Source organism: Talpa occidentalis, unplaced genomic scaffold, assembly GCF_014898055.3.
Source record: "Talpa occidentalis isolate TD23 unplaced genomic scaffold, MPIMG_talOcc4v2.1 talOcc4.10, whole genome shotgun sequence".
Taxonomy (NCBI): Eukaryota; Metazoa; Chordata; class Mammalia; order Eulipotyphla; family Talpidae; genus Talpa; species Talpa occidentalis.
This window is the reverse complement of record NW_023600993.1, coordinates 68,402,504-68,474,592: the sequence shown is the minus strand read 5'-3', so window position 1 is coordinate 68,474,592 and position 72,089 is coordinate 68,402,504. Positions and strand designations below refer to the sequence as shown.

At 39.5% G+C, this 72,089-nt stretch overlaps 1 long non-coding RNA gene across 1 annotated transcript; it reads right to left on the bottom strand.

Moving 5' to 3' along the window:
- Positions 1 to 21,121: 21,121 nt before the first annotated feature.
- LOC129146545 (uncharacterized) lies at positions 21,122 to 41,360 on the bottom strand. The gene is made up of 3 exons (XR_008553405.1): positions 41,310 to 41,360; positions 27,810 to 27,942; positions 21,122 to 21,157 (listed from the first exon to the last, which is right to left on the bottom strand). It is a non-coding gene; the product is annotated as an uncharacterized LOC129146545 (long non-coding RNA).
- Positions 41,361 to 72,089: the final 30,729 nt, after the last annotated feature.

Here is a 72,089-nt window from a genome sequence, read left to right as displayed (position 1 = left end):
TTCGGCTGCTCAAGCACGCTTAGCTCTTACTGGCCCATGTGCGCTTCTTCTTGTCTCCAAAGCTGTTCCTTTTATGCTTAGCTTGGCTATCCCCTTCGTACTCTCCCCACTCCGTTTAGATGTCTCCACCTTGGGGTGGCCTACTCTGAACATTCCTTCCAAAGTAACCTCTTATTCTGTTTTATTGTATTTCTCTCTCTCCACCCCATCTCCCCTGTCCTTCATTGCACTTAGCATAATATGTAGTTAAAGTTTTGTCTTCTGCTCTGTTATCTGCCTCCCCATGGGACCATTGGCTCTAATAAAGGCGGAAAAAGGCCAGTGCTGTTCACTAGTGCTACCTACTATCAACCATGATGTGCACCAATATATTGATGTGTGTTTGCTGAACAGATAGATAATTGAGTTTTATATAAAATGTTATTACACAAAGTGCTGTTTTAATAAAACAGTATAAATAAAATCCCCTTCTCTAACCAGGCACAGGGTGATACATGACTGTAGAGCTCCCTCCCTCTCTCTCTGTCAGCCATATTGTGTCAAGTTGAATCTGACATGTAACATTCAATACAGTAAAAGGCATGGAAAATCACTTTGGACTTGGGAGAGCAAATGCAGAATGGTAATCTACTGAGATAATCATTTTTGTTTTATTTTTCCTGTTCTATAAAGGAAAGGAGACTTTTTCTTGCTCCTTGGGCACAAAATGCATATTTCTTGCACACCTATTTGTGCATGAAGATTTATACTAACCACCCATACATCATTGTGATGGGTAGATAAGTTAAATCAAATGCAATTTCTGCTTACTTAACACCGTCATCAAATCTCGAAACAGCTCACTGGATTTATGAGTATTAATTTGATTTATTCTGTGCTATTTCACCACTACAAAGATAACAATGTTCTGCATTCACTTATGAAAATAATTTTGCCTTGGAATATTTTTAAAGTTTTAATTTCTCTTAGCTACACAGCACCACCAGCTACTGCTATTTAATTAATTTCATATTTGTTGCTGGTATAAGCAATGCTTCTAGAGTCATTAGGTAATGCACAAATAGAAGACCTGAATGTGCAGGTGGGAAGCAAATGATAAGTCATTAGCCATCGTCCTCAGGGAGGAAATTATTCCTATAGAGGAAGATTAGCTTTTCTGGGAGCAATACTAAATCTTCAGTTAACAGGAAATCATTTCATAATTTATAATTCATGTGTGACATAATTTACATGATTTGTAAATTACTTAATGGTTCCCTAGAGTAGATGTATTTTTGCATACATTCATGGCTAATCTTACCTAATGCCTCCTCATTTAAAAATTGTACCTTTGTGAATGGGAAAACTTTAGTCTCCATTTTTTTTAAAGATTTATTTATTTATGCATACAAGAACTGGGGTATAGGCCAGAGGTGCAGAGGGGTGATAGGATTCACCGGAGACAGAGTGGGGAACAGAACAGGCAGACTCACTGAAATACACTGCTGAGGGGAGAAGTTGGTGAGACAGGAGAGGTCTGCTATGTCATGTGGCTAGCTCCCTGGCCGGCCTGGGGATCGAACTCTGTGCTGCTGAGGCTGTGGATAGCTTCATGGTGCTGTGCTTAACCCCTTGCTCCACCAGGGAGGTCCTGAAGTTTCCATTTCTACCAGAGTGCAAATTGCTCACTACCAGGATTCCTGTACCCTGGCAAATGTTAGCAAGAGGGAAATGTAGTGACATCTAATGCCCCTGTATTGTAACAGCCCAGGGTATTGTTAGGGACCAAGCTGGGGACCTGTCTCCTAATTCAATACATACAGTGGTTCCATAAACTCAAGTTGAGAGTGGAAGAAGACATAGTGAAAAAAGGAAGATGGAGAAGGAAAAACAAGTTGTGGAGGAGAAACAAGAGTGTTAAGAAAATGAACAGAAAGGTCCCTGTCTTTCATACCTGGTGGGTTTGTCCACTGCTCTTCACTGGGGGAGCCATATTTGTCTTGGAAACATTAGGAAAATATTAATAAACCATGACTTTTGCATTTTATTGCATTTCCCCAACTAGAAAATTATAAACTAAAGAAAACATGGATTTCCACGTTAAATGAATGATGGAATATTTTCCAAAAAATTTGGAAATGATTTTTGTTTGTTTATAATATTAGCATCATTAATCCATTTTTAGTGTAAAAAGACATATGCCATAAAAATCTCATCCTTTGAACAGATTTTTTCCTTGAATTTAAGCAATTAAACATATTTAGAAACATCTGATTCAAGTAATAAATGATTATTATAGATATTTTGGAAAATGCAAAAGATATCGAGAAGAAAGCACAACCTCCCATAATCTATTTTACCATACAGAGAAAGCAAAATCTCCCTGTGGTGATGTATGGAGAAAGCACCTTCTAGTTTTATCTTTAGAAAGTTTAATAGAAAGTACATTTAAAGTATGTTTGAATGGAGTCTTAATAAAATATAGGAAATTAGACAGTTTAAGGCACCCACATGTTTCTATAACTTGACATTAAAAATTGTCACCATTTGCCAAGCTGTTTCCTTTCTTTTCCCTTCTATATTTCAGTTTTGTTAGCATATTTTAAGGCAAATCTCATCATCATGTCATTTTGCACATAAATGCGTTTTTTTTTTTTTTTGAGAAAACATTCATTTACAACAATGTAAAGTTTCAGGAGTACATTTTCATACCACAACCACCACCAAATGTCCAGTCACCATTTGCTACCAACCAATTGATTACTTCTACTCATTTTCTACCCCTTTATCTCTCTTTGGTAGCCACCAATCTATTGTCAGAGCCTAAGGATTTGTTTTTGTTTACTTTATAGTCCACAACCAGTGAAATCATATAGTATTTGTCTTTCTCGTTCAGGATTATTTCATATTAACATAAAGCGCTTAGGGTCCATCCTGCATATGGCAAGACTTCATCTTTTTATATAGCTGAGTAGTACTTCAAAGTGTGTGTGTGTGTGTGTGTGTTTGTGTGTACTACATCTTCTTTTTCCATTCAACTATTGTTGGGCATTTGGGTTGTTTCCATATCTTGGCTATTTTGAATAGTGTTGCAACAAGTGCAGATGTATCTTTTTCAATTAATGTTTTCATATTCTTTGGGTAAATATTCAGAAGTGGGATTATTGGATCATATGGTAGTTATATTTTTAATTTTTTGAATAACCTCCATCCTATTTTCCATAGTGCTGCACCAATTTACATTCCCACCAACAGTTGACTAGGGCTCCTCTTTCTCCATAACTTGGCCAGCACTTTTTATCTTGACAGTTTGGTAATAGCATTCCCACACATACCAGGTGAAATCTCATTGTGGTTTTGATTTGAATTTCCCTAATGATAAGTGAGATAGAATATTTCTTCATGTATCTGTGTTTCTTTGGTGATATGCCTGTGGAGATCCTCTACCCATTTTTTAATCAGCTTGTAGTTTTTTGTTATTGTTGAGTTGCAGGAGCTTTTTGTATATTTTGGATATTAACCTCTTGTTTGATATACAGTTTGTAAATACTTTCACCCATTTAGTAGGCTGCCTTTTCATTTTAATGATGGCTTTTTTCACTGTGCAGAAGATTTTTAGTTTGATGTAATACCAATTGTTTATATTCTTTTGTTTCTCTTGCTTTTGGAGATGAATCTATAAAGACATTATTAAGAGTGATTTCGAAGAGGTTATTGCTGATATTCCTTCCATGTTGTTTATGGTGTCTGGTCTTATATTTAATTCATTAATCCATTTTCAATTAATTTTAGTATATGGTGCAAGATGATGGTACAATTTCGTTCTTTTGCATGTGGCTATCTAATTTTTTCAGCACCATTTATTGAAGATTTTCCTTACTCCATTGTATGTTCTTGGCTCCCTTATCATAAATTGGTTGCCCATATATATATGTGATTTTATTTCTGTGTGTTTTTTAAAATTATTTTTATTTTTATTTACTTTTTTATTTTATTTTATAACATTGTTCATTTTCCATTCATTTTTTTTTTACAGTGTTTGCTTTCTTTTCTCAGGTGTAGTCCCCATAGAATTTCCACCACCAATTCACCAGTCAGCAATCACCATAGTCCCTTGTGTTCCTCCCTCCCCCATCTCAATCCCTCTGCCTCCCCCTCCCCTGCAGAATGTCTCTGTTTATAGTTGTCTGTTTATTTTTGTTTTGTTTTATTGTGTTTTTTTAAACTGTTGTTATTTTGCCCCTGATCCTTTATTTGGTTCCCCTATATTCCTTCTATAAGTGAAAACATCTGATATTTTTCTTTTTCCTTCTGACTTATTTCACTCAGCATAATCCCATCTAGCTCCATCCCTGTTGCTGCAAATGGCATTAGTTTATCTTTTCTGATTGCTGAATAGTGTTCCACTGTGTATATGTGTCTCTTTTTAATCCATTCATCTATTTTTGGGCATTTGGGTTGTTTCCAAGTCTAACCTATTATAAATAGTGCTGCAAAAAACATACGGGTGCTGGTATCCTTTTGAAATAAAGTTTTTGTGTCCTTTGGGTAGATCCCTAGGAGTGGAATTGCTGGGTAATATGGTAGTTACATTTTTAGTAGTCTGAGGAACCTCCACTCAGGCTTCCATAGGGGTTGGACCAGTTTGTATTCCCACCAGCAGTGTAGGAGATTTCCTTTCTTACCACATCCTCGGCAACACTAATCCTTTAATCTCTGACATTTCTTTTATTTCCTTCCTTAGTGTTTTTATTCCATTTGTCAGTTCATTAATTATTTGTCTCATATTTTTAATCATATTTTTAAATCATGATGATTGTGAATTCTCTATCTGACAGGCAGAGAAGTCCTTCCATGTCATTGTTGTTGAGTTCTGGTGGCTGATTTTCTTTTTGTGGTATGTCTTTCCCCTGAGGGCTTGCTTGGTTGTTTATATTTTTTCTTCTCACTGTTGTTTGTTTTCTAATTTGTTGTATGTGTTGGGACACTGTACCACTAGTACTGGCAGGCATCTCTTCGGGGTGTTCCTATGGGATGTCAGGAACTGGTAGTCAGACTGTGTCTAAAACTGTTGAGCCAAAACTCCACAAGGGTAGTGATGCTGTGGAAATTTTGATGGGTGCTGTTTCTGATGGTCCTGCCCCTCTGTATTTTCTCAGTCCCAGGGTGTATGGCAGGGTGCTTAGCTTCCCACAGTAATGTAGAGGCTGCACACACTCTGTGAGGGCAAGTCCCACCCCTGCTTGGCTGATGTGCGGGGCTCAGTTCAATTCCAAATCACAGACTTGGAATCTGCTGAAGCCCCACTCCCTTCTGTGTGCACTGTTCTGTTGAACTGTGTTTGTTCATGGGGCACACCCTCTGTCTGTTTCAGAGGGGAGTGGTGCAGTCCCTAGCTTCCCACAGTAGTGCAGGTGTTGCATACTTTTGGTGTCTGTGGTTCCTATCCCTGCCCGGCTGGGCAGGGCTCAGTTTAGTTCCAAATCGCATGTTTGGGACCAATGGGAGCCAGGTTTCCCTTCACAGGCATTATCTTATTGACCTTTGTTTTACCTTCTGAGGTTCTTAGATGATTCAGTGCTTTCCTGTTGCTACCAAGCTTTATCTCTGCCTTTTCCTGGGCAAAGTATTCCAGGTTTGTGAATGGGGGAGGAGGGAGAGGGTCCAAGTTGATATCTCCCTTTCCTTCCTTCCCCCATCTCTCTCACCTTCCCCCTGCTTATCGTGGGTCACTACCTTTGTCTAAAATGCCTGGGTTCTGCTAGGATCTTACTGCAATTTCTCCCTTATAAGTTATTTTTACAGGAAAATTTAATCCTAGCATCCCTTTGCCACCATGTTGGTGATGTCATCTCTTATTTCTGTGTTTTTAATTCTATTCCTTTGATCTGTGTGTCTGTTTTATTTTTATTTTTTATTTTTTATTTTTGTGGGACCCTCGCCAGTGGCCGGGGAATGAACTGGCACTGCAGAGGCTGCGGGCAGCCTCACAGCCTAGCGCTCAACCGCTGTGCCACCAGGGGAAGCCCCTGTGTGTCTATTTTAATTCCAGTATTATACTGTTTTGATTATTGTAGCTTTGCAATATAGTTTAAAGTCTGGGAACATGATCTCTCCATTTTCACTCTTGTTTCTCAGGATTATTTTATCTATTGGAGGTCTTTTGTGGTTCTGTACACATTATAGCATTTTTTTTTTGTTCTGTTTCTGTAAACAATGCCACTGGGAATTGCATTGACTATCTGTATTGCTTTAGGTAGGATGACCACAATATTATAAAATATTGATTCTTCCAATCCATCAGGATGGAATGTCCCTTTCTTTGTGTCTTTTTCAATTTCTTTGAACAGTACTTTAGAGTTTCAATTACAAGTCCTTCACTTTCTTGGTTAAGTTCATGCCTAAGTATTTTACTGTTCTCATAAATGTTCTCATCACTTCTTTTTCTGTTAGTTCATCATGTATAGAAATGTAAATGATGTTTCGTATTTTGTACATTGATTTTGTATCCTGCAATTTTACAGTATTTATTTATTTATTCTAGTTATACTTTAACCTACTTTTTCAGGACATCAGTTCTAATAGCAGAGAGGGCTCCCATGTCTTTTCATACATCTGCTCTATTCAGAAGGAGTTATTTTCTTTTCATTATATTTTCTTACCACTGTTGCTTGCATTTGCTTATGACTTTGGCAGGATATCATGGAACAAATGTTGTCAGAGATATTTGGAATCCAAATTTTTACCCCCCTAATATGTTTCATTCCCTGGAATCAGACAATCCATTTCCTTGAACTAAGGACTCCTAAAAACAAAACCACGGGTTCTGGCAACTTTTGAGGAGTCAAGGAGAGCAACAGGAATGAGGGGAGAATAAAAAAAGGTAAATGGACTGATCTGTGGTCACAGGACACTTAGGGAGTTTGGTAATTTCAAGGAGCCCATGTGGGGTTGCTATACAAGTTTATTTATTTATTTATTTATTTTAAACATTGCCTTTTTTTTTTAAAGATTTATTTATTTATTTATACAAGCACCGGGTACAGTCAGAAGCATGGGAGGGTGAGAGAATTCACCAGAGCCAGAGCAGGGAGCAGAACAGACAGGCTGATGAAACACACTGCTGAGGGGAGCAGCGGGCAGCAGGAGAGGTCTGCACGCCATGTGGGACCCTCACCTGGTGGTTGGGGATCGAACCGGCGCTGCAGAGGCTGCAGGCAGCTTTGCAACCCAGTGCTCAACTGCTGCGCCACCAGGGAGGCCCTACACAAGTTACTTTAAACCAGCCTCTCCTTTTGTAAAAGATCAGAATCTGGTAATGATTCCAAAATAATACTTCAAACAATACTTTCTGAATCATTACTGTACAGCAGGCCTGGTTCTGATGCTTTACATATATTTTCTCACTTAAGCCTCATTCTTATGAAGTGGGAACTTATTTATTCTTACTTCAGTGATGATTAAATTGAGGTACAGAGAACTTAAGCATCTGGCCTAAATCACTTCAATAGATAAGTGTATGAGAGGGGTCATCCCTAATTTCTGAATTTTTCAGGTTAGAACTGTATATCTTTTCCCAATGCAAATTGAATACACACACACACACACACACACACAGTTTCTTATAGCAGTGCATCTTGGACCCTGTTTCTTCACTCTTGGAGCTCCTTCTATAGTAGCTCATACCAGTCTCTTATTATTCTTAAGGATTTTCATGTGATAAGTTCCTCAGAAAGGCAGAAAAACACAGTGATGAAATGTATATAAGCAGGAGACTGACTTTGAGTTCTAGCTTTCCCTCAGACTAGTTATGTGACATTGGAAAAATAATTGAACACCTCTTTATACCTTAGGTACTTCATCTGTGGAGATGATGATGATGATGATGATGATGATGATGATGATGATACCTACCTCTAAAACAATGCAAGGCAAGTTCTATACCAATGTCTAGCACATTGTAAGTTCTTTGCCAGTATTTACTCTTAGTATAAATGCATGACAATTTAAATAACAACTCCCTTAAATTGTTTCCCATTACTTTTTACTTTAAATAATGCTACACTGAGTATTCTTGCATATACAGTTTTGTACATATATTTTTGAACCTATGTGGATAGTTTTCTAGAATGGAGTTCTGGAAGTGAGATTACTAGAGGAAAAGCCTTAAATTTTGGCAGGTACAACTAAATTACCTTCCAAATGTCTTTACCTATTTCTAATTCTACCAACACTGTAAGGATTGCTAAAAAAAAAAAAAAATCCCTAGCTGGGGGCAGGAAATGGTATCACAACATATCTTTGATTTCATGGATTAATATTTTCATCACCAAGGTAGCTGAAGAAAGAGGTGCTATGTGATCATGTTTGCCAATAATAATCTGGGAAGTGGGACTAAAAATATTTAACATGTTAAGTAAAGCAGAAGGTAATAAAAGGACATTTACTGAAGATTTGTGCAAAGTCTTATTACATGTAGCTTCCAATGTTCAGCAGGACAATTCAGTTGCAACTAAGCAGCAATGTGCATAGAAATAACTCAGGGATTCCCAGTGCAGGGATGTGGGGCTAAATCCCTAAATTAGCATGCATAAGGATGGGATTTCCAAGTCAAGAGATGTCTTGTTTTACTCTGTGAGTTTTGGTAGAGGTTTAAGCAAGGTTGGACATAATTTTGGACATAAGGTAGAGGGAGAATATATCCTATTTTAATGAACATCTGGAATGGATTTTAGATTGGTTCTAGAATGGGATGGATGATGGGAAAAAATTAGAAATTTTTTGATAGTCATTGTTTTCCAAGGTTAAGGAGGAGTAGAAAGGCAGATGGGTGCTTCCTGGAGAGCTGTTGTGTGTGCATAAAGACAAGGGACATGTGGAGAATGTCTTTACCTTCCTCTCAGTTTTCCTGTGAACCTATAACTGCTCTGAAAAATAAAGTCTTAAGAAGTGGCAGTCTAGGGCCTCCCTGGTTGTGCAAGGGGTTAAGACGCAACCTACGAAGCTATCTGCAGCTTCTGCAGCATGTTTGATCCCTGGCCAGGGAGCTACCCACATGGCATAGCAGACCTCTGCTATCTTGCCCGCTGCTCTCCTCAGCAGTGTATTTCAATATGCCTGTTCTGTTTCCCACTCTGTTTCTGATGAATCCTCTCACCTCCTGCACCTCTGGCCTGTACCCCAGTTCTTGTATGCATAAATAAATAAATCTTAAAAAATGTGCCAGTCTAATGGGCCTCCCCAGTGGCGCAGCGGTTGAGCGCTGGGCTACGAAGCTGCCTGCTGCCTCTGCAGCACCAGTTCGATCCCTGGCTGCTGGCGAGATCCCACATGGTGCGCAGACCTCTCCTGCTGTGACCACTGCTCCCCTCCGCAGTGTACTTTGTCAGTCTGCCTGTTCTGCTCCCCACTCTGTCTCTGGTGAATTCTCTCACCCTCCCGTGCTTCTGTCTGTACCCAGTGCTTGTATAAATAAATAAATAAATCTTAAAAAAAAGAAAGAAAATATTTTTTAAAAAGTGCCATTCTAATTTACATATAGTAACAGTCACACTTTTAGTGCAAAGTCTTTTAAGTTTTAACAAGTGCACAATCATATAACCATTAGCACAATCAACACATAGGAGAGTTCCATTACCTTCCAAATTTCTCTTGCTTCCATTTTTGTAAACAATGCTATTCTTCACTCCAACTCCTGGTAACTGTGATGTGTTCTTTTCACTTTAACTTTTTCCAAAATGGAAAATGGGAAGATAAGTGAAATCATGTAATACCTAATATTTGGGGTCTGGCATCTTTCTCTCAGTAAAAGGTACTAGTTTTTGGTAAATCACAAGTGTGTGGTTTCATGTATCATTCATTCATTTACTTTTACTACTGAGTTGATATTCTGATACAGTTGCATCACACAGTTTGTGCATTCACTGTTCTATTCAAAGACATTTGGACTGTTTTCAACTTTTGTTAATTATGAACAAAGATGTTATAATCATTGACTTAGAAGGTTTTTTTTTAATATAAACTTTAATTTCACTATGACAATTACCCAGGAGTGTGATTTCTGGATTCCATGCTACGTGTATCTTCAACTTTTAAAGGTAAACAAATTTGGTACACAATGAGTTTGTATTCCTAAGTTGCTCATGGTTTTGGATCAGAAGTGGGTTCTAGGTTCTATTTTTTCACATTTAATTATTCACCTTTGTTTCCCATAGTAATTGGAGGTTCCTGAAGAAAGGTGAAGAGGCACCTGAATATCACAGAATTATAGAAGGTATTTAAAAGAGAAAATTGCTCAATTCAGGCATGTTTTAAGTGTCTTGTGAATTTCCTTGGTGGTATGTATGTAGGACAATTATAATATAAAGAAGCAAATTTATCTCTTAAGAACCACCATGGATATGAGCAGGCCATGGATGCAAACTTCCATCTAAGAAGGATTTTCTTGTTCTTGCATGCTTAGCTTTCACTCTCTTACAGAGAGTCCTGGAGTAACTTGACACACAGCAATAACATGTTTTAAACAGAATAAGTCCATTATCATGAGGCTTCTGACAATGGTAGAAAAAGCCCTGAAGGGCGCTAAGTAAACATTGGCATAGTGTAGCATTGTGCAGACAATGTTGTTGAGGGCAAAAATAGTCTTTATTATATCACATTATTAGTTCAATCAGTTTGTATCAGATCAATGGATAGAATGGCCAATGGCTTCTTCTATTTACATAGCTACACAGCTTTATTGTTTTGAAACAAAATCTACTTCTCTTTAAAATAAGTTAGGAAATTGGGACAACCAACATTCTCCAAAAAGGAGTGTTTTTAATTTTTGTAGGCATCTTAGGAAAATCAGATATCAAATAATATACAGGAATGTGAAGCTTATCTGACAAAAGAAAATTTCTTACCTATGTGAGTAAGTTTCATAAAACTACAGCATTAACTGCTAATGTAGATCAGAAACTTTCCTTTGGAAATAAACTTCTATTTGATTTTAAAGAACAATGACTCTAATGCAATTATTCCAGTTAGCAATCCACTGCCATTTTTCTGCTTTTTAAAAAAGAGGAGTCAATGATTAAAAACAACTTGGTGATTACTTAAAGATCATAATAATTTGGTTCAAATTAGCAATCATTTATCTTTAGGGTATAAGGATACTATGCCACAATATTTATAATAATGTGAATTAAATAATAAAAGTTATCACAATTGCTAAACTAAGCAGTTTATTCAAAGGAGAAACAATATTCAGCTATCTTAACTATGAAACTGGTCTTGAGTGGCCTTCAAATAAACCCACAAGAAAGATTAAGGACTAAAATGAAAAAAATTCTCTAATTTCTTCTGTATATTTCTTGCTGGTATTGTATTTTTAATAAGTGGTAACTGGTGAAACTTAATTTCTGGCAGTTATGCAGAAAAAATATAGAGGTGCTAGAACTCTTATAATCGGTTTCAAATCTTGAGCAACTGTTTCAAAATGTTTGTATGCTGAAGTAAAATGATTTGTATCATGACTTTTTAAGTTAGGAATGACAGTGCTTAATTCTAGGTCTTTGGCTGAGATCCAAAGTCAAACAGTAGAGACGTATGAGAACTGATTAGTAATTAATCAGGCCTCATCCCTGTGCCAGGAAAGTAAACTCACCAGGGGCATCACTCAGTGCCTTATTGAGTTACTAAAACTTGACTTGCTTCTTTGGATTAGTAAAGTGATACATTGTTGATTCTGGAAATTTGTAATTTAAGACGATTTTTTTCTGCATAGAGTTCAGCAACCATAAGATGTTTCTTTTGATAATTTCCAGATTCATCAAAATATAGATATTATCCTGGGTGAGTCCACTGTAATTTAGCACAGAGTCTGCATAAAACCTGGCTCGAGGGACTGGTTTCTCAGAAATGGGGGGCATTCAGGATCACCTAGCAGAGGAATGAGTTCTTGATGACTCTGTGAGTGAACAAGCAGTTTATAATTTCTCTTTTAAAAAGAAAAAACAAACAAGGATGCAGTTTTGAAATGTAAGCATATATATATATATATATAAATACATATATGTGTGTGTGTGTGTGCATATATATGTGTGTGTGTATATATATATATATATATATGTATATATATATGTATATATAAAACAAAGGTATTGTAAGCTTTCAGGTTAGAGATAGCTATTTGAGCCAGGGAACAGTTTTCCTTGGGGACACAAAGATGGGTCTCTGCACCCAGTTGAGGTAGATCTTGAGAGGAGAGGACTAGCAGCTGAGGGGGAGGCACATTGCTATTATTTAGTGTGAAGTACCAGGATCAAAGCATGCCTTTGAGTGCTCTGTCATTTCTTTTTCAAAAATTCCTAGCACACACACACATACACAGACACAATTTATTTAGCGCCTTGCTCAGGAGTTTGTGGTGAGTCTTTTTTTCTTTTTTAAGATTTATTTATTTATCCATACAAGAGCTAGGGTACAGGCCAGAGATGCGGGGGCGGGTGAAAAGATTCACCAGAGAGAGAGTGGGGAACAGAACAGGCAGATTGACCAAAGTACATTGCTGAAGGGAGCAGTGGGCAAGTCAGGAGAGGTCTTCTGCACTATGAGGGTTGCTCCCTGGCTGGCTGGGGATCGAACTCATGCTGCAGAGGCTGCGGATTGCTTCATAGTGTGGTGCTTAACCCCTGCGCCACCAGGGAGGCCCTGTGGTCAGTCTTTATGGTCTGGGAGATCAGATGAATTCCCAGTATATTTCCAACCAGCAGTGTCATCATCCACCGAAATTTGTTAAAGATGCAAATAATCAGGCCCCACCTACACCTGAACCATCCAAATGTTTTAAATGGCATGTAGCAATTGCATTTTTACAACTTATCAGGATTATGAGGCAAACTCAAGCGTGTCAACTACTGACCTTGCTATTAATGTTACCTTACAAAGAAGCAAATTCAGCTTAGAGATTTCTTCGGAATCACAGGAGGTGCTCTGCTGTGCTCCACAGCAAGCTTCAAGTGATAGAGATTTAACAACAGCTCTCATTTAGTATCTCCCAGGAGTTAGCCTTTAAATATTCTAGCTCATTCTGTCTCCCCTTTGGGTAGGATAATTCTAGGAGTAGGTTTTACAGTTTCCCCTGTGGGATTGAGCTCCAATTGCAGACCCAATGGCTGCCCGAATAGCTCAGGTTTTGTAGGTTGGTTTTACTTCCCAGTATCACTCCCTCTTTCTTTCTATATATATGCATGCAAGAACTTGGGTACAGGCCAGAGGTGCATGGGAGTGAGAGGATTCACCAGAGACAGAGTGGGGAACAGAACAGGCAGACTGACTGAAATACACTGCTGAGGGGAGCAGTGGGCGAGACAGGAGAGGTCTGCTGCACCATGTTGGTTGCTTCCTGGCCAGCCAGGGATCGAACTTGTGCTGCAAAAGCTCCGGATAGCTTCACAGTGCTGTGCATAACCCCTTGCACCGCCAGGGAGGCCCTCACTCCCTCTTTCATTGTAGGTGTTCCCTGCACCTCTAAATAAACTCAAGTCTGCCTCATTGATGTTTCTAGGAGTTTCTGAGCTAAGACTCACATATTGTAAGAGCTCAATAAAAATGATGATCTGAATGTTCCCTCCAGTTTAACTGGGTTAGAAGCCATCGTTCCATTTATGATACTTTTGAAACGAAGCAGAAATATACTCAAGAATGCAGGGACCAAGGTTAAGAATATAGATTTTGGAACCAAATTCCTACAGTAGAATGGCTTTACCTTTCACTGGCTATATGGCCGTGGGTACACCGCTAAACCTCTCTGTGCCTGTTTTGTAATCTGTAAAACAGTAAAATTGTAGTATATGTCTCAGAGGATCATTAGGAGCATTTGATGAGTTCAACAAGCCAGTGCTTAGAACACTGACATGAGTAAGTTTTTAACAAATGTTACCTATTTTATTATCGTTGTTTTCTTAAGCTCCTGTTTTTTTTTCTTGACAAGTGATTTCAGCACTGTATCAGTTCCATTAATTCCTTTTCTGCAAAGAAAAATTTTTTAACATTCCTCCATTGTTTTCCTACCTTTTTATCATGCTTGTTTTTTGTCCAGTTACGAAGCTTTATACAGTGTGAAACACTGTAAGATATAATTACTGATTTTGCATTTACTAGTAAACATGTAACAATTTAGAGCTTTACATAAAATATCATATAGGAATAACCTTAGGACATGAGTATGTTATTCTTTTCCATCATGCCATTGGGAAATCAAGGCTTGAAGTAAAGTCACTTTTTTAGTGCCTTATCACTATTATGTGTTAGAGAGGGATTTGGGTTTCTTGACTGCTGACTCCCAGCTCTCCTGCTTTCTGCGCATCAGAATTTCCCAAATGAATGGCTACTCTACAGACTACAGACCTACTCATCAGCATGTTTAAGTCAGGAGATCTGGAGCCATTTAAAAAAAAATATTTATTTGTGCATACAAGAGCTGGGGTACAGGCCAGAGGGTGGGAGGTGAGAGGATTCACCAGAGACAGAGTGGGGAACAGAACAGGCAGACTGACTGAAGTACATTGCTGAGGGGAGCAGCGGGCAAGACAGGAGAGGTCTGTTGCGCCATGTGGGTTGCTTCATGGCCAGCCAGGGATCGAACTCATGTTGCAGAGGCTGTGGATTGCCTCATAGTGTGGTGCTTAACCCCTTGCGCCACCAGAGAGACCCTCATTTTTTTTTTTTTTAATTCTTTTTTTTTTTTTTTAATATTAAATTTTATTTTTATATTCCCCCATACAATTGCAAACGCCCCATTCTGACCCCAATCCTTCCCCTCCCGCCCCCCACCCCCAAAAAGTGTCTCTGGTTCATAGTTTTTTGTTGATTTTGATTTTCACTTTCTTATATTCATTTTCCTGGTCCCTTATTTAAGTTTTCTAGATTCCTGCTATGAGTGAGACCATCCGGTATTTTTCTTTTTCTTTTTGGCTTATTTCGCTGAGCATGATCCCTTCCAGTGCCATCCATGTTGCTGCAAATTGCATGTGTTTATCTTTTTTGAATGCTGAGTAATATTCCATGGTATATATGTACCACATCTTCTTGATCCAGTCATCTATTTTTGGGCATTTGGGTTGTTTCCAAAGCTTAGCTATTGTAAACAGTGCTGCTATAAACATAGGAGTGCAGGTGCTCTTTGGAATTGATGTTTCTGTGTCCTTTGGGTAAATACCTAGGAGTGGAATTGCTGGATCATATGGAAGCTCTATGTTTAGTAGGTCCAGAAATCTCCACACAGCTCTCCATAGTGGTTGGACCAGTTTGCACTCCCACCAACAGTGCAGAAGAGTTCCTTTTTCTCCACATCCTCGCCAACATTTGTTGTTGCTAGTTTTTTTAATATGTGCCATTCTCACTGGTGTGAGATGGTATCTCATGGTAGTTTTGATTTGCATTTCCCTGATTACAAGTGATGTTGAACATTTTTTCATATGTCTGTTGGCCATTTGCATTTCCTCTTCAGAGAAGTTTCTTTTTAGCTCTTCTGCCCATTTTTTGACTGGATTATTTTCTTTGTTTTTGCTGAGTCTCATCAGCTCTTTGCAGATTTTTGTGATCAGTCCTTTATCATTAGTGTTGGGTGCAAAAATGTTCTCCCAGTTGGTGGGGTTTCTCTTTGTTTTTGTTATTGTCTCTTTTGCTGTGCAGAAGCTCTTTAATTTGATGTAGTCCCAGCTGTTTATCTTTCTCTTCACTATCACTGCTTTGGGTGATGTGTCTGTAAAGATGTCTTTGATGTGCAAATCCCGTAGTGTTTCGCCTATATTTCCTTCTATGTATTTTATGGTTTCAGGTCTTATGTCTAGTTCTTTAATCCATTTTGAGTTGATTTTTGTGTATGGTGTGAGGTAGTGAGACCCTCATTTTTAACAAGTTCTAGGTGATACTGGTGTTATTGGCCTGCAGACCACAGTTTGAGAAATACTGCTCTATTAGCACAGTTAGATCATGTGAGTAAAATAAAAATGGTAAAAATGATTCAATACTACAATTTCATTCTCTTGATAATTTTTGTTACACGTGATACAAACACCTCCTATGGATCTTTTTAGTTTTGAATGTGCTATCCTTGAAATTATTTTTTCTCTTATATAAAAGAGACTCCAAAGTGACTATGCAGGGTTGGTGTGACGCCCTCCATGTCAGGGTCCAGTTTTCTTGGCCCAGAATCTTGATACTCCTTATACAATTTCTGGTTACTCCACCTTCCTCAGCATGTGGTGTGGCATCCTCTGCGTGGCTCAAGATGGCTGTCGGAGCAACAGTCATCACATCTGCATTCCAGTTGAGAGGAAGGAGGAAAGACCAAAAAAGGGCACATGCTGCCCCTAAAATTAAAAAAAAAAAATTGTATTTTGGTAAAAATACTTACTCTCTTTAACATTTTTACTTGCACAGTTTAGTAGTGTAAGCATAGTCCAATTGTCTGCTATGATCTCCAGAACCTTTTCATCTTCTCTTTGTTAAACTTTGTGAAGAAAGTTAGTGCAAAAAAAATTTACTGAGGGACACTTTAAACAAGTGCATGTGCCGATGACACCATAGGGATAAGGTCTGTACAGTTAAATGAAAAACTTGTCAATTTTTGATCTTTCTCCTTATTGGCTGTGTCTAAATAAATTCTGTAGGTATCCAATAAATGGTTTTTGGAAATGTTAGGTCATTATGGTGAAAAAAATGGTGTAGGGGAGAAAGCCAAAGTCTCAAACTCAACTTAATTAGACATCTGTTGCATTTCTTTGACTCATTCAAATCTCCAAAGTTTTATCCAAATGAAATTTAAACATTATATTGCATGGGGTTTTGTGCCAAAACAATGGCATTGATTTTTTTCTTGTTGCTTTTGCAGTGAACCTTGCATCAATTCTCTTTCTGCAAAGCCATGAAATATATAAAATGTTTCAGAAACAGTATTGTTAAAGTTGGAGTGGGGAATAGGGAAACATGAGGTCTAGAACCCCCTCTTAGATGCAAAGCAGGTTAAGTCATTCCTCTCCAAGAACAATAAAAATGCCATAATCTCCCTAATCTCTGTGGCCCTTAACTATTTTTATTGCATTGCTTTTCAGATCTAACTTCAAAACTTTCAATTATTCTCCAACTCACATATGTCTTGCCTTATTTTTAAGTGTTGAAGGGTGTTCTAGGATGCTGTACAAACAAGCCAGTGTAATATTGTGGGATAAACACTGATTTGGGTGTTAAGACACTTTTCAGTTAACCTCAATTCTTTTGCTAACTGGATATGTTACTTGTGGAAGTCAGTCAATCTCTCATTTGTAGAATCACGGCTGTACAAACCAATCTCCTAAGGTTTATCCTTTTCAGCCCTAACCTTCTACTTCTTTCCTTAATGCCTGGATATAATGATCTTACTGCTGATGGAAAGATTATCTTGGGAAATGTTGGCCAAACCTAAACCCTTTCCCCCAAACATCTGGTCTGATTTCTTTCTGCTGGGCAAATAGATACACTGGCTGAGTTCCAGTTCAGGTAATTACATTCTGCCCACCACAATTTTCCTTGCATTGTCAATTGGCTATGGTAGTCTTCTCTATTTCTCCTCAGCAACTTGTCCCTTGATATTGTCTGCTGTTTTATAAAGCAGAACTCAAGCTGTGGTTTCATCTGGGGAATTTTCTTGTGTTTTAGAAAAAGTATTTCCATCACTACAATGGGCTAGATTCATTTCAATCTTTCTAGTTATTCTGAAAGGTTTGGCTCCAGAAAACAAAGGTGTCTCATGTTAGTCTAATTTAAGTAGCGACATACTTTGAGACTTACCTAAAAGTTTCTAATGGATAAGTAGATGAAAATAATGGCTAATATTTGTTTTAAAATTTCTGTGGGGAACCACATTAATGCATATGTATAATAATAGCAATAATAAGACTTATTCTGTGTCAGATACCTTTCAACTATTTCCATGTATCCACTCAATGACTACTTTTTTCTTATTTTTTCAGATGAGGAAACTGAGGCACAGAGTTGTGTCTCCTGCTTACAGTTCATGAAATTCTTCCAAGTGTCTCGCGGGAGACTGTCTCTAGTCCAACCATAGGTGAGCCATTAAAAAAAAAGTGAAGTAGATCCAAATACTTCAGAAGTGACAAACTTGCCAGTATATACAATTAAGTGAAAAGGGTCAATGTAAAATAGTGTGGAGATTATTCCTTTAGTTTGAATAAATTATGTACAGGGCGATGTATAGGTTGCTGCTGTATGCATTTCTTTTTCTAGTTTGGAAGGAGACCCAAGATAAAATAACAGTGGTAATCTTTGTGGTGAAGGTTGATTTCATTGAAAATTATTTTTACCTTTCATCATGTTTAAATATTTGTCACCATGTATACTGTATGTTGCTTTAAATAATTTTTAATTGTCAATGAGCACTATCTGGAAGGTGATTATAAATCACTTTTACTTTCTTTATGTGCCTATTTCAGAAATATTAAATGTTGTTTACTGTGTAGGAGATTTCCATCAATAAAGGGAAATGTGGTCTAAAATCAGCTGAAGAATGTGAAGGCTAAGAGCAGAAGAGGTTCTTCTTTTGGGCTTTGGGGCTGGCGGTGGGGGAGTAATGCGAGGGAATCTGGGCTGGCTAGAGGTGGGGTAGAGGTGAGGTATGCGGTGGGCTGGGGGTGGGGCTGTGATGCCTGAAACTTTCAAGTCATAAACAGAGAAAGGACATGGATCAGACATTGGTCTTTTCACCTGTGTCACTAAGGCAGAAACCACTAATATCACAGGCTCACAACTCATTTTCTTTCTTCTCTGGGGCTTCTAATATATTTATTTTTTTTCAAGAAAATAAATATTAATATTTTAAAATTAAGTTCACATAAAAAAACTGTGAGTGTTGTCTTATTTATCACGGGCCTTCCAGGGTTGGGAGATCTGGTTCCTTACAAGAGTCTGGGTTCAGGACCCTGGCTTATTCTTCGACAGCCTCACTTCTTTAATCCAGAACCATCTCAGATTCTGCAACCAGCGTTTAATGATGTCAAAGTCCCCAGAAAACAACCTCACCACTTCATGGGAATTGCCAGTTGTAAATGTGAGTACACACACAGCAGCTGGTTATCTCTTTGGGGGTTAAATTACCCCATTCAGTGCTGGCTTGTGCAGACAATGGTTGGGGGCCAGCACCACCAGGGTAATCCTTTTACCTGCTCTATCTGAAATGACATTGGAATGAAGGGGCACTTTCAGGGAGTATCAATTTCCTAGGTAAGTTCCACAAACAAGCCCACAGATCCTTAGCTTCCTAATTGTGCTCCCACTCCAGGCCGAAGGAAGCCAGGCCTACTTGTCACTCCTGCACACAGATGAAAGCCTTGCTGGGCGTCTGGTGGAATTCCATCACTGGGATGTTTACTCATGGTCACCCTCCACCTAAACATGGGCTGCAAGGGGACTGGTTTTCATGCCAAGTGTCACATCCTGAAAGCATAAACAGCTATTGAAACCTTATAAATAGAGTTGGAAAGACAGACAAGGTGCTCCATCTCTCTTGGTGAATAAATTTATCTCCCACATGCCAGTGCCATGGGGTTACCCAATACTCTGTCTTGTCATTTTTCTTTAAAAGAGGACACACCTTCCATTTCTTACTGCAAGGAACTGTGGTGACAGACAATTAATTATTTTATTTTATTTTTTTAAAGGAACTTAGATGACAGCCTAGCTGACAGGAGAAAGGTGAGGCAGATGAGGAGGGAGCACAAAATACATGTTCAAGTTTGATAGTGTCCTCAGTCTTTTTTTTTTTTTTTAAAGATTTATTTATTTATTTATACAAGCACTGGGTTCAGTCAGAATCGTGGGAGGGTGAGAGAATTCACCAGAGCCAGAGGGGGGAACAGAACAGGCAGACTGACGAAATATACTGCCGAGGGGAGCAGCGGGCGCCGCAGGAGAGGTCTGCATGCCATGTGGAACCCTTGCCGGCAGCTAGGGATTGAACTGGTGCTCCAGAGGCTGTGGCAGCTTTGCAACCCAGCATTCAACCGCTGTGCCACCAGGGGAGGCCCTGTGTCCTCAGTCTTAAGAGCAAGGATTGCTGAGTCAAATCAGAGACTGAAAGAAGACCTGCCTGCATCACAGTCTCTGGGGACACTCACAATACCATTAAAATGGGTGAATTAGGGTGGGAATTTCACCAGGACTATAACAGAGATGAGAAAGCATACATTGTACAAAAATGAAGAATGATGTAAAAAACATAAAATTAGGGCCTCCTGGTGGTGCAGTGGTTGAGCGCTGGGCTGTGAAGCTGCCCACAGCATCTGCAGCACCGGTTCGATCCCTGGCCACCGGCGAGGGTCCCACATGGTGCACAGACCTCTCCTGCCACGCCCACAGCTCCCCTCAGCAGTGTATTTTGTCCGTCTGCCCCTTCTGCTCCCTGCTCTGGCTCTGGCGAATTCTCTCACCCTCCCACACTTCTGACTGTACCCAGTGCTTGTATAAAAACATAAGTAAATCTTTAAAAATATATGTATGTATAAAATTAAAAAAAAACACAGCTTCTCACTTTCGTCAATATTTTCATGCTGTGTTAACTTCTACAACTGTAGCTCATTGACTGCCATTTAATCAATATGTGTTTACTAACTGCTGACAGTCTCCAAGCTGGCCGTGCTGGAGCATAGACAGGGAGACACACACAGGTCTGCTGGCCAGAGATGATCCACGGATCCACTGTCGGTCTTTCTCTCAAACCAAACAAAATCTCCAGCCATAGACATTTATTGCTACATAGAAGCCCCTAGCAGATTCTGGTCCTCACATTCTCTTCCAGCCTGTGTGACCCCCTTCTCTCCCTCTTCCATTTTGCTCATCAGATGTGATGTGCACCCCCTGCCTTTCCCCAGCTGTGCTTCCCCCGCAGTGCCTCTGTGTCTGCTCTACCTACCTGGTCTCTGGTCACTGAAGACCCCAGCCCAGTGCCATCCTCTCGGGGCAGCCTTACCTCAGTCCTCCAGGAAGCATTAATTGCCCCTCCCTTGAGAGTAGACTGTTGATTCCATTCATCTGTGTGATTAGTGTCCCCAACAGTTTCTTGAGGATTTCAGGGAAACACATTTTATCATTTCCATATTTTTATTTTCTAGCAGTGTACATGGCAAGCAGTTCTTGTCTCCTGAAGTCAAACATAGGGGATTGTGAGTATTTTTTTCTCATGACAAGAGAATAAAATAAGATACTCAATGCTAGGGCACTTAGGAACAGCAAAATGAATGACATCTGGGTCATTTGCAGATGTTTCCTATGGTTGTTGGAAGAAGGGATTCCTCATCCAGTAGCAAGTGAGCCCTGAAAAGCTGCTTTTGAGGGTTCTCTTACTGGCATCAGTTTCCTTTTTGCTTTGAAAATGGAGATAGCTTTATTATTTTTTTTCTGATTTTAAGTATATACATGTTCCTGTAAAAATTCATGTGAGTTAGAAAACTAAAGACAAAAACGTATCAAATGAAACCCGAAGAGTAAAATCTGCTCAAAATCCGACCACGCAGAAGAGTAGTTATCTTTTCTGAAAAATCCTTCTAGTTATTTCCCTGTGAATATGCGCAGGCATGAGAACACAAAAACAGGCTGAGTTTCACATACTCATTTTCAAAACATATTAAACTTTACATAAGTGAGTCTCGTTAGATCTGCCCTTATGTGATCTCTGTTGTCTCTGTGTATTAGACACTTTCATATGGACACAGAAAGCCCCACAGCATTTATTTCTACAGAGTGCTCCACTGAACAGTGTCTCATATGTTTTCCAAATGTCTGCTGATAGATTTAGGGCCCTTTCCCAGTTTTTCACTCCTCTACATTATTACCACCAGGATAGATGCCATTGTTCATTGGTGTCACATGACATGTGGGGTGTCAGGATAGATGACTGCATGGTAACTTTTCTTTTTTTTAAGATTTATTTATGCATACAAGAGCTGGGGTGCAAGCCAGAGGAGGGGGGATGGGGGGTGAGAGGATTCACCAGAGACAGAGTGGGGAGCAGAACAGATGGTTCCACTGTAACACACTGCTGAGGGGAGCAGCGGGAGAGACAGGAGAGGTCTGCTGTGCTATGAGGGTGGCTCCCTGGCTGGGGATCGAACTCAGGCCAAAGTGTCTGGCAGTAACTCAATAGTGCTGTGTCTTTAACCTCTGCACAACCTGGGAGGCCCTGCATGGTAGCCTTTCAAGTACTCAGCATCTCCAAAGAAAATTAGGTGGATGCTATCCTGAAGAAAGATGGGACTTCCTCCAAGGCACAGCCAGGGTGTTCTATTTTAGCTCCTACAGCTGCTCTCAACAAGTACCAGCTGGACTAGCTGTCTTGCATTTTGCTTGGAGCCACGTGCTGTGTGAAAGGTGAATAGTACATTTCCCTATAAACCCTGTCAGCCAGTCCAGCAGTGAGGTGCTCTTTCCATTTGAGACCCTTTGAGATGAGTTGAAGACAGTTTTGGGCAGAGCTGTTCCTGCCTCTCTCCTGGCACATACCTACTACATGAAGGGATTGGGGCAGGGGGCCAGAATCACCATGCATTTAAGTTTCATTGTCTGTCTGTCTGTCTCTTCCTCTGACAAAGAACATATAGTCCCTTGAGTGAATGCTAACTGTGAATCCAGTGTCTTATTACTTAAGTTACCAGAAATGGTTCTACTGGATTAAAGTATGCCAAGTCAAAAGCTTACTAATTTGCTATTTGAGTAAAAATGCTTGTCAGTGCCTATTTCCCCAAAATGAGTAAGCCTGATCATGGACTGATGGACTCAGATATATCAATTTTTCTTTGTATTTCTTAGGTAGCTTTGTGATAGTGACATCGTCTTCCTAAGCAGCCCCGGACACTTGTAATTAGTTGTGAATTGTCCTAGCACTTTCTTTGACCAGGCTCTGTTGCCCCCTCTTTATCTGCATAACTTGAAGACCACTTTGTATTTATACATCAGGGGCATTAACTTACATGCAATTCACACTGCAAATCATTTTCTAGTTTTTTTTTTTTTTAAGGATTTATTTATTTATTTATACAGGCACTGGGTACAGTCAGAAGCGCAGGAGGGTGCGAGAATTCGCCAGAGTCAGAGCAGAGAGCAGAACAGGCAGAAGGACCGAAGTACACTGCTGAGGGGAGCAGCGGGCGGCAGGAGAGGTCTGTGTGCTATGTGGGACCCTCACCCGGTGGCTGGGGATCGAACCGGCGTTGCAGAGGCTGCGGGCAGCTTCACAACCCAGCGCTCAACCCCTGCACCACCGAGGAGGCCCCATTTTCTAGTTTTGTAGCTTATTTTAACTCTATCTATAGAGCTGTATATCTAGTATAAGTGTTTTTTGATTTTTATGGAGAAAACAATATAGTTTTCTTCCTATAGATCCTAATTCACTTTCTTTTAGTGTGTTAGATTTTAGTTTGAATATTTTTATGCTTTTGGAATTATGATAATATGGGGTTGGTTATGCCAAACATCTTGATATTTATCTACCCTAAAATAGTAGTGATAATTCTGTTCTAAAACAGGGAAATGAGCAAAGATTGTGTGCTCAAATTCTGCAGAGTAAATTACTCACGTGTACCTAATTGTAGTGAGACCATAAGATAGAAAACAAATTAGAGGGTAATAGATTAAAAATTCAGGTTCTTCTCTTTTAAAGGCAATCAACAATTTTCTTTCATTATCAAGTTGTTTTACTTAAATTATCAGAAAGTACTTGTAAGTTTTAAAGCCTTAATCGAATGCAAGATTTACTACAATAATGACTATGATTGTTGGAGTAAGAGAATTGAAATAATAAGCCCATGGGGAAATAGTACTTTATTGAATGTAACTGATGTCACATAACACTGTTCAGAAGCATGTCTGGGGTGTAGCTGAGTGGTGGACCAGTTGACTACAGAATCAAGTCTGGTCCATTTTTACACAAAGTAGCTCACATCACTGTTAGAAGGAGACATGCTGTTTATTTCTCTTTAGAGTCATTCTTAGGACCCACATAGATAATGTGTATCCTACATAGATAATTACAATATCACATCTCCCAAGAAATATAAGCGTCGGAGAGGTATATTTCCTTTTCAAGCACTCTCAGTCTACCCTGGATGCCACCTCTCGGTACCGTAGAATGAGAAGGAAGAGATAGTTTAAACTGTACAGATTTTTAAAAAATTACAATTTAAAAAAAAATTTACAATTTTTTAAAAAGTTAAGGTCAAGGGGCTTCCTTGGTGGCACAAGGGGTTTAGTGTCAGCCCTATGAAGTTATCCACAGTCACTGCAGCATGAGTTTGATTCTGGGCCAAATAGCTGACCCACATGGCGTGGCAGACCTCTCCTGTCTCGCCTGCTGCTCCCCTCAGCAGTGTATTTCAGTAGATCTGCCTGTTCTGCTCCCTGCTCTCTCTGGTGAATCCTCCCACTCCACACACCCCTGGCCTATACCCAGCTCTTGTATGCATAATTAAATAAATCTTAAAAAAAAAAAGTCAAGGTCAAGCCACCTCTCTTCACTTCTGCATTTATCATTTTTGTGTGGCTATAGATGTCAGGTTGCACACACTAAGGTCTTTTTACTGGCCCTGGTCCATCCACATGCTGAGTCTTGTGTGTTGTCACTTGTCTGGGGCTATGTAGGGAGGGGGGTGGGTACTAGTCTACAGGTAAAGTCCTTGGGTCACACAATTCTTTCAGAAGAACTTGAAAAACACCTCCAAGGCAATACTACTGCAGTGATGCTTTTGCCCATGAAGCCCAGATCTGCCAAGGTAATCACATGACCCTCACTGGGATAGGACTGACACCTTAAAGAGCCTGATCATTGACAGGTGCTGCTAGGATTTGGGCCTCATTCCTCCTCCACTCCCCTTCCCTCCTTCAAATTGCCTTGTGGGGCAGCGTTGGAAGAAGTCCATGTAAATAATGAGAAGCCCAGAGGGGCTACCCAGGGTATAATGTGCAGCTCCAATCCAAAGGCAGTCTCATATTTATTAGAATCACAGAGGTGGGGCAAGGACCCGGGGAGAGTACATGCATGGGGATGCATTATCAGGGATGTAAGCTACGGTGGAGTGACAGGGGTTAATGCCTGAGTGGCTCCATTGTTCCTGCTGGTCAAAGCATATGATCTCTAGTCTAATATCTGCCTGCTGCTTTCAGCACATTCTGGTTTCCCAATATGTGCCTCATACTGGGACTTCTGTCCTTGGTGAGAAGCCCCCTGCACAACCCTGCACCAGCTGACAAACAGGAACTCTGGGCACCAAGACAATACTCCTCCCCTCCCCCAGAACATGGGCTGGGGATCTCACATCCCTCCCTCCTCCCCCTCCCCTTCCCCCCTTCCCCTCTCCTGCTCCCCTCACTCCTCTCCTTTCCTCCTTTCTTCTTCTCCCCTCAAAGATGTCACAGCAGCAGTGACAACAGAAAGAGGATCAAAGAGGGAAGAGAGGCCTGACTCTCTTCTCTGTGATGGAACACTCCAGAGACTCGGGGTCTGGATATTTTCTTTTCTTTCAGAGATGACAGTTCCAACAAGGGAGGAAGTTGTTTTGGGTAGATTTTTGTTGAGTTCCAGGAAGACATAGAAAAAGAAGAAATTTGCCAGGAAAGGGGAAATGGAGCTAGATGAATTTTGGAAAAAAAAAAATGTAGTCTTGGTCTGACCTTAAAGCTGTGAATGTTTTTCAGAGATTAAAATCTCTACTTAGTGTTTGTACTTCTCTGAAACACCATTGAACTTCCTGCTGTGAGGTGCTGGGAGCCACATGGGTGACTGACTTGAATACCCAGACCTGCACCCCTTGCTCCTGCTTTCAGCCACTGTTGCTGGCGGGTGGTATAGTGTTCCCTGATCTAGGTGGTGACATTCCCCCCTCCACTTTCTGGCACCCTCTTTTGGTTGATGTACAAACTCTTGTGGTCTGAGTCCATTGCACAACAAACTCTGCCCTGGGAATTCTCTAGATCCCCAGCAGTGCCCCCAGCTTGGTATCACTGGTCAGGACTGGAAGAAAGGTCCCTGTATGCCTGTTCCAAGAATCCAACCTTTCCACACTCCTACAAGATGAAATTTCCAAGGTCAGAGCTCTGATTATTCATTCCTCAACTCAAAAATGGCTCAGTTGCTTTACAAATTCTAATGATATTGCTCTGGGTCTGGGGCTTGGCCTCACCCGTCTGACTTGGACCTAAGGTGTATCCCACACTCCCTTCAGGGGAGATCACAGCCCAAGAAGGCCTCCAGGATTAACTATAAGTACCTCCTCTTGCCTTGTTTCTTTTTGCTTTTCTCCCTTTCTCACTGCTGCATTTTCAATTCAAAGCGATGCTTTGTGAACCAGAAGAGATGCCCCTCCTCATGGAAGCCAGTCCTATCAAGCAGCAACACTCTCTCCCCATATGGTGCTCACCATTGGCAATGATTAAAGCTCTTTTTGTTGTTGTAAAAATACATTTTTTAAATAAATAAAAATTTTTTGAAACTACAACCATTATTTATTCATTTATTTTATTTTAAATATTTTATTTTATATAATTCTTACATAATTTTTCATTTTTGCACAATGTTTGCATTTTCATTATGGTTCTATTCCCCATACAGTTGCACCCCTCCTTATTTTGACACTAATCCTTCCTCTCCCTGCCCCCCACCCCATAGTGTGTCTCTGCTTTATAGTTTCTTGTTAAAAATTACAACTGTCATACATTTGTATTACAAACTTTCAAACAATAAAGAGAAAACTGAAGTTTTCCATACCCTCAACCCTCTTCTATCTCTAATCCAATACTTGGAGCAAACCACCAATGAGAATTTGATGTATGGTCGCAGCAGACCTCTCCTGCCTTGCCTGCTGCTCCCCTCAGCAGTGTCTTTGGTTCGTCTGCCTGTTCTGCTCCCCGGTCTGTCTCTGGTGAATTCTCTCACCCTCCTGCACTTCTGAGCTATACCCCAGTTCTTGTATAAAATAAATAAATCTTTAAAAAAAGAATTTGATGTAGGTATTTTCAGATTTTTTTTTCTGCATAAAAAACCTGATGTATATGCATAGGTTGATTTGTTTTAAACAAATATTGGGTCATTGTATAATATTCTTCTGTAATTTCTTTCCTCACCCAATAAATCAATTTGCTGTCAGTGTACAAAAATAAACTTTACTCTTTCAAACACTAGTGTATCATTCTATAATATACATCTGTCATAATTTGTATTCTCCTACTAATAGGTATTTTTACATCTGTCATAATTTGTATTCTCCTACTAATAGATATTTTAAGTTGTTTCTCAATATTCTGCTATTACAACTAGCTGTGCAGTAGCATTCTTAGACATTTATTTTTGTACATTTAAAGAGATATTTCTGTAGGATAAATTCTGTAGGATAAATCTCACAACAGTGGGATACCTGTATAAAAAAAAAAAGTATTTATTCCTGTTTACTTATAATTATCATCTCACACAAAAAATCCAAAAGTTGTGGTTGCCTCTTTGACTACCCTGATAAAATTTCTGGGGTGTTGTCTGTGGTTTGATATCGAGTAAAGATTAGGTCAGCGAATCATGCCACATTTCACATTTTCTCATCAAAATTAGGATTGAGAGATAAAGAAGCTGAGAGAAATATGGAGAAAGTATTTATGTAAATATGACACATTGCTACATGAAAAGTAATGTGAGTTTAGAAGTCAGAATTGCACATTGGAATCACCTGGAGAAAGCTGACATCTCCCAGTGCTTGGGCTACACCTCAAATCATCTAAAACAGGATTTCTGGGGGAGAAGCCCAAGCACCCATCACCTTAAAAACCTTCCCGAGTCTTCCTGTGTCCCGTGAGGCTGAATGCCACAGCTCTGGTGCCACAGCTCCGATGCCTCTGCGTGCTCTGATAAGCTGAGACATCTTGAAACTCCAGTTGCTTTCATTTTTTTCTCTGTAACATAAGAACGTTCTATTGATCTCACAATTTTTTTGTGATGGCAAAATGAGATAATAGTTGTAAAAGCACCGTCCAAACACAACAGCATTATAAATGAAAATATAAGCCAGCATTATTATTTTTTTCTCTTCAGCCAGTAACAGACAAAGCCACATTTTTAGAAAGTATTTAAGAAGTTCTAAAATTTAGGTAGGGGAAAATCCAGATTATTGAAGAAGAGCTATACTTGGGTTGCTCCTAACACTACTGTCAACACCGGCATTGATAACCTGCATGCAGATTAAGAACAACAGTCTCCTCAACTTCACAGGGTGGAGTATTGTGAAGGTAAACAAGGTAATGTCTTAGAGAAGAGCAATATAAATATTTGCCATCAGCAGAGATAAGAACAAATTGCTTCCTCTGTGGATTCTGCCTTGAATGCTTAACTATTTGAAAATGAGTCAGTTGTCCAAATGCACTCAGTAAGTCCAGGTTACCCCAACTTACTTCCCTCCAAGTCTTCCTTCAAACTCAAGGCAAGGGAAAAGATGCACAGAGGAATGAATGATGCATTCTTCCAATTAAGATCTAAATTTGATTATGTTTCCCCTGGGCTGCCCTGAAATAGACTGCTAAGTGTGCCAGTTCCTGAGATTTCACACCCACATGAGTTTGGAACTGCTGTTTCTCCTTCCATTTCTGAGTGTCCCAAGTATCAAGCTGGTTAAATACTGGAAGTCCTGCAGTCAGAGAAATAAATCTGTGTTAGTTGGATCTGCATTTTCCAAACTCACTTGATCATGAGACTTTCCATTATCAGCCCTTGGGTCCACATACTTAGAATGAAGATATTGGAAGAGTTCATCCTTACCACTCTGACCCAGGAGAATTCAGGAATGTCCAATCTGACTGAGTCTCAGACCATCTCTTTCAATTCTATTCCTTTTCAGATATGTAAATAGATTATCAGAGATGTCAAAGGCCGGAATTGTTCCCATTGATTTCCTATTCGAGTCCTGGGGTAGAATTTTTCACCCACCAGTACACAGGAAGCTATTGTATAGCCACTCTAGTTTGGGCCAGTGAAATATATTCAACCATGCAAGTTGACTCCTGAGGATTTCACATTAACTATTCTAGAAACAGTGACATGAAATATCCATGTCCCATAAAAAGGAAAAATGAAAAGAATGCTAAAGTGGGTGGCATAGACTATAACAGTGGTATGCTGGCCAAACCTTGATTTATAGGATTTACTAATTTCTAATATGTAAACACTCCTACCATGGTCAAAACAAGCGTATGATGTCACTGAACTGGAGTTGGAAAGAGATGAGAACCATCGGAGATTTCAGAGGACAGGGAGGCTGGCTATAGTTCAAATTGTCTAGAAAGGATTCTTGAAGGGATTGAACTCAAGCTGGGAAATGCTGAGTAAAAGGATGAGAGGCAGAAAAACTAGAACTGGCAGAAAGCAGTCATTTTTCTATTCCCTCCCATAGTTTTATTGAGATACAATTGACTTATAACACTGTGGATGTTGAAAGTGCACAACATAATGAATTGATATATGTATAAACTGAAAAATGATGACCACAGTAACTTTTAGTTAACATTTATTAGTTACAACTTTTTTCTTATAATGAGAACTTTGAAGATTTACTTTCTGCTACAATACAGTATTGTTAACTATAGTCACCATGCTGTACATCACATGCCAAGATTATTTATGTTATAATCCTTTTGACTACATTCATCCATTTCTAGTTCCACACCCCACCTCTGGCAACCACCAATCTGATCTCTTATTTCTATAAATTCATTTTTTTTAGATTCCATAAACAGGTGATATCATATCTGTCTTTCTCTGCCCCTTTTATTTTACTTAGTATAGTACCCTTAAGTCCCATACATGTCCAAGCCAGGATTGCTTTCCTTTTTACGGATGACAATACCCCATTCTGTATGGTATATACTACATTTTCTTCATTCATTCATGTTGATGGGCACTTAGATTGTTTCCATTACTTGGCTACTTGAATAATGCAGCAAAAACATGGAACTGAAATATTTCTTTGGGATAGTGATTTCATTTCCTTTGGGTATACCCAAAAGTGGATTTGATAGTTCTTTTCTTAATTTTTTGGAAACTCTCAATACTATTTTTCAAATGATTATACCAATTTACATTTTCACTAGAAATCAGTCTTTGATTTTATATATATATATATATATATATATATAAACACACATCACACACACACACACACACACAAATCTATCTATCTATTGGTTTGCTATCGGTTTATAAAGCTGTATAAATTTTGGGAGCACAGCTGTGTACACTCTCAAATTAACTCACCCTACCCTTTCCTCCAACTCCCCTTCTTGCTTCCCCTCTGGTAATCACCATATTTTTCCGCCTAAGATTTAGATTCTTGTATTTTGTTAATTCATTTTCTGTGGTTGTTATACCATACATATGTGAGAAAGCACTTTCTTATTTATTTTACTTAGCATAATCACCTCAAGCTCCATTCACATTGTCACACAAGGCAAGATTTCACCTCTTTAAAAGTATCTGAGTAAACACAGAGCTTCCATATGATCCAGCAATTCCACTCTTAGGTATTTACCCAAAGGACACAGAAACATCAATTCCAAAGAGCACCTGCACACCTATGTTTATAGCAGCACTATTTACAATAGCTAAGCTTTGGAAACAACCCAAATGCCCCAAAATAGATGACTCGATCAAGAAGATGTGGTACATATACACCATGGAATATTACTCAGCATTCACAAAAGATAAACACATGCAATTTGCAGCAACATGGATGGCGCTGGAAGGTATCATGCTCAGTGAAATAAGCCAGAGAGAAAAAGAAAAATACCGGATGGTCTCACTCATAGCAGGAATCTAGAAAACTTATTAAATAAGGGACCAGGAAAATGAATAACTATAAGAAACTGAAAATCAAAATCAACAAAAAACTATGAACCAGAGACACTCTGTGGGGGGTGGGGGGCGGGGAGGGGAGGGATTGGGGTAAAAATAAGGGGGTTGCAATTGTATGGGGAATATAAAAATAAAATTTATTAAAAAAGTATTTGAGTAGTATTCTGTTGGCTAATTTGAATAAAGCTGCTATGAACATTGGCATACCTCCATCTTTTGAATTAGTGTTTCTTTGAAAGATTTTATACATTTTCTAGTTTAGGAAAGAGAAATTTCTTTGAGATAAAATTCCCTTCACTCTAGGATTTTTAAAAAATTTAGTTTCAGACATTTTTTCCTTCTGAACTTTTAATTTCAGAAGTTTCAAATTTACATGCAAGTTTACATGTACTGCAAATTTCCTGTGTGCCTTGCAATACAGCTTCCCATTAACATCTTACATGGCTACTGTGCATTTGTCAGAATTAAAGCACCAATATTAAAACAGACATTCCTTGTTTCATTTGTTTCATTCAATTTTACTTTATCATGCTTCACAGATATTGAGCTCTTTACAAATTGAAGGTTTGTGGCAACCTGGGTTGAGTTGCTCTATTGAAGTTATTTTTCCAGCAGCTCAGATAATGGTTAATATTTTTTGCAATAAAAAGTTTTTAAATTAAGGTATTCACCTTGGGTTTTTTTTCTGCCTTTTGGATTAAATTAATTTTATGGCAGTAATATTGGTTTACAACACTGTATATATTTTAGGACTATAGGTTCATACTTCTTCAAATGTATGTAATTATACCATACCTACCACCAAAGCACCCATAATCCTTCATCAGGGTCCATTGGTCCCACTCCCTGCTTTACTTTTCACTGTACACATTTCCCTCCTGGTATCTTCAGTTCTGCATTTAGATTTCAAGGGTTTTGGTCTGGTTTTGTCTGTTCCTTTGCCTTGCTTCTATGTATTTCACAGAAATGAAATCATTTAGCATTTGTCTTTCTCCTTCTGACTTATTTTACTTAGCACTATCACCACCAGTCCATCCATTTTGTGGCAACTGGCAAAATTTCACCTCTTTTTTTTTTTTATAGCTGAGTAGTATTCCCAAAGAAATCCTTCCTTATTTTCATCACTATAAGGGCATTGCAATTGCAGGGCATGTGGTGGGAGTCTTCTGTTTCTAATTTATAGGAATTTGGTTTTACTTCACTAGAGTTCTCTTTGTGTGTATTTTGATTTAGACATGGACTCAATCTTTAGACTAGGTTCCTCTTCTGAAAAGGCCCATGAATGGGGGTTCACTAACTTCAACCCCAGCTCTGTTTGAAGAGTGAACTCACATGGAATGATACAACTCCCAGAGTGCACCTGAAGGTGAGACGTCAGTACATGAGGGATCCCACTATGGGAGTGACCCTACTACATGTTCCCAGATTTAAAGGGCATCTATTTGCATACATTGACTCAATTGTTCACTCAAGGTTGCCATTTATGCACCAAGCATAACCCCAAGATTAAATCACACTTGAAAACTACTGGGGTTCAATATTGTCAATGTTGGGGAAAATGCCTTTTTGAAAACTGGAAAGTGTATTTTATGCAAGCACCCAGAACCACTGGCAATTATAAGTATCGCTTGTGTGGGATGAGTTGAAATATTTCCTAATAGGATGAGGAAAAATTGAAAAATTTGCTGAACAATTGCTGATGGAAATAATCCCTCACTTTGGATTTCCAGTTCCATTAAGGGCCCGTATTTGCTTTAGAAGTCACTCAGAAAGCAAATAATGTCTCACAGATTACTTCGAAGCTACATGCTACCTGGGGGCAAAAATCTATGTGAAAAACCGAGAAAATGAATCACATCCTAGAGAAGCCCTTGGAGAAACTATTTTGAGAAACCAGTGTGCATTGGGGTCAGTTATTGTCCATCACCTGTCAGATAAGAGTGGCTACTAGAAGTGGGCTACATTTCAGTGTCTTTGGAATTGTCTTTGAAAAGTAATTCCAAGCTTCAATTTGGAACACTGCATAAAGAACAAGAATATAGACTCAAACATTACAAATGTCATATCCAGGAAATTTGACTATAGCTCTTAACTTTGCTCTCTATGAGATATCAGGTTTCTATGCCTCCAGATGAACTACTGCATCCTTCCAGACCTGGTGCTTGGGTCTTTCTTGACACCTGTCAAAGTGGAGATGCCCAAGCTCAACTATTGAAAAATGGTCGGGTCCTTACGATGCATTGCTAATTACTCATATTTCTTTGGAAACTGTGGGCATAAAACCTTTGGTGCATCACTCCAGAGTGAAGATGGTCTTAGAAGGTGATGACTCAAAGACCAAAACCCATTGGCCTTGTGACTCCGTGGAAGTTCTGAGATATTTGCTTTAAAAAAGACAAAAACTTAAATATTCTATTATTCTCTATCAGCTGCTGTGTCAAGATACCCCAGGACTGATTTACTAATGATCACTGGAAACCGTGAGATGATGAATAAGGCCATGAGTCCATCTTGGTAATTGCTCTAAGTCTTTCTTTTTCTAAAGTCTAAGGTATGGAGAATGGCATCTGAAACCATGTGACCTCTGCTGTCATCATCCCCCAGATTTGGGAATTTGATTCTGGCTTTTACTTTTTGGTATTTGTGAGCATTCTTTGTATATGAATGTATGCTGTTCTTCCCCTTATGTCTCTTTGCAGATTGTTTTTGCAGGTACATCAGTGGCTCAGGTGGACAAACAGCCTGGCTACTTCAACGTGAGTAAAACTGTTTCTGGGGAAACCCAGACTATGAGAGGGTTTGTAAAGGCAGCTTGACAGAGATGAGCAGGCAAGTGGGCTTGGGAGGAGCAGACAGACTCCATCAGGCAATGATGAAAAGAATCTAGCATTAAAAATCTAGAATTTGGAAAAAATATCTAGGGCTTGACCTCATAAGGAAGAAAAAGAAAGCTCTGTGTTTTGCAAATATCGGTAAAACTGCAGTCACATAGGGTATTCCATGTGGGTTAAATGAAAACAAAGGGTTTTTTACTCCGTCTTCCTGAGGCAGTCTCGGAATATTACATGATTCTAAGAATTTGTGCATTTTTTTATAGATTATCCAATTTGTTGGCAAAAAGATCTTCATGGTAGTTCTGTTGACACTGTAGTTTTTGAACATTTAAAAAAAATAATGCTATGTGTTACATACTTAATACACGATTGTATAGTGCAAATATAACTTTTATATGCCCTCGGAAACCAAAAATACCATGGTTCACTTTATTGCAGAGGTCTGGAACTAATGAGCACTGTCTCTGAGGGATATCCGGACATTATTATCAACTAAACTCTATAGTTTATTTGAATTTCATAAGTTTTTCTCTATTTTCATTTTTCTGTTCCTGTAGCTGTCATGAGATATGTTACCTGTGGCTGTCATGTTTCCTCCCCTCTCTGTGACAGTTTCCAGACTTCTCTTATTTTTTATGACCTGACAATTTTTAGGAGAATGTAACAGTTATTTTGTAGAATGCCCTTCAATTTTGTGTTTATATCATGGTTTAGCTGAGTTTTGAGGAAGAACAAGGCCATGAAATGCTATTTTTATCACATTTCATCAAGGATCCATGCTCTCAACCTGACTTAGCCCTGGTGTGCTTGGCCTTGATCACTCAGCCCCGAGGGTGTTTGCCAGCTGTGATGTTATTATCCTCCTTTCCATTCTGCAATCTTTGGGAGACTCCTTCATCCAGACCTTACTATCTTACTCTGAATTTCCACTATGCCTCCCTTACTAGGTTTCTCTAGAGTTTTCCTCATTTCAGTCAGTCCTGTATGCAACAGGAGTGATCTTAAAACCTATCATCTCTGTTGCATCTGTTTCCAACTTGTTCATGGTTCTGTCCCATTAATTCCAAATTCTATAAGGTCTGGACACTCCAGTGCATCATTAGTTTGCTAACACTGTCTGTTCCTCCCAAGCCCACTTGCCTGTTCATCTCTGTCAAGCTGCCTTTACAAACCCTGTAAAGGTTTCCCCAAACTAAGCAAAGAGACCTTGAGACAAGCATTTGGACGCAAGTGGTTTATTTAGAATGGAAGGTAGGGCATGAGGCAGGACAGGCAGGAAGAGCAGCTGTGTTAATGAGCAAGTAACCATGGCATGCACCTGGGACCATATCAGCAGGCACCTTTTGGGAACCTACATAGAACATTTCTCAGATTTGTCTCCAGACGATTGGTACAGAAGATGGGGTTATTTTTCCTCCAATTCCCATCTGCCATCAAGAGGAAACACTCAAGGGAGCACTAAGTCCTGGAATACCCAGTCTACCTTTTTACTCTAGTAGTCAGAGAAAACCTTGTGCAGAGGGTTGCAGGAGTTTGCAATCAAAATCAAGTTTTATGTTCAGGACATATGAGTGCTGAGTGGACATGGTGGGTCACTGAAAACTCTGTTAGAACCTTCTTCATGTGTTTCCCTTAATAGTCAAAATCAGAGAATACTGGATAAAGAACAGATCATAGTTAAGATCAGTTAAGCTATCACATGAAAAGAAACAAGTTCATATAGATAAAAATATCTGCCAGAGATTTCTCCTGAATTAGGTAATAATAGCAATAAAATGATAATGACAATAACAACAGTGATACTAATAATATTGGAGTAGTAATAACACTACACTAGTGATAATATATTTGTAATATAACTTTCATATACATTATGTCATTTAAAAATAATTTGAGTTTTACAAGACTTCATGATGCATTCAGAGCCTATAATAGTCCCATTTTTCAAATGAGACATCAAAACACTAACGTTACCTAATGAGCACCAGAGTCAGAAAGAGCCACCAGTTCTCCTGAATCTAAGACTGGTTGTAGAGTTAACAAATTATTAGATTTTTTCAAACACACTTTGGGGTCAGCATCTGGAGAAATCAGTTTGTAGCTCAAATATTCTTTATCCCATTCTTGGCAATAGAGCCAAACCAAGAACAGAACTGCCAATTGTAAGATAAATCCTATATCTTTATTTCTAGATGGTTTTGAAAATTACTGCAAAATGAGAAAATGAATGTTCCACATTCCAGAACAGCCAGATAAATTCCTTCTTATTGATTTGTTTTCTTAATCAGCCTCAACGCTAGTCTTCAATCTAGAAATTGGCAGAATTGTGAATGTAACTAAATAAATATTAAGATTAATACAATGAAAATGAGAATCATGGATGTTCTAGAAGTTGTGCCTTAAGCAGCTGACATTAAATTATTAAAATGAAGCATAGAATATTAAAAAATACAGGTTGAATTTTATCACAATGTGGTGGCTAATAGGCCACATCTATCCAAAGATTTTTATCAGAAAGTGTGAAAAATCCTTGGGAGTAGAGGTGGAGAGGCCCCACTGGACTATAATAGAAGGGATATTGGATGGGGGAGGGAGTGAAATGTTGAGTGGTCCCTGTGTGCATGAATTAAGGTTAATTCTCATAATACTTAAAAATTTCAGTTCTCTGTAATGTTGCTGCCAGAATTCTATATTCTCTTTCTGTTAAGTTCCTATATGCTTTTCAAAAGATTTTTCTTCCTGTGATTTCTATTGAGAATCCCTAGAATTCCAGTGATTATTTTAAGCTGTACTTTTTTCATTATTCCTCATTCCCATTTCTGCATTTCTATTCAATCCATGTTAACCCAACAGGGGAGTTTTAGCATGGTTATATCTTAGCACTTATTGCCTAGGAAGTTTATATCAGAATGTGAGGAGCCCACCCAGTCAAATATATGCATATAAAAACTACTTCCTAAGTGCAAAGTACTATTTCAACTTTAGCAAAGGTCAGAGTCATCTGGAGAGCTGGGTAAAACAAAGATGTCTAGACATCACCACTAGAATCTCTAATTCTATAGAACTTGGAAGTGACCCAGGAATTTGCTTATCTAACAACTTCCCAGTTGTTAACTGATGCTGCTGCATGGGGACCATGCTCTGAGTAAACTTTGTGCTGGGCAAGGATTAGACTGGAGCTCTTCTGGAAGAGGACAGCTCTTTAGCACTAAATAAACTTTCAGGAATAACTGACAATAAGGCAGATTGAGTGTATGAAATGATGGAGGAACGCCCAAGTCTGTCTAATAGCTACATGTCTTTATACATAACAGCAGTGGTCATCACAGTCAATTACTTATGGGGAAAGGCTCATTATTGACTTATGCCTTGTCAATTCTGTCCATATAATCTATATTTATTGATTTGGAAACTTAGTACAAATATTGCCCTGATCTAACATTCTTAGAGCCAGGAGACTGAAAGTTATGGATGACTCGCCAGACTTTGAATTAGAAGTTTTAGATTCAAGATCTGTTTCTGTGTCTTCTCCCTTTTATTTGGGGGGGGGTGGTGAGGAAGGGTGACTCAAGCAAGTCATCTAAACCTTTTTAGCCATGGTGTCTTCCCTGGTCAAGTGGTGTAACACAAGCAGTCCTGACCAGTGCCTGGGTTACAGCGATGATCCAAATAAAAGTGAGCTCACATCTGCATGTGTAAGGGGTTAACAGGGAGCAGCTTGCTCCTGAAGTGGGTGGGGGAGCAGCCATCTGAACACAGGCTTGGCTCCATCCACCCCCTGCCTGGTGGGCTGCCATATGGTGCCTCACCTTGTTCCCTTTCAAGATGAACTCTCATTCCCTGGAAAAAATTTCTCAGCCTTAAAGTTACAACTTCAAAAATGCAGTGGGGACCACATTTAAAAGCTCTGGCAAATTTTTGGTTGATTTAATTTTTTAAACTGCACTTTTAAAACAAACCCAAATATAGAGATGAAAGCCAAGAATTAAAATATACATACAAAATAAAAAACATTAATATTTTCAAGTACGACGAATTGAATAATCATCATAAGGAAACAATAAAACGTTAAGTGACTCGGACCAGATGATCATTGTTAGTCTCCAAGATGCTGGAACATGTGGTCTGTGCAGAAGATCAGGATCAAGCCAACCCAGTGCTGGCTTCCACTTTTCACAACACAGTCACCCCTTAATCCCTCTGCGTTAAGTTCCCCATCAGTTAATTAAACAAGCTTTAACCCTGATTGGTAAAGGGGGAGTAGGGAGGGAACTGAAGGACGTCTGTTCTACTGACTCAGAGGGCTAAAGTCCATAGCCAGAACACCATGCATTATGTCATCTCCCTGCTCACAGTTATTTAATTTTTAGTGTGATTGTCAACCATTTTAGCATGTCTTGCCTCTGACGTGTTGTTTCCTCCCACACAAAGGACCTCAGGTCTGAAGTATCTGTAGTGTGGCAGACAATGGGCTGGGAGGCATACGAATGGAGTAGCCCATTACGCATCCTTGCTTTTACCCCTTGTCTCCTCAGCAGCCCAGGTTTCTCTCATCATAGCCCCTGCCCCTGCATTCCAATTATCCCTCAGTAGATTCGCTAATGGAGGCAGACTTTCTCTCTTTTCTAAAATGTTTATTTATTTTTTTTGCCTAGAAGAACTGGGGTGCAAGCCAGAGGTGAGAGGATTCACCAGAGACACAGTGGGGAGCAGAACAGGCAGATGTACTGAAATACACTGCTGAGGGGAGCAGCGGGCAAAACAGGAGAGGTCTGCTGTACCATGTGGGTAGCTCCCTGGCCGGGGATCAAACTCAGGCCTTGGAGGTGATAGCGTTGAGACTTACCCCGTAGGCCAACAGGGAGGCCTATGGAGGAAGACTTTTTCCTACTGACCTCAAGGAGTTTATCAAGAGGAGAAAGGGTGTGTGGGAAGTTTCTTCGAAGGAATGGAATTGAAGCACGAGCTTTCTGTGGTGGTGTCCCCTGTCACCTGCCATGTCACACTGAAGGAGAATGAGCCTCATGGACCTTGAGAGTCAATGCTCAGCAACTGACAGGACATCTGTGGACTCGAAGGGAGGAGAATATCTGAGGAGATGATTTGGTCAATTTCTCCCCTCAAAAAAAAAAAAAAAGAATAAAAACAATGATTGGTGGATGGTGCCCTTGAAAGAATATTTTCTCATGTACTTATCTAGGTAAGAGTTCCTTAGAAGAAGAACATTCAAAATATTCTGTTATAAAGTGAATTCTTTAAATTTTTGTTCACTTTTGTTATTCTGATAGGTGACTATTGTCACTGAAAGAAACAAAATAGCCTCTGATTTGTACTTTATTAAAAAGGAAAAAAGATTGCTTTTATCCGTGTTATTCAGAAACCAGCCCCAAGGCAAGGGCTTGGGTGGAAACTATATTTGGAAGGACTGAGGCAACAAGGCCGGCAGGGAAGGAAGGCCATGCAGGGTGTGTGATTGGGTTGTCAACTTTGTAGGTAATTGGAATTTATTTCTAGGGGTGGGGGAGAATGGTTGTAAAACACATGCCATAGAGTTATCCATTGAAGAATGATAGAACTGTGTTATCTATGCAATACCTGAAGCATCATTGATGGGGTGGGGGCTGTTAATTCATGAAAATTTCTGGACTTCCAGTGTGGCAGTGACTTTAAAAACAAATCCTTAAGTCAGTGAGGCAGATTAGGGCTGTTGAAATTGAGCTAATCACGAAAAAATGGAAAGGGTGGAGGATGGGGGACAGGGTCACTGCCTGCAGAAGTAAGCTCTCTGCATTCCTCCTTTGCATTTAGGAAAGAAGGACAGTACCACAGCTATTCATTCCCATCCAGTAATAAACAAAATTCCTGCCCCCTCAATTAAAAATAACAAAAGTCCCTTCCTGCTCTTACACTGTTATTAACAAGTACTTATATCTCTCCTGCCTGACCCCCAACCCAGCTTTGCCTCATGATCAGTCGCCCAATGATGCGCTTTGCTGGTGAAGGCTGGTGTCTGTCTGTGTAAGTGAGAAACACCATTTTCTTAGGCGTGCATGTGGGGATGATGCTCAATCAGGTGTAGTCAATGCCTGTCACAACCACAGTCCATGGAGCAGAAAGGATGATAGAAACCATTAGCCCAACACCTTTCCTTTTCAAAAAATATATACATATATATATATATATATATATATATATATTACATCATTGTTCACTTTTGTACAATATTTGATTTCTCCTCTCAGGTGTAGTCCCTATAAAATTCCCACCACCAAGTCACCCATGAGCCATCACCATGGACTTCTGTGCTCTTCCCTCCCATTTTTATTCCTTTCCCTCTCCCTTCCCTGAGGACTGTCTCTGATATATAGTTGCCTGCCACCTTTGTCTTTTTTTTTCCAGATCCCTTATTTGGTTCCCCTATATTCCTGCTATAAGTGAAACCATCTGATATTTTTCTTTTTCCTTCTGACTCATATTTTGCTGAACATAATCCCTTCCAGCTTCATCCATGTTGCTGCAAATGACATGAGTTTATCTTTTTTGATTGCTGAATAGTATTCCATTGTGTATATGTACCACATCTTCTTGGTCTAGTCATCTATTTTGGGGCATTTGGGTTGTTTCCATGTGTAAATAGTGCTGCAATATAGGAGTGCAGGTTTCCTTTCAAATCAATGCTTTTGTGTCTGACACCTTTCTTTTAATGAAAAGAAAGAGCTAATATGACTTGATTAGGGGCTTATAATTAGTTTGGTGCTGGAGTTTTATTTAAAAACTAGTCTATCTTCTCCAGAGCTCAAACCAACTTTGATAAGCCATAGACAATTTTTCCTCATTCACGGCTGTGAGGAGATAAAACTGCCTTTGACCAGGCAGGTATAATTATCCTGAGAGTAAGCTGAGGGGTGGTGGGAAAGGAGAATTCCCTGTGGCTGGACTTCCAGGATCTAGTGATATGCCAAGTAACATTGCTAGAGGCAGGGATGGCTATAAAACAGAAATTCACTCATTTAGTCAACTTTTTTTTTGCTTTTTAATTTTATTTTATATATATTTTTACATCAATTTCATTTTTGCACAATGTATGTATTTTCATCTTGATTATATTCCTCATACAATTCCCACCCCCCTTATTTTGACCCTAATCCCTCCTCCCCACTCTACCCCCCCATAGTGTGTCTCTGGTTATAGTTGCTTGTTGATTTTGATTTTTACTTTATTATAATTAGTTACTTATTTAGGTTTTCTAAATTCCTGCTATGAGTGAGACCATTCACTATTTTTCTTTTTCTTTCTGGCTTATTTTGCTGAGAATGATCCCTTCCAGCTCCATCCATGTTGCAACAAATTGCATGAGTTTATCTATTTTGATTGCTGAGTAATATTCCATTGTGTATATGTACCACATCTTCTAGATCCAGTCATCTATTTTTGGGCATTTATGTTGTTTCCATAGCTTGTTTCCATAGCTAGTATAAATAGTGCTGCTATAAACATAGGGATGCAGTAGTTTTTATGGCAACGTTGATTTGTATGAACACTGCAAGGCATTCACACACACACACACACAATTAATGAGTACTCACAACACTGTAGATGTGCCCATGGATTGTGTTGAGTGGAAAAAGTAAGACATAAACAAGAATGTGTTGTGTAAACACCTTTGTCAAAATTTCAAGTATCCATGAAGGAATCTATGACATCAGAATGGTGATTGTTTCTGGTTGAATGTTGGTGTTGACTGAGTGGGAGCCTTACTGGGCCATGGGGATGGTTTGATATTTGGAACTGGGTGGGTGTGCACAGAGATTATATGGACAAAAGTCATTGAGCTGTATATCTAAGACGGGAAAACTTTATGCTCTTTATTAAGATTATATCTCAGTTAAGAACATGAAGAAAAAAATAAAGCAATGCATGTAACACAATAGACCAATTCAAAGGAAATTGGAATAAAAGAAATAATTTGCTTCATTCATCCATATATTCTTCCAATAAATGTGTACGGAAGCTGTTGATATCAACCCACTACTCTAAGTGGCTCTCCTGTGCAACTGGACAGGATCCATTGCAAAAGTGTGTATCTTTCTGCCCCAGCTGCAGGGCCAGCTGGAAGTGCCAGGAGCTGTGCCTTGTAAGAGCAGCCTAGGAATAAAAATGAGGGGTTGGAGGATGAATACCCAACTCCCCAAATCTTCCGTGGAATGAGTCTGAAGCATGAGGGTGCTAGAGAACTGAGCTCTCATTTCCTGCAGTCATGAGTTAGCAATTCATCCCCTGTATAGGCTGCTTCCCTTCCCTGTCTGCCTACACTCCCTCCTCGCTCCTGGGATCACCTCCTAAACAAACTTTCTTGTCTTAGGGTCTGCTTTTGGGGGAACCAAAAAAGTGTGAGGGCTGGGCCTATAAAGATGGCCATAACACCCAAACTTTCTCAAACAACATACAGCATGTGAAGGTGAACATATTATTTGACAAACATTAATAGTGAAGTGGGACAAGTGCGGAGGTGGGGTCTACTGCTGGGGATGGTGGGGTGGGGGGGAGCACAGAGACTGCAGAGAACCGATCCAGTCTAAGAAGTAGTCCTGGCCGGTGCTGGGGGATCACAACTCCTTCCCCTTCCTTTTCAAACACCCATCCCTCTGCATTTCCTTCCTTCTTACATGCAACCAGAAATGAAAAGAGACATTCACTTCTTTAAGTCATTTCCTTATGTTCCCATTAATATCAATAAGTATATTGAATTTGCCACCCATGTTGGTCTATTCTGCTGCCTCATTTTATATCACAGAACTAAAATTCGCCTTTGGAATTGGCTCCGGATGTATGGAAGCCATTTTTCAAATGTATTTTCAATATTGCTTCCCATCTGTGTGACATATAGCTCCTAGGAAAACCCAGCACATATTTCTTAGACCATGAGGGGGGGATGCCTTCCAGGGAGCTCAGAACCACCTACCCATCAGCAGCTGGTGGAAATGTGCACCAAGAGCCATCATCTGGAAACAGGCAACTGACTCCTGTTGTTGGAGCTGTCATCCCTATTCCAGCAGTCTTTCTGGGTGAAAAATTCTTCAAAGCACACACATTCAAGGCCAGGGTATTTCCTATGCTTCTCACCAAAGTGGACGGGTCGCGGAGCTCTCTAATTTAGGATCCAGTAGAGTATCAGATGAAATGCAGGCTGTGGTTTGGACATCCTTCCCAGATAGAGTGGGTGCCATTTCAACAGGGATTTATGCATTTAAAAGACAATAAGCTATGCAGTTCCCAACTGACATGCCCTACATGGGATGATCCTAGGGAGATGGAGAACCATTGCCATGGGCTGGCTATTTAAAATGTCCTTTACTTTCCCCTGGGTGGAATTAGGCAGTTTTGTACAAATGCTACCCTTCACTTTACATTACAAACCTAGAAAACCATACAAAAATGGCAGAATGTCTACTTTTATTTTTATATTACTTTGGTCAAAACACATGTACTTCTTCCTAAAGACCAAAGGATTCTATTAAATAAGAAGTGAATGTTCATGGTGAAATCTGTATAGAGAGTTAAACTCAATTAAGATTTTATTTTACTTGCAGCAGGAGCTCTCTTATTTATTTAGAAAATGATGTGTGAGAGAGAAACAAACATGACTTAAAAATTTTTAACCATTTATCCTTTGATAAAAATTAAGGCCTTGTGTTAGTTTTCTATTATAGTTGCATTACATTGTTGTCAGCAGAGACTCAAACAACATCCTTTCACTTACACATTAACTCACAATTCTGTAGGTGAGACATGGTGGGCTGTGGAAGTGTTCTCCGCTAGGGCCTCGCAAAGCTGAAGATCATGGCCAGACTCTCATCCCTGGAGGCTCTGGGAAGAATCTGCTTCCAAACTCATTCAGGCATTGGCTGAGTTCAATTTCTTGTAGTTGTAGGACTGTGGTCTCCAATTTCTTTCTCACTGTTACAGGTCACTCTCAGCTCTTAGACATCACCTCCATTCCTTGTCTTGTGATATCTTCAAGCCAGCAACTGAGAGTCTTCTCCACGGTACAGCCCTATCATACTTCAGGGGTATTTTTCCTTTAAGAGTCCAATTCCTTTTAACCCTCTCCAAATTAGGTCAGCCACATTGAGGATAATCATCATGTTTCAGGGTTCTTCGTTAGGGATCTTAATTACATTTGCTAAATCCTTTCAAAGTAGCTCGTGGGTTATTGATAAAATAACTGGGAGAAACTGTGTGTGCATCATGGAATTTAATCTTGAGGTCCATCTTAACCTAGTCAAGGACTATTTGGTAAATAAGGATTTACCTCCTTAACAGAAAATTAACAACGAGGGCAAAAGATGTGTCATCTTCTTTATTGCTTACAAACAAGGTCCCATAGGCAATGTAAAGCAATGAAAGGGATTGTTTTTAAGATGATATGGTGGAACAGTGGACCCTGTGGCTCATTGTAACCAGTCACACTCAACTCCAGTTTATGGCTATCATGTGCCAACATATGCTCAGTATCACCAGATCTAATTTTAAAGAGAAGTCAGAATTATCTTGTGTGGGTGGAAACACCCAGTATTTTTAAAACTTTACAGTCATTGACAATTTTTAAAGCTCAAGATAATTCTGACTTCTCTTTAAAATTAGATCTGGTGATACTGAGCATATGTTGGCACATGATAGCCATAAACTGGAGTTGAGTGTGACTGGTTACAATGAGCCACAGGGTCCACTGTTCTACCATATCATCTTAAAAACAATCCCTTTCATTGCTTTACATTGCCTATGGGACCTTGTTTGTAAGCAATAAAGAAGATGACAACCCAAATGCCCAAAAATAGATGACTGGATCAAGAAGATGTGGTACAAATACACCATGGACTATTACTCAGCATGCAAAAAAGAGAAACACATGCAATTTGCATCAGCATGGATGGAGCTGGAAGGGATCATGCTCAGCGAAATAAGCCAGAAAGAAAAAGAAAAATACTGAATGGTCTCACTCATAGCAGGAATCTAGAAAACCTAAATAAGGGACCAGGAAAAAGAATAACTATAAGAAAGAAAATATCAAAATCAACAAACAACTATTAACCAGAGACACTCTATGGGGGATGGGGGGCGGGGAAAGGAGGGATTGGGGTCAAAATAAGGGGATTGTAATTGTATGGAGAATATAAAAATAAAATTTAAATTAAAAAATAAATAAAACAACAGCAAAATAAATAAATAAATAAAAATACTGGGTGGGGCCTCTCTGGTGGCGCAGGCAGTTGAGCACTGCGCTGTGAAGCTGTTCACTGCCTCTGCAGTGCCGGTTTGATCCCTGCCGGACCGCCAGCAAGAATCCCACATGGCATGGCAGACCTCTCCTGTCTCACCTGCTGCTCCCCTCAGCAGTGTATTTCATCAGTCTGCCTGTTCTGTTTCCTGCTCTGTCTCTGGTGAATCCTCTCACCCTCCCTCACATCTGGCCAGTACTCCGGTTCTTGTATAAATAAATAAATCTTTTAAAAAAATGCTAGGTGAACCAAGTAAAATGCCTTTTGATTTCTGAAGGAACCCATGTGCAACCAGTTTCCTTTTTCCTATAGTCCCAAGACATTTATTCATTCTATTCATTAAAAAATAGCGACTAAACAGCTACTCTGTATACCTTGTTCTTTGCACTGAGAATACTTGGGAAGCTTCAGTAAAAAGGTCATATTTAAGTATAGACCTGAAGGAATGGAGGGTGTAAACAAGTATCCCTCTACATAGTAACTGTTCCAGGAAGAAGGAACAGCAAGTGCAAAGGCCCTGAGGTGACCAGCATGCTCAGAGTGGCCTGGAGGCCTGTATGGTTAGAAAGGTGTCAGCAGGGTAACAGCAGAGGGGTCTGTAGGTGCAGATCATGCCAGGCCTTATAAGGTAATTGTGTTAGTCAGTGCTCTTCAGAAAAGCAGAACCAGATAAAGCAAATAGATAGACAGACAGTTGGATAGAAATATGTCTATATCTCTTGCAAGCAGTTCCACAATTTACCATCTATAAACTAGAGGTCCAGGAAAGCTGGTGATGTGTTTCCAGTCTCAGTCCCAAAGCCCAAGAACCAGAGGAGACAATGATTTAAGTCCTACTCTGAGTGTAAGAGAAGACCAGTGTCCCAGATCAGCAATCTTTGAATTCTCCCTTCCTTGGTGCTTTTCAGGACCTCAAAAGATTGGATAAGGCTCAGCTTTACTCAGTCTACCAATTCAAATGCCAATCTCATCCTGAAACACCCTAACAGTTATGCCCAGACATAATGTCTAGCTAAATATCTGGAAATACATTGATCTAGTCAAGTTCACACATGCAATTAACCATCACAGTAACACTAGAGACAGAGTGGGGAGCAGAACAGGCAGACTGACTGAAATACACTGCTGAGGGGAGCAGCGGATGAGACAGAGAGGTCTACTGTGCCATGTTGGTTGCTCCCTGGATGGCCGGGGATTGAATTCATGCTTCAGTGGCTGTGGATTGCTTCACAGGTTGCATCCTTGTGCCACCAGGGAGGCCTCATTGTGAATTTTAATTAGAGGAATGATGTAAACTTATTTATATTTTCAAAAGGCTCCTCTGGCTTCTCTGTTGAGGGAAGATTTGGGAAGATTTAGGGTGAAAACAAGGAGATTAAATATTGTTTAAAAAATAAAAATTAAAAACAAAACAAAAAAACAACAAAAACTAGGAGATTGCTTAGGAATCTGTAGCAGTAATCCAGAAAAGAGATAAGGGGAGCTTAAGTTAAGGTGGTTGGAAAGTAGGAGTATAAAAAGTTGTCAGAATGGGAACTCCCTGGTTGAGCGCTGGGTTGCAAAGCTGCCCGCAGTCCCTGCAGCGCCGGTTCGATCCCGGGCCACTGGGTGAGGGTCGCACATGGTGCGCAGACCTCTCCTGCCGCCCGCTGCTACCCTCAGCAGTATACTTCGTCAGTCTGCCTGTTCTGTTCCCCACTCTGGCTCTAGTGAATTCTCTCACCCTCCCGCTCTTCTGACTGCACCCAGTGCTTATATAAATAAATTAATCTTTAAAAAAAAAAAGTTGTCAGAATGCTTGCCATTGTGAGTCAAGCAACTCCAGGATTTCCTGTTAGGTACAATGTGGTGTGAGAGAGAAAAAGCAGAGGCACCAACGTTTAAGTAGGAGAAACTAGGATGAATCCAAAAAAGTCAACAAAAAGGTTAGTATGTAAATTCAAAAATAAATAAATAAAACAAATAAATGAAAATGTTGGAAAGGCAGTTTTAGTTTCTCACTCCATGTAATTTTCATTAGAAGTTAAGTTGAAGTTTACAGTTGTCCCAATTCCCATAGCCTACTATTCTCTCTCTTTTTTAAAAAAGATTTATTTATTTATGCATACTAGGACTAGAGTACAGGCCAGAGATGCAGGGGGTGAGAGGACTCACCAGAGACAGAGTAGGGAGCAGAACAGGTAGATCTACTGAAATACACTGCTGAAGGGAGCAGCGAGTGAGACAGGAGAGGTCTGCGGTGCCATGTGGGTCAACTCCCTGGCCCGGGATTGAACTCATGCTGCAGTAGCTGCAGATAGCTTCATAGTGCTGACCTTAACCCCTTGTACCACCAGGGAGGACACAGTCTAGTATTCTCTTAACCAAACCTGCTTACAATGTCTCCCCCAGTCCTATTTTGAAAATTGGAATTTGAGAAACTCCTTCCTCATACTCTAAATCACAGCCTAAAACCAAGAAATTGGCTTTAACTGTGGTGGCTGGATCCCTACTCAATGAGACATTGTGCCTGTGTAATACTACTCTGTTCTCTTCTATGCCTGATGTTTGGTGATCTTCCTGGTCCCTAGTTTCTGTAGCATAATCTCTGTATTGCCCTCACTCTAGGACTATTCATCTGTTCTTGAGCTTTAGCATAGACTTAGGGCTATTCAGATTTTCTGTTTCACCTTGTCAATTTTGGAAAGCTGTACTTTTAAGGAAATTTGTCCATTTCAACAAAATTGTGTAATTTGTTAGCATGAAAGTGTTCATATTTTATAGTGATCTTTTAATGAATGTAGTGTCTGTAGTCATCGTCTTTTTTTCATTCCTGATCTTGGTAATTTGTGTTCTCTTTCTCCTTTCTTCATCTACCTGCTCATAGTAGAGCAGGAACCAACTTTTAGCTTTGTTAATTTCTCTCTATAACTCATCTGTCCCTAATACAGCTTTGGGAAGGCTCCTCTAATGCTAATTACCTGTCTTCCCAGCTGCCCCTTGAATGGTACAGCAATAGAAGTAGTTACTACATTCCTGCATTTTTTATCCCTTGTGCCATATAACTTTCTTGTGTCCTCTTGAAAAGGAATCTAGCTTTCTTTCATGACATTATTTTATTATTAAAAACTTTTTTATTTAATATTTATTGAATGTCAATTATTTGAAGGCACTGGGGTTATAGATTAAATAAGATGATCTTCTAAAATATTTTAGCAAGAAACTGGACAATAACCAAGATAAATAAAAATTTTAGAAAAAAATACATTATAAAACTGATAATTAAAACAATGTGACCTAGCATAGGAGTAGAGAGAGATCCATACAACACTGAGATTAGAATAAGAATTGAATTTCTTCTATGGGGGCATTTCAAATAGTGAAGATTGAATAGATCAATCAATCGATAAAACCAGTTAATATTTTGGGGGAAAAAGCTTGATTCCCTACCACACACCTCACACCAGAAGAAAGTTGGATTGCTAATTAAAATAAATTGTTATAATAAATTAAAGATAATACAGGTTAATAGTAATTTTATTTTAAAGTGCACAAACACTGAGAACATCACACAGAAATGCCATAAATTTAAAATATTTTGATTGCAAAAATATTTTAAATTTATATTTTCATGTCCCAAAAGATAAAGATATTTAAAAATTACAAAGAAAAATACCCTGAGAAATTATTAGGGAGTGTGAAAATATTTAGCACTATGAAGTTCATTGCCATGTATACAATGTGTGTGTCTGTGTGTGTGTGTCTGTGTGTGTGTGTGTGTGTATGAATCTGAAGGAAAATACATTAACATACATTAACAGTGTAATATTATTAATAGGCTTATATAGAATTTGTCTACCTAAGTTTTCTATAGAGACAGACAGATAGTTATTTATTTGCTTATTTGATAAACAGGTATACTGCCACTCCACTCATCACAATTTTCAGTAATGACAACTAAAAGGGATAAGAAAATAGAGTACTTGGCAACCCTGCATGTCTATGTATTTACATTTCAGGTTTTATTTTTTAATGTTAGGGAATTTTATTTTTTATTTTAATTTCTTTATTGATTGATTTTTGAGGTAATATTTGGATATGCCTATCAGGTATTACCACCATAATGTACCCACAGCCAACTCACCCATAGTCTACCACCATAGTCCATTGAGATTACTTATTTCTTTGTTCTTACCTCTCTCCCCACCTCATATTCCCCCACTACTGGGTGCTTTAGTTCTGTTGTCACCTTTCAAGTGTTAGTTTGTAAGTTTGTCTTTATCTGACTCTTAGTTTAGTTACTTTATATTCCATATCTTAGTGATACCATCCAGTATTTATCTTTCTCATACTGATTTATTTCACTTAGCATTATCCCTTCCAGTTCCATTCACACAGCCACAAATGGCAAGAGTCTGTCTTTTTGATTGCTGAGTAGTATTCCACCATATCTTCTTGATCTACTCATCTGTTCAGAGACACTTAGATTGTTTCCATAATATAACTATACTAACAACACTGTAATAAATATGGAATGCAAGTTTCCTTTCAAATTACAAATCTTCCTTTTTATCTTATGTTGAATGTTTTGAGTCATTGCTCAGATGGCATCTAGCTTTTGCTTCTTCAAGGCAAGGAGTGGGGTCTTATTATTTACTGTCCCACCAACTTGTAGGCCTGGGACAGGAGTGAGAGTGCTGGCTGATTTAGCCTGCCTGGTACATGAACTTCAATAGTGCTACTGAGATCTAATGGAAATGCTCACTGGGTTTTTAATGTAAAGGACAGGGTGAAATGGATATATCCTACACCTGAGAAATGTAGAATTTTACATTCTACATTTCTAATACATTTGTAATGTAATCTATTAGACGTGTACATTTCTAATCTATGAAAAATGTAAAATTCTACATTTCTCAAGTGTATGATGCCATAATTGCGTGATACAACTCAATTTTTACAAGTAGTTAATTTTGGTAACTTTTTATTGTGATATGATTTTAAATTTCTTGTAACTGGTTGATATCAATGTGCTGATATTGGAACAGATGCCCTTAGCCCTGTCTGAATCTGTCTCACCATTAAGATGTGGATTCTACCTCTGGTTCCAAAGTTTGACTCTTCTGCTGTCCCTCCCTTTTATAGTTACCTGCTGTAATTGAAACAAAAGATTTCCCCAGATTTAAGAGTATCTCCATTTCTGTTCCTTAAGAACCTGAAATAACAAATTTATCAAAGTTCCTGGATTTGGAAAAGCAGACCTAAATTGAGGTAGGATCTGGGCATTGCTGCTCTGGGGTTATCAATGGACAGGATGAGAATGTTAATTTATCATTGTCATTATCATCATCAACATTATTACTAATAGTGAATCATTCCAAAAAATTTATTTCAAACATTTTGCTGAACAACCCACAGCACTAATTGATTTTATCAAAGATGGCCTAGTTCATAACTTTTGTTTATTTTTTTGTCTTTTTCAATATATCTTCTGAATAAATGTCTATTTTTCTATAAGAGGATGACTCTTGTGAAGCCTGAGATCTACCCAAACTTGAGAGTAATTTACTTTCAAGTTAAATTTATGATACATTTAAACTTGATAGCCATTTAAAATGAATAGTGGGGGCCTCCCTGGTGGCTCAGGCTGTTGAGCACCGCGCTGTAAAGCTGTGCTCAGCCTCTGCAGCACCGGTTCTATGCTGGCCGGCCAGGGAGGGTCCCACATGGCGAGGAAGACCTCTCCTGTTGCACCCACTGCTCCCCTCAGCAGTGTATTTCGGCGGTCTGCCTGTTCTGTTCCTCACTCTGTCTCTGGTGAATCCTCTCACCCTCCCGTACATCTGGCCTGTACCCCGCTTCTTGTATAAAATAAATAAATCTTCAAAAAAATAATAAAATGAATAGTGGGACTACAAGCATTTTTCATATGTATTACTTCATATCTAGGTTGACCTGAAGTGAAATTATGTCTGTTTGGGTAGATCTCAGGCTTCACCAGAGTCATCCTTTTATAGAAAAATAGACATTTATTCAGAAGATATATTGAAAAAGACAAAAAAATAAACAAAAGTTATGAACTATGCCATCTTTCAAGTGTGAAATTTTGGTTTTATACTTCAGGAAAAAATTTCTACAACTGGGGTCAGTTTATTGATATATTTATAGTATATATATGTATATTTATACTTTTATATTTATACTTTATTGATATATATTTTATATTTATATTATATATTTATATATTATGTATTTATTGATATATGTTTTATATTTATACTTTATTGTTACTTTATATTTATACTTTATTGATATATTTATATTTATACTTTATTGATCTATTTATAGTAAATAATAATAATGTGAATCCTAAAATAATGCATTCAGATTTGACTCTGATGTTAAACCAGTAAGAAAATTGATATGCCTAAGAGAATCAATATAAAGAATTATTAAATTTTATTAAGTAAGCATTAGGATTAAGAACAGTTGACCATAGGCAACCAGGGTTTAAACAAGGGTCCTTTTATACCTGGATTTTAATGCAATAAATATAGTACTATATTGTAAGTATCTCTTTTCTTCCTTATGATTTTCTTAACACTTCCTTTACTATAGCTTAGTTATTATAAGATTACAGTATATATTACATATAACATAAATGGTATGTGTTAATCAGACTTCTCATTGACAGCAGGCTACTAGTAGTTAAGCTAAGGAAGATTCGAAAGTTATACTCAGATTGGGCCTCCATGGTGGTGCAAGGGGCTAAGACGCAGCACTATGAAGCTACCTGCAGCCTCTGCACCATGAGTCTGATCCCTGGCCAGGAAGCTACCCACATGGCGCAGCAGACCTCTCCTGTCTCGCCCGCTGCTCCCCTCAGCAGTGTATTTCAGTCAATCTGCCTGTTCTGTTCCCCACTCTGTCTCTGGTGAGTCCTCTCACCCTCACATCTCTGGCCTGTACCCCAGTTCTTGTATGCATAAAATAAATAAATCTTTAAAAAAAAGTTATACTCAGATTTTCAACTGAGAGGAAGATTGGCACCCCTAACCCCTGAGTTAGTCAAAGGTCAACAACTGTACAGAATTCAAAAACAGTAATTACTGACAGAAGAGTATATATTGTGTCATTCTATTTATTTGAAATTTAAGAACAGTTGAAATCATCTAGTTGGATGAAAGTCAGAATGGTGTTTACATTTGGGGGAACGTTGGCATCTTCTAGGAGTCTGGAAGCGTCCAGTTGTTAATATGAGTGGCGGTTACAGGGGTGGGGACATTTATAAATTTCATTAAACTGTACACTTCAGAAGTGGGCACTCATGTGCATGTATCATATCTCCGAAGATAAAAATAAATACACAAACACTTCACATACAGAGATGCATGCATGTTTTAGAGATACATATCTTTCCTATTACTGTGGACCCACAGCTGATTTTCAGCAAGCTTTTGACTTTCTTCAAGACTGAATTCTTTTGGTACACTCTACAGGGTTCTTCTACAAAGCTTTTCATCATGTCATCTTTTCAGAAAAATGTCAGTTGAAAGGTAGAATGAAATGTATTTCATCACTATTTATCTGCACGGTTTAATTTATTTAGCCCACATGTCTTTCCCTTATTTCCAGCTAGATAAGTAGCAGATATGTCATTTATTTAGTCCTGGGTTGCATTTCTTAAAGAAGCCCAAATTCACAATATACTTAGTTATGTTTCCTTTGAGGTCCTGCAATGATTGTCTAGATTTATTATAAAAGTTATAAGTATATGACATTAAAATATTGTTAAATTTAGCATTGCTAAAGAAGTAGGATAATAACTTGAGATATACATTTATGATTCTGTCTCTTGTTTACTCTCCACCTTTCAAGTTGCAGAGCTACTGTTTCAGGAACTCAGGTGGGGGATAGGGTAGGGCAGGGAGCAGACTGCAATTGGTATCTTCCTGGCCTTTGTTTTCAGAAAGCCTCAGCTAAGGAGGAAGGTCGAGTTGGTTGGAAAAAGGGTTTTCTGTCTGACCCAAACAAAATTTTGTGTCAAGGCCTGGGGAGAAGGAGTAGATCTGTGGGTTTTTAAGGAGGTGGTTCTAGTCTCTGCTTAAGAGGTCTTTGGCAGAGTAATTTGCCAACAGAATAGAGACCCTGACACTAGATTCTGTTGTTCCAAGAGTGGGACTAAGAGGCCATGCATGTTCACAAACTGAGCTTGGGGATGAATGGTGCCATATCTGTGGGGGAAGATGACCAGATAAAATTTCCTCCTGGTCCTCCCTCTTCCCAGAACCTTGGTATTGACTTGGGGCTGGGGTTGATGGAGGAAACCCCAAGAACATTTGAGATTAAAAGTACAGTTAGTCAGGTGGGATGGGGGGCTCAGAGTCAGAAATTTGTTCCCTTGAAAAGAAATAAAGGGAGATATCTAGCAGGTGTGGTTGAGATTTATACCTGACATCTGTGACTGCAGTCCTCCCTCCAAAACCCTCATCAGGGTAATTTGAAGTGATTGCTTTCCAGTAGTCATATGCTTTTGGGCCCCAAGGGAGAGATCTTTAAATGAAATTGTGTGCTTTGAAGATGGGAAATTCTCATAGTAGTTCATTGAGCAGAAGGTTTCTAAGTCAGACATGAGGTACTTATAGTTTGAAGGCTAAAGGGGTAGACACGTTGAGGCACAAAACAGGCAAGGAATGTCAGGCAGAGTCTGGGCCTGGACAAGCAGCTGTGGTAGCCCAGGCAAATCAAAACTGCAGAATTCTGAGTTTCCAGGTGACACAGACCAGAGGTCAGAAGATCAGGCAGTACGTCTGAAATTTTGTGAAAGGACAATGCAGAAAGAAGCCCTAGATACAAGAAAACAAACAAAAAATGATGGGGGTAATTCTTTTCTACTTCTAGTTTGGGGTTGGATCTGGTGACTGGGGCTAGGAAAGGGGAGCTCCAGGCTGCAGGTGTATTCTGGAAAGGGGCTGCATCTGGTTGGAAAATTAGAGGCAAGCAGCTGGGCTCCCTTCCCAGTTGGAACCAAAGTAGGAGAGCTGGGATTACGGGATGGCTGCTATAAGGAATGTAGGAACTACTTCTCTGCCTCAAGCCAAGGGGGAAGGGGGAAGGGATTGAATTAGAGCTCAGAACAGAGTCTTCTAGATCTTGCCCTCAGTCATGGGACAGTTAAAGTAGCAAGTTTAAGGCATGTGCTGGATTAGGAAATGTAGGGGTGAGAAACAACCTGATTGGGGTGTCAGCTGGGAAGACGTGTGCCCGTGTGTGCATGTGTACACACATGCATGTGTGTTTGTGTAGTGAAGACTGTACTGGGAACCCAGCCTGGAAAGATTTGACTTTATCTGTGTGCAGGGAATTTGGGAACAAGCATTCTATCTTGGCCAGGAGGGAGAAGAATTTTGCGACTAGGCAAGGTTACTTCCAAGGATTCGTTTTAAAGAGTTGCAGTTTGGAGAAAAACTGAGAGAGAATTCTAAAAGCTTGGTCAAGTCAAGCTGTCCAAAAAAAAAAAAAAAAAAAAAAAAATTCGGGTTATCTCTAATTTCCTTCTCTAATTTCCCTCTCTAACACATGTTAGTGTTTCCTCTCACTATAAATTGCCTTTTACCCGAAAATGTTTATTCCGTGTTGCTGTGACCACGGACCATATTAGAAGTACATCAAAGAAAACCCTATGTCTGTGGTCTTGGAAAGGGAAATTCTTCGTAAATATCTCCTTGTTTCAGAATTCAGAGATTCATACATTTTATAATCTATAAAATAATGACAGTATCAATACTATGTTTGCTGTGCTCTGAAATTTCAGTGGGGAAGATACACGTGGTATTATAGAAGTTGGCCAAAAATGTGCACCCATGGATTAGAGAGTGAACAGAATCAAGTAAAAAGATGGTTTAAATAATAGCATATTGATAACAGATAATACAAACTTTTTTGATTAGGCTTCAGAAGAATCTGAATAGAAATGTATTGTTTGGAATGTGTATGCTTTGGTCTCAATAAAAATATCCGGTTGCAGAAATATTTCATGTGGTTTGAAGTAACAGGCAAAAAATTAAAAATTCATTGGTCTACGCTAATATATGTAATTGTATATTTTGGAGGTACATATAATGGCATAGGTTTGCTGTAATGGAACTGATTGGAAAATGATCTCTTGGAGAAAAATTTATTACTCGTCATAAGATTTCTTTGGTTTATAAAAATGCTGGGTTTAGTAAAATCTGTAGCACTAAATGAAAGTCTGCTTTAATAAAAATATAGATCTGAGAATTGTGGTTTTTAACAACCAGGCATTTGATCCATTAAAATTGTATTGGTTTATTCTTCGTGTTGGATTTTCCTGAAATCCATCAGTTTGAAGCATGAAGTAAGCACTTGCCAGGTATTGCTCCAATAGTGAAAGAAATATCCTGGGTAATTGTTAAAACAAATCATACTAATCAGTTGCGACTCGTTCCTTTGTAAGGTTCTCCTGATGGAAAAAAGCAACAGCTAATTGTGCTTTTGTTAAAGATGACAAAGCAGTCCTTTCATTGTCAGAGAATCTACTCAGAGTCATAGAATTCAACGATGGAAAATATCTGCTGAATTAGATCACACAGCCAGTTGGGGCTGGTTGCACCCGGTTGCACCCTTGTCTTCACTCTGGGCTCCTCTAGGACTTTTTCTGGGTGAAGCTGGGTTGAACCCCTGACAGGGACTCTGCCACTCTCCTTGGAACAGGATCCCATGGTCTAATTGAACTTATTTTTAGGAAATTGTTCATAAAATTAGGAAACTCAGAGTAAACAGAGGACTGAGACAGAACTCCTCCTCCAGAGGGTAGTGTACATATGGAATGAGTTACCAAGAAAAGTGATTGAGGCTAAGTGCACAAATGAATTCAAGAGATTCGGAGATTTATTTCTGGACTTGGGGAAGGAGGGGGGATGAAGAAGAGGCTCGCAGGAAGATAGAGTAAGATGCATTTTGAAAGGACAGGCATGTAAGTAATTTCACCTCGTCTTCAGCTTTCTTTTTAAGTTTGGGGGACATTCCCAATGAAAGGTTATTTTGCTACATCTTCTCGTGTACTGGGGGCTGAGCAGTGGGCAGGGTCGACTCCTGATCCTGAGAGACAGTTCTGATCCATTCACACCCTCTGGCGCGAATGATTTCCAGGTAGAGTTGAAGTGGCTTCTCACCTGATCCTGAGCGCAACAAATCAGTGAGAGGCCAGCATTTCAGTGGGGTTCCTCATCTCAAAATGTCCCCAAGGCCTCTAACTCTTCTCAATGCTGTGTTTCCATCTTGTTCTAAGCCAGGAAAGGGCACTGCAGAAAGTTTACTGATCTGTGACAGGCTGGTTACATGAACTCTCTCCCACTTCCTCCCCAGTCCCCTAATGCCCTACTCTGGTGCACTAGTTTGTTCTAGTTGCAGAATGAATTACCACAGACTGTGAAGCTTAAACAATAGAAGTGGATTTTCTCACACTTCCAAAACTGTGCATCCAGAAAGTGGCCGGATGATTGGTTTCTCCTGACACCTCTCTCCTTGGCTTGCCAATGGTCATCTTTCCCCGGTGTCCCAGAGTGTTCCCTGTGTCCTCACACATTCTTCCTTCTGAGCCTGTCTGTCCTCATCTTCTTATGATGACACCAGCTATGGGGAACAGGGCTGCTCAAGTGGCCTCATTTTAGCTTAATCAGTTCTTATGGCCAGGTCTCCAAATATAGTCATATTCTTATGTACTGGGGGTAGGACTTCAACATATGGATTTGGGGGAACACACGATTCAGCTCAAAACAATGAGGTTGAGGAAGAAACTGGAAAGTCTAGAAGACACCTGTTGCTGCACCTACAGGAAGTCACAAAGCATTGAGAACTCCCAGCAACCAGCTCTAACAAATAATGAAGTTGGGATTCCTGTAAACCAGAGGTCCCTCTGTCCTGTATGCAGGCTGGTCTGTGACTGCCTTTTAGAATTTATAGGCAACACAAGAGAGGAAAGAGGGAGGAATGTAGCAAGGGGGAGACATTAAATGGTGAGAAACTCTACCTTGGCTGGGGTTTAAATACCAATGTTTTAATGTCAGGGAACATAGGTGGAAAGCTGGAGTAGATCCTGTATCAGGGACTGAGGAAAGAGCATCCATGGTGATCCTCCAGGACCCAGAATTTATTAGTCTAGAAAACAATGCCCAGACACGGGTCCCTTTTCAGCTTTAACCACTTGGGATTTTAATGCACCTTGCTCTGAACCTAGTAAGCCAGGTTTTGTCTTATGACCATTTGCCTATTCCCCTATGTCCATTCCTTTCCACCACCCCTTCCCCCCACCCCAGGGTTTTTCTTAAGTATACAGATTTTTTAAAAAAGATTTATTTATTTTTATACAAGAACCAGGGTACAGGCCAGATGTGCTGGAGGGTGAGAGGATTCACCGGAAACAGAGCAGGGAACAGAACAGGCAGACTGACTGAAATACACTGCTGAGGGAAGCAGCGGGTGAATCAGGAGAGGTCTGCTTCACCATGTGGGATTCTCACCAGCCGGCTGGGATCGAACCCACACTGCAGAGGCTGCAGAAAGCTTCACAGAGCGGCGCTCAACTGCCTGCGACACCAGGAAGGCCCTTAAGTGTAGAGATTTATCCCAAGTTTGACGTGAATAGGGCTCAAAGAGAAGGTCAAGATCAGGCAATATGGACAATATGAAGGCCTAGACAAGTAAGTAAGTGCTGCTTCCTTAACACTGCTTCCTCTTTATATAACTGATAGTTTCTCCTCCCCACAATTTGGTCTGACTCCCCAAATGTTGAATCATCTCTAGGATAGCATGTGGGTTCTACCCCACAAATGGAGCCAGGTGCTGTCTTGTTCTGCTTTCATGGCTTCCAGTTGGTTTCAGATTAGGTGGCAACTTCTTCCCACCAGCACTTGGGCCAAAATGAGAGTGGTCAGTGTGTGGCAGGTGTATCATTTAAGTGGCTGACCACTTGCTTTTCTGGGTGTATGTGTGTGCCTGACATTAGACTTTTTATGGCTGAGGCGACCATTTCAAAGACAGACATCTCAAATAAACACATGGCTGGTAACACAATTAGATAAAGAGCCAGGTGCCCCACCCCACCATGAAACCCCCTTTCAGAAATCCCCAGGTGACCTAGTGACTCACCACTTTAGTGGCCCTGCTTCTCCCTTCCCACACTTTGATGCCCACTCTTATGTTTCAAATTCACCAATAGAGTGAGCCCTTGAAACCCCAGGTACCCTAGCTTGGATCTTAATAAAAAAAGAACCCCAGACCCACCCTCCAACACCCCCATACCCCTATGATGAGGCCACAGTTATGCTGTGTATTCTCTAGGACCTGACTTAATAAATTTTGTTTTTTCAAAGTTCTGAGATGCTTGTTGCTGAGGTGCGCTTTACAGTCACAGAAATAACCACGAGGACTGGCCCTACTACTACAGTGGGTTCACCAGGGAAATTTCTGTGAGGGCTGCTACAATTGTTATCCCCTGGGGAGTGTTCCAGGCAGCCTTAATAATAGCATTCCCATTGTAGGCTGAAATGATAGAGAGCAAGGTAGTAAGTGCTGTGGATGCCATTTCATTATTACTGTTAATGTTATGTTTGTGGTTATCAACATCATTTGACCTTAAATAAAAAGGTTTTCAGTGGAGGATTGAACAGCCAATGCAGAAGATGCAGAATAGCTACTGGTTGTCCAGAGAGGAAGAGGATCCTGGGCTCCATTGTGAGAATAGAGTCTTTGCATTTGTTGGAATCCAGAAGTAGACAAAATTCATAATTTCCTGGTCTCTTGAGATTTTCTGTCTGTTTTATGAATCACAGTTCAACATAAATTAATCTAGGAAAATGTTGGCGTTTACTTGTCAGTGTCCCTAGATTGTTTTATAGCCCAATCATTTCCCAACTTTTCTGAAGTTGATTTCCACTTCCTTTCAGCTCTTTCTAGAAGCTGCTGCAGTTTCTGAAAGGGCCAGAATTATTTACCTCTCTAAAAATGTTGATCACACATGAGTGAACTTTCTTGAAGAAGAGAAGTTGTTCTTTGACTTTAAAGGTATCACCAATGTGCTTTTATAGATAACCCTAAGAGTTAAATACTTGACAAGTTGGTTGAAAGGAAAATTTCACTAGAGTGAGTGAGCCCTAGATGCAGCTAGTGAGCTTGGTTTGTCTGTTCTCTATCAGATGCATCTTTATGAATTAATATCAAAGGCTTTCATTAGCATCGTGGCATTTTTTCATCCCAGTACCCCCAAATGACTGTGATACTACTGGGGAGGATTAAACAGCCCAGGGCAATGCTTTTATTTCTAGTCAGCTTGAAAAAGCCAACAGATTAGTCAGTAAGTATGGACATTGAATATGTGTTTATTTGACCCAATAGTCGAGGAATATTTGTTCAGGTCCTGTATACTTCAGGTCCTGAGATAAGCCATGGTTATAAAGCAGCGTTCTTCTTGCATCTTCTTTGGTTTTATTTTTTTATTATTATTTTTTAAAGATTTATTTTTTATTTATACAAGAACCGGGATATAGGCCAGATGTGCAGGAGGGTGAAAGGATTCACCAGAGTCAGAGAGGGGAACAGAACAGGCAGTCCGACGAAATACATTGTTTTTTTTTGTTTGTTTGTTTTGTTTTTTAAAGATTTATTTATGCAAGCACTGGATAATCAGAAGCACGGGAGGGTGAGAGAGCTCACCAGAGCCAGAGCGGGGAGCAGAGCAGGCAGAAGGACCGAAGTACACTGCTGAGGGGAGCAGCGGGCGGCAGGAGAGGTCTGCGCGCCATGTGGGACCCTCCTCCAGTGGCCGGGGAGCAGCCGGGGATCGAACCAGAGCTGCAGATGCATTGTTGAGGGGAGCAGTGGGCAAGACAGGAGAGGTCTGCTCGCCATGTGGGTTGCTCCGAGGCCAGCGGGGATCGAACTGGTACTGCAGAGGCTGCGGACAGCTTCACAGCGCTGTGCTCAACCGCCTGCGGCACCAGGGAGGCCCCCCTTTGGTTTTAAAGAACAGAAAACTACTAAGCATGATCATCTATCTACAGAGTTTATTGAAGGGACACAGTGATAGCTCAGGGCGAAAGGGAAACTCAGAGACAGATGGTTGCTAGTTCTAGGAAATGATCAGTATCCCAAACAGCTACTCTTACTTGTTTTTTATGTCTCCATCTCAGTTTTCTGCTCCTTTTTGCTTGCTGCCACGTGGTGTCTCTTTCTTTCTGTGCCTGTTCTGGCTCCCTGCTTCTCTCCATATCTTTGCCTAGTTCAAAGAGAACATGGGTGGAATCGGGCACCTGGGTCCTGAGTGACTTTTGCATGTAAGAGCTCACCCCAGTCTCTTATAGTCCTGGTGTCTTTTAATTTTTGTTCTCAAGAGGAAATAACTAATTACTAATTGGTTAATGATTAATCCATGAATCGCAAACTTCTTGAAACTCACTGTGTTCCTTTTGGGGAGGGGAGAGCAAGGTACATGATATAAACATTAACTCTCTACACATGTGCTCTCTGTAGGGGCTGAAAGAGGCAGTTCTGAGAGAAATTATAGTGGCAGGAATCCCCAATGTCTTTTAAAAGGTTCTGGTGCTGTCCTGGTGTCTGCAATAATATTAAAAAAATATGTATATTATTTTTTTATTGAGGTGATGCTGTTTTATGACATTGTATACAATTTAGAGTATAGGTTCATGCCTCTTCAAATATATTTTGTCACACCATGCCCACCAGCAAAGTACCAATAATTTTCTACCACAGTCTATGGGGACTGTTTTTCCCTTAATTCCCCACCCTCTTCTGGAAACTCAATTATGCAGTTAGATTTCTAGAGTTTGTTTTGGTTTATTTTTGTCTGTTCCTTTGTTTTCTCTATGGTATGAGTAAAATCGAGTATTTGTCTTTCTCCTTCTTATTCATTCAGCATAATCCCCTTTAGTACCATATGTATTGTTGCAAATGGCAATTTCATCTTATGGCTGAGTAGTATTCCATTGTGTATATAGACCATTCTTAATTTACTCTGTCATTGGGCACTTAGGTTGATTCCTTAGCTTGGCCATTGTAAATTGTGCTACAATGAACATAGGCATGCTTATGTCCCTTTGAATTAGCATTTTTGCATTTTTGGGTAAATACTTCAGAGTAGAATTGCTGTGATATATTAGATCTATTTTTAATGATTTGAGAACTGTCATTTTGACTGTCTACATTCCCACCAATGGTGGGCTCTTTTTGCTCCATGTGCTCACCAACACTTGGTGTTTCTGGTTTTTTTGATATGGGCCATTCTTACAGATGTGAGGTAGTATCCCATTGTGGTTTTGCTTTGCATTTCCCTGATGATAAGTGATGATGGCCACTTTTTCTTGTGCCAGTTGACTGTCTGTATGTCTCTTTTTGAGAACTGTCTATTCAGATCTTCTGCCAATTTTTAAATTGGATTATTTGTTTTCTATTGTTGAGTTGTAGTAGTTCCTTGTAGATTTTGAATATTAGCCCCTTTTGAGATATATAAATGCCAGTATCTTCTCCCATATGGTAGGGTGTCTCTTCATTTTACTGATAGCTTCTTTCACTCTGTAGAAGTTTTTTAGTTTAATGTAGTCCCATTTGTTTGTTTTTACTTTTGACTCCCTGCTGTTGCAGTTGGGTCCCCAAAGACATCAATTTAGCAATGTTGTGAAGTATCTTGCTTATGTTTTCTTCTATGTATTTTATGGTTTTAGATCTTATATCCAAACCCTGAACACATTTTAAGTCAAGTTGTGTATATGGTGTGAGGTAGTGATCTAGTTTTATTCTTTTTCATGTGACTCTCCAGTTTTCCCAACCCCATTTGTTGGATAAACTTTGCTTTCTTCTTGCATATTCTTGGCTCCTTTGTTTTAATTTAACTATCCATGTATGTGTGGGTTTATTTCTGGGCTTTCAATTCTATTTCATGGGTCTATTTGTCTATTTTTAATTCAATACTATACCATTTTGCTTACTATAGTTTTCCAGAATAGCTGGAAGTCTGGTTGATAGAGAAATAGCTGCAAAACATGTAGAAGTGTTAGAATGTTCAAAGGAATCTGCTTCCTTATAGCTTCCTGCTCTTCTTCCCTGACCTCTACCCAGGTCTACCTGTCCATTTATCTATCTCCTCTGGCTCCTTTCCCATGTCCTCAATACCCCCTGTTTTGAATGAAACCACATCATTAGGAAACATGTTTTATATATCCCCTTGCTTTGGAGTTTACCTTTTATTCACAGTTGTACCAGGACAAATGAAATGTACTTACAATTTCCTATCTAGTCCTTCAAATACTTTCTTTTTATTTAAATTTTTTTTTTTAAAGAGGCATGTATTATTTATTTATTTATTTGTTTGTTTGATTGTTTGTTTATACATGCACTGGGTACAGTCAGGAGCGCGGGAGGGTGAGAGAATTCACCAGAGCCAGAGCAGGGAGCAGAGCAGGCAGAAGGACCGAAGTACACTGCTGAGGGGAGCAGCGGGCGGCAGGAGAGGTCTGTGCGCCATGTGGGACCCTCCTCTGGTGGCCGGGGAGTAGCCGGGGATCGAACCGGTGCTGCAGAGGCCGCGGGCAGCTTCGCAACCCAGTGCTCAACCGCTGTGCCACCGGGGAGGCCCCTAGTCCTTCAAATACTTTCAATGACTAATCAAAGAAATATTAATTTAAGTAGCGCCCACCACAGTGTCAGGTCCAAGTAGATGATTTTTTAAAGAATTTTATTATATCCACAAAGAGTTCTAAGTCAAAAATGACCAAGAGAACAATAATGTAAGTTCTCCTTTGGGGATATTTTGGGATTTAAGTAAGGTCTGTACACAGCCCTTACATCAAGGCCCTAGCACATAGGCTAGTGCTCAGTGATGTGGATGAAAATGATTTTGATCATCATTATCATACCTCATACTTGGAATATTTCTCTAAAACATTTACTACCTGAACCAGACATAGATTCATAATTTTTCCTGCACATCCTTGTTTATTTCATGATTTTTCATTTTGGAGTCATTTTCTGACCTGCTCATATTTAAGTCTAGTATTAATTTGGTTGCCTGAAAATAGAGCCTGACACAAGGATTTGGTACACAGAGTTATTTATACAGTGATCTTAGGAAATAGGAGTGATGGACTGGGGGGAGTGAGACAAGACAAGAAGAACAGGCAAATCAATGTACATTATTGAGATTTCTGCTGTTGCTAATAAGGACTCAGTGCCTCCAGGTTTTCTGCCTGCAGCCAGGAAGTTGGAGCATTTATTCAGTGACAAGAATCTACCAAGGGGTAGATGCATCTACCAACGGGTAGATGCTCTTGGGTGTGGACCCAGGCAGCAGAGCAGCCCCTAAGCAAAGGGCAAGGGCTTTGAGGTGGGCTGCTGCTGGTGGCAGCTGCAGTTGAGCTCCCACAGAGCTGTGCATCTCAGCTGTGGCTGGAACCAGTGGAGCAGAAGTACTGTGACCTGGCACCAAAAGTCCCTGGTACTGGGGGTAAAAAACACAGAGGAAAACAACTAATTGTGAAATTGTGTAAGTTTAATTTTGGGTTCTAAACTCATCCTCTCCTCCCTGGTCTCCCCTCCCTTGTATCAACCACACAAACACACTACAAATCAGATCATTTTTCTCTTTTGGAAATTTTGAGCTTACATGTAATTTAACAAACAATTGCTGGATAATGTGAATTAATTTAATAGCTGGAACCCTACAAAATCTTTAATGATTATTGTGTAGCTAAGTGTTGGCCTCGCTGCTGCAGTGGTTGGGCTTGACTCAGCCAGAAGAAAACAAATCGGAGCCATTTTGTCTGACAGAATCTCTCTACTCACCATCTTGCAAAGATGCCCCTTTGCAAAGATGACAAATGCATCAGTTGCTTGTAGTTTGGAAGCTTTTACAGTAGACTTTTTTATGTAATAACTTTTATCGGGTCGCTCTCACAGTTTATTTTTTCAAACTTATTATTTTTAATTGAGACAACATAGGTTTACAATACTATATGTGATTTAGACTCACACCCCATCCTTTCTCAAATATCATTTGAGACAATACTATATTCCAAGACCAGTGTTAGCATCTACTGGGAACACAGAAATGGTTATCATCTGGAGTTTCCTCCAGGAGCTCACATTGGCATATGTGATTAAGATGTCATGTAATAAATGTGATGGAATGTAAAAGTTTGATATCAGTCACTTGGTCAGTCCCAGTTTGTTACTGCATTAACTTTAAAAGTTTGCTTATGAATAATTTGCTTGTTTCCATAGGGAAGTGTGTTTTAAGTTCTGACACACTTGGTGCTTGGGATCCAATCTTCCCTATTTAGATTTTACTGCAGAAAATGACTTCATTATGAAATTGTCAGCTCCTTGAAGCCTGATATTTTTCTTTTTAAAAATTTCTTTTTTATTTTTATATATGTATTTAACATCATTGTTCTTTTTTGTGCAATGCATGTTCGTATGCTTTCTCCTTTTAGGTGTATTCCCCATAAAATTGCCACCACCAGTTCACCCGTGAACCATCACCATAGTCCCTTGTGCTCTTCTCTCCCTTAATTTGATCCCTCACCTTGTCCCTCCCTTGAAGAATATCTCTGATTTATAGTTGCCTGCTGATTTTTAAAAATTTATTATTATTGTTTTTTTCCTGATCCCTTATTTGGTTCCCCTACATTCCTCCTATAGGTGAAACAATCGATATTTTTCTTTTTCCTTTTAGCTTATTTCATGGAGCATGATCCCTTACAGCTCCATCCATGGTGCTGCAAATGGCATGAGTTTATCTTTGTTAATTGCTGAATAATATTCCATTGTGTAATGATAACACATCTTCTTAATCCAGTCATCTGTTTTTGGGCATTTGGGTTCTTTCCATATCTTACCTATTATAAATAGTGCTGCAATAAACATAGGAGTGCAGGCATCCTTTGGAATGAATGCTTTTGTGTCCTTTGGGTAGATTCCTAGGAGTGGAATTGCTAGATTATATGGTATCTCCATTTTTAGTAGTTTGAGGGATCTCCACACAGCTTTCCATAGTGGTTGGACAAGTTTGCATTCCCACCAGTAGTGTAGGAGAGTTCCTTTTTCACCACATCCTCACCAACATTTATTGATGCCTATTTTTTTTTAATATGTGCCATTCTCATTTGTGTAAGGTGGTATCTCATTGTGGTTTTGATTTGCATTTCTCTGATTATAAGTGATGTTGAACATTTTTTCATATACTTGTTGGGCATTTGCATTTCCTCTTTGGAGAAGTGTCTTTTTAGTTCTTCTGCCCATTTTTTGACTGGATTGTTTATTTCATTTTTGTTGAGTCATGTCAGCTCTCTGTATATCTTTGTGATCAGTCCCTTATCAGTTATATTGTATGCAAAATTTTTCTTCCAATCAGTAGGGTGTCTCTTTGTTTTGATTAGTCTCTCTTTTTCCTATACAGAAGCTTTTTGATTGATGTAATCCCAGCTGTTTATCTTTTCATTCACTTTCTTTGCTTTGGGAGAATGTGCCTTTAAAGGTGTTACTGAGATATATGTCATGTGTTTTGACTATATTTTCTTTTATATATTTTATGGTTTCAGGTCTTATGTTCAATTCATTTATCCATTTTGAGTTGGTTTTTGTGCAGGTAGTAGTCTATCTTCATTCTTTTGCTTGTAACAGTCAGGATTTCCCAGCACCATTTATTGAACAAACTGTCCTTGTTCCCTTGCATATTCTTTGCTCCTTTGTCAAATATTAGTTGTCCACAAATATGTGGGTTTATTTTGGGTTTTTATTTGATTACTTTGGTCTGTATGTCTGCTTTTGTTCTAGTACCATACTGCTTTAATTATTATGACTTTGTATTATAGTTTGAAGTCTGGGAGTGTGATATCTCCATTCTCCTTTTTAGTCAGGAGAGCTTTGGCTATTCAAGGTTTTTTGTGGTTCCATATGAATTTCATCAATATTTGTTATATTTCTTTGAAGAATATAGTTGAGATTTTTATTGGAATTGTATTGAGTCTGTAAATAGCTTTCAGTAGGATGACCATTTTGATGATGCTATTTCTTCCAATCCATGAGTATGGGATCTCTTTTCATTTCTTTGTGGAAGCCTGACCTCTTTTTTATGTTCCCCAAACTCAAGGCAACAGGTCATAGGCACTCTGGAGAGAGCAGATACTAGACTTCTCACTGAGAAGTTGTAAGGATAAAGGTTTGGGTGTAGATTTAGGAGTCAGAAGCATGATGATAGTGGAGCTGAGTGACACCCAGCTTCATGGTGAGTGACACCCAGCTTCAAGCTACTGTGAAAAAGGATCAGGGATGAAAACCTTTATAGCAGAGTTACCAAGGGTTGATCTTTGCTTTAGCAGGGCTACTGCCATAGGAATTTACTTTTATCCTACTTATTCTGGTTTGCACTGTTTGAGGAGAGAATAATTTGGATAGAGGAAATATATTTGGTTCACTGAAAAGACCAACTACTCTGTTAACACGAACTGCCAACAGGAAGGTCCTTTATCTAAGAATTCTTTGGATTTTTATAATGCTTGATGTAAGAATTTCTATGACATGCTTAGGGTAAATCTGCCTGTGACACTTTTTTTCCTTTGTTGGGAGGGGAAAGAAAACTCTGCAACGATATAGCTGCCTAAGGTTATATTCTAAGTAGAGAAACAGATGTATAGCCAAGAAGTTCAAGAGTTACAAATCTGTTCCAGTTTTCTATTACTGAGTAATGGATCATGCAATACTTAGAGTTGTACGTCAACAACATTTATTTTAATCGGGAATGTGCACGATGATCATTCCTTCTCAATGTAGCATCACCTGAGGTGATTTAAAGCTGGACTGCTACCATCTAAAAGCTCAATGCATTGGCGGGCTGCTGGCTAGAAGCTCAGTGAGGGCATGGTCAGAGCCCGGCATGTGACCTCCGCGTGTGGTCTGGGCTCTCTCCAAAGACGCAGCTGGGCCACATGTTTCCATCAACGTGGCAAATGTTCACTGAGCATCAACTCTGTGCCAGGCCCTGGGCTGAAGACAATGCACATGACTCCCAGAGAGAGCAGCCCCATTTATAGTTGGAGAGAAGTCTAGTCTTCCCTTCATTATGAATTTGCTATATACTAAAGATTTATACAAATTCAGAGAATGCCAACTCTAGTTATGAAAAATACTTTAAAAAGGTAAAAAATGGTAATTAATATAACAACAGAAAGATAATAATATGTATGGGTTTCTCTTGAATACTTGATTAGCAAGTAACTCAAAGTGATGGCAATTCTCCTCTACTCCACCCACACCAGGATTGTGAGCATGAATGTAATCACAGGAGACACTATTGTCACCCAAAGTACTTCCCATATCCTTCTCTGGAGACACCTAATTTATATCAAGCAAAAAAACAATTCTCAGCACCATAGTTATTATTGCTCATTGTGTACCTAAGATATGACACAAAAGTGTTTCATCTGTGTATGTGTGTGTATGGGTATATGTATGTGTGGGTGTATATGTGTGTGTGTATGTGTGTGTATACATGTGTGTATGTGTGTGTGCACGAACTCAGGGGATAAAGTTTAAATAATGAGCTCCTTTACACTCAGTGGAAAAGGCCCCAGCCCGATGCTATGATTAAATTATCATATCCTGATTTGTTTGCTCCTTAAGTGTCTGTAAACTAAATTTAACGAGTGCTCCAAAAATTGGCCAGCCTTTTCTTTAAAGGCAAAAAATGATAAGTGGCATCTTGGTAGGCTTTTTGAATTGTTTGCCTTAAATCCTTTAAGTCAACAGATTAAATCCCTATTTGAAATGAAAGTGGTTGTTTACTCATGTAAATGCATTGTTTTTCCTCCACTGTTTAAAGACAGATAGATTAAAGGACCTGGGGAATCCTAAAGCAGTTTTGGGAAGGAGAGTGTGCTGAAATTCCTACTTTTATCCTACTGCACCCCACCCCCACCTCATTTATGGCTTTCGAAAGGAAGAAGAAAAACTAAGTTTTTTAATCAGTGAGGTTTCACAAGCAGATAGTGCCATTAATTCTTCTATGTTAAAGGAAAAAAACAAAAACAAAAGGTGACCTGTCCATTGGCATTAAACCCTAGCTTGGCTGGTAATTGGTGTGGACAGGGAGGTCTAGAGCACACTTCAAGACCTGCAGGGATACTTTAATGCAGAGAGATCTATTTTTAGAAATAGTACTTCATAAATAAAAATAGTGTATCCTGGGGATTTCTAACACTATGTTGGCATTTAATTAAAATAGCAGGATGACTGACATGCATAGCAGACAGGAAGTGTTTGGGAGCTGGTTCCCAGGTTCTACTTGGGAGCCAAGAGGTTAGAGGATAGTCCCGTCTCAAATGTAATAAAGGCTTTTGCATAATTCTTTGTGGAGCTGTGATGCCATCTCTCCTTCCTCCATCACACAAATTTCACAAATGCAAAAGTTAATTTTCATGGTCTGCCTGGCTCTCTCTGAGTTCTGGGACATGCCCCCTTCTGCTCACCCCCCTTCCCTAGCCCAGCAGGTGCTTTGTGATCCCCAAGGAGCTCCTGAAAAGATCAGGTGGCCAGGTTGGCAGGACCCCAGTGTATTCAAAGTTGCCAGCCCTTGCGTTCTCAACTCCAATTTAGTGAGACTCACACCACTTTCATAGCCATTTTTGACTCTGTCTCCAGATGAGGTCATTTGCCACTTTCTAAGTGTGAAAGAATCCTGAGGTCAGGTGACATTTTTACCTCCTCAGAAAACATTAGGCACAATTAAGGCAGTTTTGGGTTTGGAATGTGAAAATCTGGGCTTCAATTACAGATTTATCCCTTGTCCATTGATTCAGTCAACAAACACTGGGTGGGTGTCAGCTGTGTGCAGATGCTGTCCTAGTTGCAGAGACTCGTGGGGACTCATGTGTGCTTCCACACACAGATTTTGAGTCTAATGCAGCATTTTCCAAAGAATCTGTAGTGAAGGACTGGTTTTTGAGTTTGAAATAATCCATGATGGACCAGTAGCTTTGTAAAGTACAATAAAATGGAATTGCTAGAAAAAATACAAAGACATGTGCAATACAAACCCATGTTTTATTATTACTAGATTGTACACCATAACATTTCTATGTGGAAGTGACTAAATGCTTCCTCTCCATTCCTGTACTCCTTTCTACAGACAGAGGTCAGTCTGTGAGCATCTTTGGTTTCAGGGTCACACTGAGTATCACTGGCCTAGTGGCGGGGGGGCAGGGGGTGTGTGAAGTGGATATAAAAGAGCTAAGCAGGTAGTGCACCCTGCCGGGTGCTTATTTGGTATGCGTTGCTTCCTTTCTCCTTCCTAGCTGACCCCCCATCCATTCAGCTATGTACCTACCACAACCGTGGTCTCAGGAGCTGGTTCCACCACCCAGTCTGTGGCAAACTTAATAGTAATCCCTTCTCCCCAGAATGGTCCTGGATGATGATCTGCAGAGCAAGATTTGCTATGACTTTCTGGCCAAGTTCCCTTTGCTCCTTTATTTTTTTGAATAAAGTTTTATTGAGGTAACATTGGTTTATAACATTATATACATTTCAAATATCCAGCTTTATATTTTGACCTCTGTGTAGAGTACACCAGAAGTCTTGTTTCAATTCGTTGTCATACATTTGACCCCTTTACTCATTTCACCCATCCCCAGCACCTCAGGTCACCATTGATCTGTTCTCTGAATGTATTTATTTCACTTTATTTTGTTTCCTTACATCCCACCTATGAGTGAAATCATACTGTGTTTGTTTCTCTGTTTGAGTTATTTCACTTAGGAGAGTATCTTCTTGTTCCATCCATGTTGTTTCAAATGGATTTTATTTTTTTCTCAATTGAATAGTGTTACATTGTGTGGATCATCTATCTGTTTATCTATCTATCTATCTATCTATCTGTCTATCATCTTTCTACCTACCTACCTACCTACCTACCTACCTACCTACCTACCTACCTACTTGCCTATCTATATATATGTATCTCTGTATTGCATCTTCTTTATCCAATCATCTGTTGATGGATATTTAGTTTGTTTTTCTTTGCTCCTTGAGAGCTTCCAGAAGCAACCCAAGTCTCTCTTTTACTAGACCTAATCAGAAGCCATGAAGTTCACATGGCTGGATCAGGAGGAAAACAGGCTTAAAGTGGAATAGATGCCGGCTAGCCAGTGGAAAAGAGAAAACCAGCGGCTTCTTGAAATTATTGTCAAGTAGCCCCCAAAACCTCCAGTCACACGAACCAGCCTGCTTCCTTTTAGTTTTAAGTTAACTTCTGTAGTATTTTGTGTTCTCTGCCTCCTGAAGCATTCCGAAGGTTACACCAGTACATAGGGCTGTCATTAGGCCAAAAAGAATAATATTTTTAATATGCCTGAGCCAAGGGTGATGTTAAAAATCCTTAGCAAAGAGTATAACCAGGCCAGAGACTTCAGGCTGCCAACTCCTGGGATGGTTAGACAGGTGGTTACTGGCTGGTCACCAGTCCTGCCTCAAACAGGGTGCCATTTGAAATCATTGCCAAGAATTTTTATTTTTCATTCTTTTCTCCTCCCTAGAATAGCAACAGCTCATGTACATCTGGATTGCTCCTTTTACTACTCTCAGGCAGTCTGTCTCCCCAGAAAAGTCGTCCATGTGAAAGCTCTGGGAACTTTAACTTTAGTTTACTCTCCTTTAGAGGACAGTATTTTGCATTTTAAGAGGGTTTAAGGGAAGAACATCACTGTGCCCAAAGAATATAGGTAAGTGTTGTGGAACAACCTTGGTAGAGCTCTCAGTTGTCTGTGCACCTAGAATTTGACTCTGAATCTTCTCCTGGGAAGTGGAAATATGGAAAAACAGAAGCTGAGAAGGAAGAATGGGAAAAGCAGAGGTAGAGGAAAGCAAGGAATATACAGAAAGACAAGGAGAGGGATGTGAAGCTGATGAGAGTGACAGATTGTCAGTGGCAAAGCAGCTCTGCTGAGGTCTCTTGCCACCCCCTGGACCATGTTGAGTGGGTGTCATGGTTTTTATTCAAAAGATACATGGTTGGCATTTGTGCAAATTTATCTGGAAATCTCTGAATCAGTATCACATGACTCCACAGTTTGTTTCAAGAATGAGAATTTTTCCAGAGTGGGTCACACACTCCCTCTGGTCCCCAGTGCTGTCTTGTACATTTGGATTTCCGATTAACCAACAGATGTGGGGGAAAAACGACTGGTCTGGCCAGAGAGGTCCCCCATGGCCACACGTGTGCAAATACCAAGGCTCACAAATCATTCCTGTGAGCTCAGCTGTAACTCACGACCCCCTCTGCCACTCTGCATCAAATGTTGAGAGAATTTGTGATGGAAATAGAGCTGGGTTAGAAGCAGAGAAAAGAGTCATGGGTTTGACTGAGGGATGATCATCTCACTGTCTCGAATTTGAATTTGTCTTTTCAACAAACTTTGAGTAGTGGGAATGCTGTCAGGGAGAAGAGAACAAAAAATATTTTCCTACAGGGGCAATGTAATAAATACCTAATAAGATATAGGGATCAATCCTCAGACTTTGTTAAAATGTATTTGGATACAAGGTAACTTACTTTCATACTTGCATATAAGCGTCCTTCCCTCATTTAAACTTTTAAGAGGGCAAATTAAAGGTTCATCAGTTTCTCAGTCATCATGTAGCTCTCAAAAATGTCAACAATATTGCTACAAAACTAATGAAAACATGGCACAGATTTAGTACTAAAGGAAACTCATGAAAGGGAAAAGAGAAGCATATGGGAAAACATGTTTGGATTTCAGCATATCAACCCTATGCATTAAGAAAAAACAAAAACAGAAGTGTGCTGGTGAGAATGTGAAAAAGGATGACTTTAGAAAAAAAATGATACTACCCCCCTTTTTCTTTTTCTTTGACGATATTGAGGTTGAAAATGAATTTGATCTTCACTATTACCTTTGGTAGTCCTAGCAGGGGAACATTTCAGACCTTAATTTCCTTCCCAACCCACCACGAGGGAGGACAGTCGCCTTGGCATGAAGATACATTATTCATGCAGACTCAGTA